We start from the raw sequence: 72,089 nt of genomic DNA, 5'->3' as shown, positions 1-72,089 counted from the left end.
CACTCAAAGGAAGAGAAGAGTGCTAGCCGGTCCAGGACCCGGTCAGACCAGCCCCACAACCGGGCCATCCGGTCCCAGGCCCGGTCAACCGGGCGCCCAACCGGATTCCCCTGCATCGTACCGGAAGGCAACCGGACGGGAACTTGCGAAGTTTCCAGTTGGCGCCCGGTCGATCGGACCGAGGACCGGACCACCCGGTCACAGGCCCGGTCTGACCGGCCCCAAACCGGATTTGACGGGAATGACTCACCAAACCGCCTAAGTTATCCATTCGCGTACCTTTTCGCCTTGCTGGCCATGTTAGCCTGGACCCCTCCTTTACCCCTTAGACTTGAATTGAGCTTAAAACACAACTTTGAGCTTAGTCTCCCTAGGGTTACCATCCCTCTGTAATCAAGGCATCCTGGTTGTTGATTTGGATATTTCTGAGTGAGATTCTAGTACAAGATACTCTCTCTCCCTCATCAATCTCTTCTTCTCCAACCCCAATCTCTCACCGGGAATTCTGCCGCGTGCCTCTTCCGGGTGATTCTATTGGCGTGGTCCATCGAGCCACGGGGGTAAGTATCAGGTGTATCAGGTTGGTGTGCGTGCGTGAGTACCAGCGTTCTTCGTGTTCTTCGTGTTCCTCGCGTTCTCCCACCTCTTCCCTTGGTTTTCGGGATCAAATCGCGAGATCGGGCCACTCCCGGGATCTTAGATCTCATCAAAGTTATTTCCACACTCCCTTATAGCATTAGCTAAGGTGCCTGAAAAGGAGAAAAGATTATGGTTTAATTTAAGAGCTTCATTTCTAGAAAGATTTGGGAAATGCACTATTGAGAATCAAGCACTTATGCTTGATTTTAAGAAACTAGAGAAAGAAAGCATTACTCAAGCCTGGAAAAGATTTAAAAAATACACATGTAATTTGGAACATGGGCTAAGGGATTATATGTTTTTGAATAGTTTCTACTATGACTTAAATCAGCAGAGCAAGCATCTTTTAGATAAGGAATCCGACATATGTTTCCTCTTTAATAAACCTTATGATGCTTTTACTATATTGGATGGAATGTTAGTAGAAGAAAATATATACACGAGCATAAAACAAGCAGGAATTAGAGATATGTATATCCAAGAAAACTATGGAGTTGAAGAAACTACACCTTTGAACTCTATGGATGCAATAGAAACTCTTATGATTGCCAACGATAAACATATTGAAGAAGTTAAAATTCTTAGTGAAGCTAGGGAGTCACTCTTAGATCTTGATAAATGTAGCTTGAATGCATTGATTGCTATACATGAGAAATTTGGTACAGATCCCACTATCAATGTTAATCAAGCTGGTTTTGGTTCTTATATTGCTAACTATGTTATAAAAGAAAAGATTCTAATGAGACCATGATACCACCTAAGCTTGGGGATGCGTGTATTCCCAAGAATTTAATATCTATTGAAAAAGAAACACACCATGCTATTCTTGATCTAGTATCCAGTGTCTCTGTTATCTTAAAAGAGCTATATTAATTACTCAAGCTTAAAAATATGGAAAAATGCTCTATTGATTTGTTACTTGCTGGTGATTCAACCAAAAAGGATATAGGCAAAGTAAAATACGTTATAGTTGAATTGCATATGACATATGTACCTGTTGATTTCATTGTTATGGACATGGGGAGAAATACCTCTAGTCCTATAATCCTTGGAAGACCTTTTCTGAGAACAACATGGGCTATTATTGATTTCAAAGAAGGTAATGTTAACTTTCAGTTCCTTCATAAGAAGTGTATGGAACACTATCCAAGGAAGAAGGAGGTAGCATTTATGCTACCGCATAATTTCCATGCCACTTGAATAAAGTAAGCCTTGCTATATGGCTATAAGAAAGCGCTTTTCGGGAGGCAAACCGAGATGTTTTTATTTGTGCCTTTTATTTTTGCATGCTTGCTGTAGCATGTTAGTTTTATTTTAGTTTACTCTCTGGTTTTTAAATAAAGTATCAAGTTTTTACCCATTTGGATGTTTAAAGTTGCAAACATAATATGGAGTTGCTAATTTATGCGCTGCACTTTTTATTGCACGAATTGTTTCTCCTTACTGGTAGCTCCGAAATATTTGTCATTAATACTGTAGCTGAAAATTTCATACTATATTTTTACATAAATTGGCTTAATTTTTTAGGTGTCTAAGTCGTACTAAAACTTCAGTTTTTATGTAGCAAAAATTCTGGACAGATTCTGCCTTGCTTTGTTAGATCCATTCTTTTATTGTCAAATTGATTTTAATTATTAGAACATTATGTGATCTCTGATTCATGAATATATAATTTTGTTCTTGAGTAAAATAGCAACAAGCATAATTTGTTTTTACCTCTGATGTCACCCATAGAAAAGAATGGAAGAAAAGTTTGTGTTGATATTTTTTCAGAGGGAATGGAGGAATATCACACTAAGATGATTTATGTATGATGAAGATAATAAGCTTGTGGATTCCCATGCAACCACACTGGATTCATTCTAAAACTCATGGTTTGAGTATCTCTAAACTCTGTTTTTTGAGCAACATAGAATTTTCGTAAAAACTTGAAGCGTCTTTGTTTTAGTTGTGTCAAGTTTTGTTTTATTTTATGAGAGAACCCTCATATTGAGTGTTTATGATGCATATGAATGAGCTACTGGACCAAACTCTTTATCTCTGAATGTTCAAAGTAAAAATAAGTTGCATGCTTTTAAAAGAAAAGGAGGAATGCCTAAAAGCGGAAATTTATTTTATGTATTGTATTTCTAGTTTCACATGCTCTATTGAGTGATGATTTGTTATGTGCCTTATTCAGTGCTAGTTCTTGATAGTATACAGAGATGGTTAATTTCAAGTATCATTGTTTGAAGATGAATGAACAATCTATGTATACTATTGCCTGCTTTTAGACCTCTTGCTAGCCAAAAGATTTGAATTCTTACACAAGCATAGACTTGTTTCAAAGCTCAACTCAAATCCAATGTCTATCATATATACCTACATATCACTTGCTATTCCAAGTATAATGTGTGTGTTTTGTCTCCAACCTTTTAAAAAAATCTTTTTTGTAATTTAAAGCTCATAAGAAAGTAAGGTTTGGTAGAAAATACCACTATGCATGTTGTTGGTTTGACCGATTATGAGTAATGAGCTAGATCGTAATTATGTTTACTGGGTAAGTCTTTCAACATTGCACTTTTGGGGTATTTCACCCTGCATTGATCATCATTTATTTTGTTATGTTGATAGCTATCTCTTGTGGAATGAATGGGGGTTATTTTAAGCAAGTAGGCATGTATTGTTAGAGAAGAGCAATGGGCCGCTAAGCAAAGCCATGCCTAATCATGGTGAAAGTTTCAGCAACGAGCATCCTCAATAGGAAGAGTGAAAAAAGAGTTGTGTGAAAGAAAAGAGTTGTGAAAAAGGAGTTGTGTGAAAAAAGAGTATGATAAAAGAAACAAAAAGAGTATGAGAAAAAAAGTGAGAGAGAGCGAGAGAGTTAGAGAGGATGCTCAACGTCTGTTGTTCATGTTGTCCTGGTATGGATGTCCTATAGTTGAGATGCACATCTCCTTTGGTCCTTTGTACATGCGGCATGAAGGTGCCCCATTGTGACACTTGGTTAAAACATGTATCTTGAAAGGTCTTGGTAACCCCGAAGTTGTGAAACGAGATGTGTAGTCCTTAGCATTCAAGAAATGAGGCAACACTTACTCATAAGAGGTCAAAATCATGATACATAGATATCTTTATACATGAGATATTTGGTACCCCATCCTTATTATTATTGTTGACATGAATTGCATATCTCAAAACCATGTTTTATGCTCTTTACTTTTTATTTTGTATGAGGTTTAGCACATACATTTCCTGCTTATTTTCTTGTGTTCAAGAGTCAAAAAAATATTCCTGAAAGGAGAGGACAAAGAGTCTTCCAACAATTCCATAGTATCTTTCCAATCATGTTTTATGATTTATAATACTTATCATTCCTATTACTTACAATGCTATTTACTTTTATGCATGCTATGTAGAATGTAAGAGTTACCATATGATGGGTTCATATTACTTATTGTCATTCTTTATTGATTGTACATTGTGATACTTTGCATGATTATTTAGAAGCTATATATTATAAACTCCAAATTCATGTTAGTTTTATCACCTTCATGCTCAGGACGAGAATAAGTTAAGCTTAGGGATGTTGATGCATGTAAAATGCATACATGAACTTTGTTCTTTATCATATTGAATTTCCACATAATTGCAACATATATGATGAAAATACCATGTTTTACATTGATTTATGGGGATGAACCAATAATCTCCTTTATTTGGTTTATAACCCTCCAGAACAGAAAAACCCCGTTTCGCGTATTTTCACTTTCAGAAACCTATACGAAGTCAAATTTACATGGGAACTTTGGAGCGTCATTTTTTTTATCGGGAGGAACAACATGGGCCCTGGAAACTCACCTGGAGAGGCACGAGGGCTAAAAGAGACCAGGTGACACGGCCAAGAAGTCTGACCGTGCCACCCATCCTCTTTCAGCCGTCGATCACCCGTTTGACCTAATTATTTTTGCCCTAAAACCACTATATATATGGCCCCGAAGAGTACTCGGGAGGGGAGCGCCGCAGAAAGATATAAACACCCAAACGGAGGTTGCCGCAGAGAAGATTGGAGGGGGAAACTCCGCTGGGATCACCGCCAGAGGGATCTCCACCTTCTCCAACGTCTTCATCATCATCACCATGACCAAGAGGGAGTAGTCCACCTCTGGACTATGGGTTTGTGGTAGTAGCTTGATCTATTTCTCTCATGTTGTTCATAGTTCTTAGTGCCATATGAGTTGCCTATCATGATTATGATCATATTTGTAATACCTATATGGTGGATCCTTGTTCTATGATATTATTTTATGAGATCTGATCTTATTATATTGTGAGATGTATTGATAGATGCATATTATGTACCCCATTCTTAAATTTATGTTCTGATCCAACATCTATGCAAAAGCGTGTGTGGGGTAATGTGTGTGTTAGATGGAGTAGCAAGATTTTAGTGATTGGATAGTGACAATATATTCATGTTCTTCCTTTCTTTTGCTACCTCAATAGAGATAAAGTGAATGCATGTGCTATGTTCATCATGTGATAGCAATGATGATCTTGTTTGTTCAAGGTAGCATATTTGATATGCAAACTTCATGTCAAATTACGTATTGCTATGCTCTGTTAATTCTTAATACAAGAGTGATGAGGTTTCTTTCTTGTGGAGTATAAGAGAGATGTGTTGCATCATCTATATGTTAGCACGTGATGCTCATATTAATTTTGATCTTACATATAATATATTATATGTACCTTCATATCTTATTGATGAATTGCTTTTTTGTTCACCACAACTTTGCGAGAGAATAGTCAAGTGAACCCATGTACCCCGTTCCACTTTTTATCATAAGAAACATCTTTTTATTGCTTTTACATTTTTTTCTATTTGCTGCACTATTTTAATTTGAAAATACAAAAATATTTACTTTTCTTATTTACATCCAAAACACACAAAAAATCAATATTTTTACAGTTTTTACTTAGTTGTTTTATCTAGTTTAGTTTCTACTTGTTTTATTACTACTTGTGTTATTTACTTACGCGAAACCTTGTGCTTAACAACCACACGGTGAAGTTGGGAACACAAGGCATTTATTTTACTTGCAAGATTGGTTGAAAAAGAGAGAAGAGAACACTCTTTCATCCAGTTCCCCGAGAGTTCGATATAAATCCTCGAGTCATCATTGTAGGGAAGATACTCCCTTGATAAAACACTCACTGAGTTCCAACGTATCAAGATCTTTTTGGCGTTACTAGTAGCCGTCATCAAAAACATTTCAGGCAAATTTGTCTTTTAAGTTTGAAAGTAGGCTTTGCCGTGTGTGTTGGAAAACACTCGGCAAACCTCAGGGCAGTGCCGTGTGAAAACCCCATGGCACACGACAAACGCTGCAGGCAGTGCCGTGCGAGTCCCGCAAGGCACACGACAAACGTGGCATGAGGTGGCACCTTAGTTAGGTAGCAAAACTGTGAAGTTAATTTTTGGCTGTGTTCTTGGCAGCGAGGCACACGGCAAACCCTTCACCATGTTCTGGGTAGAAGACCTACACGACAATCGCTTTGCCGTGTTTCAAACTCCCTTCGCCGTGTCTTTTTGGGACACGGCAAAGCTTAGTTTCTCCGCGGTTTTGATACCCTACAAATATATTAGATGGGATGTTTGTGTATTCAAATTATTAAATTATATGATAAACACAAAAAATGAGGCAGATGGAGTAAACTAAATATACGTTGAAACGAAAATAATGTACATTTGGAGGTATATTATAACACATGGTACTTGGCATTGACTTCTTATGAAGCACGAGTGGGCCAACCCAAGTGCTAAACATAGAAACATGCAAGGCTACCGGTCACCGGTACGAGCTAGCTTAAAGCAACTCCTGTTTTAATATTTTTTCGTGCGTATAGAGGTTTTGCTTCACCAGAAGCAAAAAAATTGGCTCGACGAAGCGGCGCTTTTCCGTAAGATGGATTTAACCGCCTGCTGGCGCTATACAAACAACAATTGACACAAACTTTTGCGCTACAAAGATCAAATGGATGCTTAAAATCAACAATAAATTGGTCCTTTATTGTTTACAACCCAAACAAATAATTCCTTATCAATACAATAAATTAGTCTGAACAAATACAACAAATTAGTCTATCTTTATACTACAAATAGTTAGTTCTCGCACAATACATCAAATACAACAAATAGTTTTCAACAAATACATCTTACTAAGGGGGTTGTTGGACAAACCAAGTCCACCATTCTGCAATGAGATCTGTGTGGAGATCACCATGCACATTGGAGTTGTGAATGGCGTTGTATGAGTTAATAAAACGTGCCACCCTTGCTAGATTCCTACACACTTGAACGGGTGGCCCATCAACTCAAAATGTGTGCAATCCATTAAACTTGATGATCATGTTATGCATGACACACGTCATGATGTACCAACTAATGTTTTGATCCCAAAATCTTGTTGGGTCTCATACTATAGCAAATTGGAGTTGCAAAATTCCAAAATCTCTCTCAACATCTTTCCTAGCCGTTGCTTGTGCATTATGAAAACTAAGCTGTTTCTTACCCGATGGTTTATGCACCAGCTTGACAAACAATATAATGGCTATTTAGGGTAGATTCCATCGGCGAGGTAGTAGCCATACCTGTAAGTGAGGCCATTCGCTTCAAACTCCACTGGTAGACTATCACCCAAAGCAATCATATCATCAATGGTGACATGTCTAGAACATTGTTATCATTGTACGAACCGGGCATTCCAAAGAAAGCATGCCAAATCCAAGTCTCATAGTCCACAACTGCTTCGAGGATTATGGTGGAATCCTTTTTGTGCCCTTTGAACTGTCCATTCCATGCCGCATGATAGTTCTTCCAACTCCAATGCATGCAATCAATTGATCCAAGCATACCCGAAAACCCTCGAGCTTTGTTGAACTCCAAGAGTCTTGCCGTGTCTTTCGTATTGGGTGCTCTCAGGTAAACTGAGCCAAACACTTTCACAATTGATGTTGCGAAGAGCTTGACACATTTGATAGCTTGACTATCCCCCATTTCCAAATGCTCATCAACCAAGTCTGCAGGTATTCCATATGCCATCATACACAATGGGGCGTAACCTTTTGGTAAGTGCTATGACCAAGTTCTCCATAAGCATTCCTCATTTGCTCGAAGAACCTATCAAACACAGTCATCTTCTCACAAATATGACGGAAGCACATGATGCTCATCCTAAACCATCTCAGAAAGCAGCTTTCGGGAAATGTTGGATTCTCGGCAACGTAGATCCGCATCAACTTGTTGTCTCCTTCTATCCTCTCACCCCAATACTTATTTCGACCGAACATGGAGCCACCGTGCTTCTTCCTCTTCCTTTGGTGAAAATCCAAAATAATGGTCATATCTTCTTCCTATTGTAGACCGCATTCATCATCCGAGGAACCGTGGTCGGAGTTCATCTACATTTACGCGTTGTTTTTTCCTTTTATTGAAAGAACTAGGGTAACAAAAATAATTAGGTGTAGTTTGGCGGGTGCGCATACCTTCGAGCACCTTGACGAAGCGGAGTTGGTGCGCTGCTGCGTGCTGTTCGCGCTCGCCGGAGAGGTACAACCGCAACGAATCGGGGGCGGTTCCACTCCAATCAAGCCATCTCTCCGGTGCCTGCACACCTGCGGAGCGGAGGGTAATGGCGCCGGCGCTGTAGATTTCTCACTCGGGCGCCGCCAAATCCCTCGGGTCAACATGCAGAGGTTGCTGCTTCGCGGAGGCGCTTCGATTTGAAGCTTCAAGAGTGGCGAAACAGCGCAGTGAGGTCGCTTGGGGAGCTATGGAACAGCAGATTCACCGTCGGCCGAGGGTGAGAGCTGATTTTTCAGGGGCAGTTGGGAATTCGCACGGTGGTCGTTCTTCGCCGCGCTGGACTGGACGCGGGATAGAAAGCGCTGATGTCTACGCCCCCCTCCTTTTCCTGTAGACAGTGTTGGGCCTCCAAGAGCAGAGGTTTGTAGAACAGCAGCAAGTTTTCCCTTAAGTGGATCACCCAAGGTTTATCGAACTCAGGGAGGAAGAGGTCAAAGATATCCCTCTCATGCAACCCCGCAACCACAAAGCAAGAAGTCTCTTGTGTCCCCAACACACCTAATAGGTGCACTAGTTCGGCGAAGAGATAGTGAAATACAGGTGGTATGAATAAGTATGAGCAGTAGCAACGGTGCCAGAAAATAGCTTGCTGGCGTGTAGTTGATGGTGGTAATATTGCAGCAGTAGTAACACAGTAGAACAGTAAACAAGCAGCGATAGCAGTATTTAGGAACAAGGCCTAGGGATTACACTTTCACTAGTGGACACTCTCAACATTGATCACATAACAGAATAGATAAATGCATACTCTACACTTTTGTTGGATGATGAACACATTGCGTAGGATTACACGAACCCTCAATGCCGGAGTTAACAAGCTCCACAATTAATGTTCATATTTTAGTAACCTTATAGTGTAAGATAGATCAAAAGACTAAACCAAGTACTAACATAGCATGCACACTGTCACCTTCATGCATATGTAGGAGGAATAGATCACATCAATAATATCATAGCAATAATTAACTTCATAATCTACAAGAGATCATAATCATAGCATAAACCAAGTACTAACACAGATGCACACACTGTCACCATTACATCGTGTAGGAGGAATAGACTACTTTAATAACATTGCTAGAGTAGCACATAGATAAATTGTGATACAAACACATTGCAATCATAAAGAGATATAAATAAGCACCTCACTATGCCATTCATCAGTGAATAAGTATTCTGTGAAATATAGCCTAAGAGACTCACACGGTGCACACACTGTCACCTTTACACACGTGGGACAAGGAGTCTCCGGAGATCACATAAGTAAAACTCACTTGACTAGCATAATGACATCTAGATTACAAGCATCATCATATGAATCTCAATCATGTAAGGCAGCTCATGAGATTATTGTATTGAAGCACATATGAGAGAGATGAACCACATAGCTACCGGTACAGCCCCGAGCCTCGATGAAGAACTACTCCCTCCTCATGGGAGCAGCAGCGGTGATGAAGATGGCGGTGGAGATGGCAGCGGTGTCGATGGAGAAGCCTTCCGGGGGCACTTCCCCGTTCCGGCGGCATGCCGGAACAGAGACTCCTGTCCCCCAGATCTTGGCTTCGCGATGGCGGCGGCTCTGGAAGGTTTCTGTGGGTTTCGTCGAACGTATCAGGGTTTTCGATCCAGGGGCTTTATATAGGCGAAGAGGCGGCGCCAGAGGGTTGAAGGGGTGCCCACACCATAGGGTGGCGCGGGCCCCCCTGGCCGCGCCGCCATGTGGTTTGGTGGGCCTGTGCCCCCTCCCTGGTGGCTCTCGGGTGTTCTGGATGCTTCCGGGCAAAATAGGAACCTGGGCGTTGATTTCGTCCGATTCCGAGAATATTTCGTTACTAGGATTTCTGAAACCAAAAACAGCAGAAAACAGAACTGGCACTTCGGCATCTTGTTAATAGGTTAGTTCCAGAAAATGCACGAATATGACATAAAGTGTGCATAAAACATGTAGATAACATCAATAATGTGGTATGGAACATAAGAAATTATCGATACGTTGGAGACGTATCAAACGCGTGCGGGGAAGAAATATGCCGCTCGCTCAAATATTTTTACCACGCGGTGGATAGCGCTTTTGATCATTCACGCGCTACAAAAGAAGTTTTTTAACGCACACATTATTTAGCGTCTCTGTTGGAGTTGCTCTTAGATCGTACGTCCTAGGGACCGACGCCTTCTAACAAACTAGCGCACCTCGTTGCTTTCCTCTTTTTCGGCCAACCTCATCAGTGTTTGGAGGGTGGGGTGTCCGATCTAGTTTTCTTTTGACAAAGAGTATATATTAATATCGCGGAGATACCAATTACATTCAGCATCCGCAATAATATATTTTCCTAGCGACATTACGGATGCACATAACCCAAAAAAGAAGAATAATTACAATAAAATAAAGTCATGTTACAATGATCTATTTCTTTTAGCATCACCAAGACAACACCAAAAGTCATCTATGCCTCAAGTTTTAAATAAATGTAGTATTTTTAATAGATTGGGTTATAGTTTTGGTAGCAGTTTTTTGGCCTCCGCATCAGTGTAGATGCCATTATCTATAATAAGTGATCTTTACCCCTTCGTTCGACAACGATATCGCTTTCCCGGTGTCAATGGCGGTGTTGAAAGATTACATGTTTCTAGGTATGTGCCTTTAAATCTTGCTTTGCTAGACCGATTTTGGATTTTTTTTATCATGGTTGCCGCGAGAAGGATTATCGTTGCAATATTTGTCCCGGCTGCTACATTATCGGCAACGGTGGTTCGTACTCTTGCCTTCCCAATGATGCCAACAAAGTTATTCCGTAATTTTCTCCTAGCACATTAGTGATGGTATTTTTGCTAGTGTTGATTGACTGCTTTAATGACGGCGCATGCGCCCGTATTCATTGCGGCTCAAATAGGGATACGAGATTAATGTATCCCCAAAAATTACAAAAAGAACTCTAAGATAAAAAAAAATCATCGAGTCTTCCAACTCTTTCTTCTTCAATCACGCAATCTCTAAACACAAACGAGGGTTCTCTAGTAATTTTGATTTTGAGCCGCAATTCAAAAGATACATGTTCGGACTTCGGAACAACCATTGAAGTAATTAACCAACATCAACAACAATAGTAATACCAACATTCATGGAAAAACAGCCCAATTGCCTTGTCGACATCACTCTGGAGCCAAGTACAAACCATAACTTTGGAGGACATAGATGTCGGGATAAGTATTGGAAGGACCATCCACATCATGTAAACCATGAGAGAAATTCCAAATTCTATCTGGCGAAAGAATATCCGAAGGACCATCCCTATAGGAATTCAATATTTCAACATGACCACTGACCCCGAGAAGGAATCCGTCGAACGAAGAGCCAAATAGCACTATCTAGATAATGTTGTCTACATCTGCACGATGATCAAAAGGAAGACGGATACCAAAACTTTAATCTTATAAAAAAACTACCCAACTAAAAGTTTCAACTCATGATCGGGCTCCCAACCCCGTGTGGCACCCGTAGAAGGAGGGAACCGACGGATGGAGGAGGTAGAGGGATGGTGCCTCGGCGGTGGCTAGGATTCCCGGAGGGAGAGAATACGGAAAATAATATACTCCACCCTACCGGTCTACGACCCATACTCTTAATTACAAATATTTGCAACAAACTGGTCCCAAACTCTCACTGACCACTCTTTGTTCTCGATTGTATGAAACAATTTTAAAAAGTATAAGTATTGCACTAGCAACTTGAGTTCCACCACACCATGCACTTTGCTTCCCTACGAAGAGAATTTTGCTTCAGATGCGATGCAACTGATGTTTGGTTCGCGGTAAACAAATTCCACAACCTTATAGATGCCTCGGTCTTATCCCGGCTGTCCAAAACTTCTTTGAGATTTGTGCAAAGTCTTATGCACATGGCCAAAAGCACCCTACTTTGTATCTATTTGTGATCCGTTGGTCCTTATTCTTTTACAAAACATAGCCTTGTGCTTCTTCTATATTCCATTCTGATCAATGGAATTATGTTTTCTTCCATGTTTTCTTCAAAATGCATTAAATTTTAGATCAATTGTACGGAAGTAATTAAGACTAGTATTTTTTATTAGAACAAATGGGATCAGTTTTTATGCAACTCGATCAGATGCCGATCCAAACATGTTCAGATCTGGACAAACGTTTTGAACATTAATACAGTGGTCAGGGAGAGTCATGGGGACAGGGATAATGTGAATGAGAAGAGGATAAGAGCATCTCTAACGCATCATGTAAAATCGCTCGTTTACACTTTCCATTGGAAAATCGGCCCCATCAGATACCGTAAATGCTTGCGACTTGTAAAAAAATGTTAAGGGGGTCGGTAAAAGTCTCCCTCCGACCTCTACGTACTCAGTCTCCACGGTCAAACCGAGTGCGTCCTATACTCCTTGCCTTTTGGCAGGAAGAAAATTTTAGCTCGGTCCAACAGATTCTGCTGGAGTCCAGCCAAATTAGTGCAAAATCTGGCCGAGGATCCCAAATTCGCACCGCTCCTGTGGATTGAGGAAGGGCGGAGCCACGCGGGAGGGAGGCCACGGTTGAAACATTGTAGTACTTTGGCAGCTATAAGGTGAAGAAAGTGTTCATGTGAAGGTTGTTTTTGCAAAATTACTTAGCACGAATCTTGAAACATTGTAGTCCATTGCATAAGACATATATATATACGTCTAACCCGTGGCGGAATCTCTGCGCTATGAAAATAAACGAAATTGACGGTATAAAACGGAAGAGTTTTCCTATTCTAATCGGCCTCTTCCACACCTGTAGGACGTGTAAGCAACCGTCCTAAAACCTGAAAAAATTCCAACGATTCTAACCCCCGATTTTACAGCCCCTTCCTCCTCCTGCCCCCAACCCTAGCTGCCATGGCGCCTTCGTGGGTCTTGCTCGACCGCCAGGTTCCTTTTCCACATGACCCGATTGTTACCAAAGAAGAGGATGTGTTAGTCGGCCTGGGGTGTCCGCCAAGCGACGAAGAGATGATGCAGACAATCACCCGCTACTTGCATACCTTGAAGCCCGACGCACACCTCGTCGATCCACCGAATTTATCCTCCCTCCGCATGCTGCCGCCGATGAATACCATCCCACCACTATGCAGTGGTGTGACCTCAGCCCGTATCTCGAGCTCAGACAAGAATCTGGTTGCCCTCTACGCCGGCGCCTACCGACCTGGCACCCTTTCGGAAGGATGCTATCTGATCTACGACGCCAGGAAGAATTCTCTCTCAGCGATCCCCAAGCCCCCCTTCGACCTATCCCACGACTGCATCGGACGCAATTCATCAGCTCTTGTCGTCTCCGATGGTGAGGGCGAAGGCTACGTTCTTGCCGAGCTCATCAGGGTAAGAACCTCCTCTGACGTTGCTAAAGCCGCGCTCTACCTGTGGCGGTCGTCCGCGACAGAATGGGTCGTGAAGGCCGGTCGCCTGCCCCTCGAGATTTGCCAGCCAATCGATGATTTCTCCACTGACGTGTCCTTCTTGTCTGAGGGCTCTACCCTCTGCTGGGTGGATCTGTTCAAAGGCTTGCTGGTATGCGATCTGAGCCGGGTGCTGAAGAACAATTCTGACCCGGAGTTCCGTTTCATTCCGTTGCCCCATGTTTGTCCAGTCTATAATGTCTACACCCCCGAGGGTCGGCAACTGCGAGCAGAGCAGTTCCGTTCCATGTCCTATGTTCAGGGCGCCATCAGGTTCGTCACCATGGATGGCTACGTTAAACACCAGCCCGGCGATGATTTTGAACTCACCGTGTGGACGCTGTCTTCTGACCTCTCAAAGTGGGACCAAACCAGTGAGTACAATGTTGGAAAAATCTGGGAGAACGAGACCCACCAAGCCATTGGTATGCCAAAGATTTCTCCGTCGCTCCCTGTCCTGAGCATGTATGAAGATGGCGTTGTCTACCTAGTCTTTACTGATGTGAGAGTGGTGGGCTGCAAACTGGATTACAAAGGCCAGTATTTGCTTCGTGTTGACATGGGGAATAACAAGGTCCAGTTCTATCCAGGAACTACAAAGTGGATCCATTCGCCATTCATGGCAAGTGATTTCAGTGCATACCAAAAGGTTTCAGGGGAACACCCGGTACTAATACTACCCCTAAAAGAGTTCCACTTGCATAGTACTGTTCTTTTACCTTAATTGGGTTCACTACTATCACTGAGCATACTTTTGCTTGTATTACCTCTGTTCCGAAATATAAGCCTTTTTAGGAAGCTAGAAAAAGCCTTGTAGTATAATAATGTATAGTACTATTACTATTATTATTAGGTTCATTATAGTTTTGAGAATTTGCTTGTTTTATCATATCCAGTTACTTCATGCTTGCCAATGGAAATTAAGATATTTGGCCACCTCCCCATGTTGAACACTAGATGACAGATACTAGTGTTCGTCAGCAATCACTGATACTGGAATTACTTGATGCCAAATGAATCCGCCCCTTCTAGTATTAGAACCCCTTGCACAGCTTGAAACCTTTTTTTTTTGGCATGCTTTAGGTCAACTTTGGATCGAACAAACTACTATGCTATAGTTAACCACACTTCTCCACTTCAAGCTTTGATGAGGTCTCCAATAAGTAAATATAGCACATTCAACAGTTTGATTATGAGTTCAGAATTGGTAGGAACCAAGTCCATTCAGGGATGCTGCACATGCAACATAAATTCGAACTAAAGCTGAAAACTCACAAGAAATTGTCGAAACTAAAAAAATAATACTCTTGACAGTTGACAGATAGCTCTTTGAGTTAACTATTTTAATTACGTGCCTCTTTGATTGACCTTAGGATGTACTTACTCCGTATGTGCCATTGTGTTAGTGGTGCTAATTAATTAATTTAGACAACACAATTGAACAGGTCAATGACAAATATTGACGGGTAACTACACACATGTCTCATTGAAATTGACGATTTATTACTCTTCGTCTATTGTTTTTCTCCTTGCAATATTGTTTCAGTTGTATTTCTAGTCTTACGTATGATTATGAGAGGGTTATATTTAACATACATGTCTATTTGTTCTTGCCATGGAAGCAGTTGGTGGTGCTAATAAAATAATGTAGAGAATACTAACGAATAGTTCAATGACAAATATTGACGATATTGACGGGTAACCTCAGATCTTGCATGGTTTACAAATATGCTTCACTAAATTGTAGATTTACTATTCTTCCTCTATTGTTTTTTCCCAGCAAATTGTTTCGGTGGTATTTGTGCTCTGACTTATGATTACGAGAGGATTATATTTAACAGACATGGCTATTTGTTCTTGCCACACAGAGGTAGAAGCAATTGGTTATGCTAATTAATTAATGTAGAAAACCCAATCAATATGTCAATGAAAAATATTGACGGGTATCTACAATTCTTGCTACGTCTACACATATGCCTCGTTGAAATTGTAGATTTGATACTCTGTCTCTATTTTTTTCCTTGCAAAATTGTTTCGATGGTAGTTCTTATCTGGCTTATGATTACGAGAGGGTTATATTTAACAGACATGTATATTTGTTCTTGCCAGAGAGAGATAGAAGCAAGCGAGTTAGGGGCAGGAAGTGGAAAGAGGATGAAACTTTGAGATCTCAACAACATATCATCCGAAAATTTGGACTGAAGATGATTGTTTTTCTTAGAATGTGCCCTTATTTCACTGTAGGTTTGGATCCTTATCATTATCCGATGTACGTAGTTAAAGTGAATGGTGGCTATTAGATATTACCACTATCAGTCATGCCTGTATCTCAGTTAAATGGCTTCTTCTGGATTGTAACTGCCCATGGGTATTTCATGCAAATCTGTCGCGTAAGTCATGTTTCTATATTGTTCCGCTTGTGTTCTTTTTGGTTGTTTATGTTTTTTGGCACTGTATTTCAATAGGATTTAACAGTTTATACAACGTTTTTTGGATTTCGGTTTCATGCACTCCTTCCAGTCTAAATTAATTGGCACAGCCATATACTCCATAGGAAGTAACTTATTTTCCATTTGTTTATGTTAGCTAATCATTTGCATTGCACCATATGCCCGATATTCATACTCCAATCACCTAAATAAATTTCTATTAATGGGAACTTGGGTTGATGCATGTACAACTTTACCTAAGCATCTGATCTAAAACCTGAATAAACTTCCAACGATTCTATCTCCCGATTTCACACCCCTCTCCTCCAGCCACCCAAATCCTAGCAATCATGACGCCTTGTTGGGTTTTGCTCGACCACCAGGTTCCCCATGACCCGAGCATGATCTTTCTTTTTGTAAGGGTACATTGCACCGCCAGGTTCTACATTATTTTGGTAATTAATGACAATTCTTGTGGACTAATGTTCTCATTGAGTTTATATGAAGGAATATTCCATATGTAATTCTCGTAGTCCATGTGTTGGATTCAAGTGTGGATGCGATGAAGATAAGAGATATACCTTAGGTATTGACATCAAGATCATTGCTTTCAAGAGAAGGATTCAAGATATGGTTCTAAACCGGTGTCATGATAGTCTCATGAGTTGAGCTATGGTTGACTAAGGTTTAGAACATGCAATCAAATGAAGAGTTCTTTATGTGCCTCAAGATATTATGATAAATCATGAAGAGATACAAGGTTGACCAAGACTAATAGTGAAGATTGAATTCAAGTTGGTCAACACATGAAGTATAAAGATTGTGCCACTTTGGATCATATGATCGTGTGGATGGTAAGCCTTGTTAATTATGCTTCATGAGTAAACCCATCATATATGTGTGTTTGTGTTGTCTATCTGGGTTAGGTATCTCGAGAAATTATGCTTGAAGCTTGTCGTTCATTTGATGATAATGGACTTACGAAGAGGTGATTCAAGGTAGTTTTCCCATAGTGGTGTATGGGAGAGAAATCACGAGCCTTCACGAAGCAACAATGATCAAGTGAGACATTCGGCTTGAATGGAGCTTGAATCGTTGCCATCAAGATCAAGAAGTGTGTGCAAGGCATAGGTATGACCTTTCTAGGTCTTCTTTTTACTGGTCTCAAGGTGGTTGTTGGGAGTCTGGGCCATAGGATAGATAGTCACACTATCAAGAGGGGCTTTCGGTTGGGTAACTTGATCGCATCGTATTAGGGAGGTCAATCCTTTGCATACTTTGCATCCCTATATTCTTGTTGCTTCATAGTGTTTCTCTATGTGAGGTTCTTGAGCTTGTTTCTAGCTTTTTAACAAGACCAATTCATCGAAAACGGAATTCGTATGCATCTTCTGTTGCGTTTTCGAGTTTGGACGTCTTTACCGTTTCTTGACGTTGAGAGACTCCCTCTCTAAAATCACCTAAAACAATATGTGAGGAGTCTTAATATTTTTAACAAAAACGGTTTCATCTTAATTAGAGTTCGGGAACTCTCTCAAAGTTTAGTTCTTTCAGAAAACTGCGTTTGAGGGGTTTCTAGCCAAACCGGTGACCAAACCGGCTGGGCCGGCCCCTACGCAGGAACGGCTTACTGCAGGCGGGTAGTACGCGCTAGTTTTCGGTCGGCACGCCGGTTCGTTCGGACCAGGCTCTGGCCCTGCTGGCCGTGGCGCTGGTTCGGTTTGACGCTAGCTCTGACCCGCCGGTCGTGCCTCTAGCTGATCCGACCTGTGGCCCGACGCTACCTATTTTGTTGCCGACTTGTCTCGCAGGAAACCCTCCAAAGGACTTGTTTTACTCTTGGACTATAAATAGCCGTTCTTCCTCTTGAGGAGGCAAGTGTCAACCATTCTATTTACTCTCTTTCACACTCCATTGTTGAACCTCGAAAGCTTGATTCGTCTCCATCCCTCCCATGATTCTTGTATATTCTTGAGGAATTTGAAAGAGAAGATCTAAATCTACAACTCCACCGATAAATTACTCCTCTAAGTGAGGGGAACCCTTGGGATCTAGATCTTGGAGTCATTTGTTGATTTACTCCATTGTTTTTCCTCTCTAGTTTCTCCCTAGCATTTTTTGCTTTGGTGAGATTTGAATGTGAAGGATTTGAACATCCTTGGTGTTCTTGCTTTTGCATCCTTCCATAAGTGTTGAGCTCTTCACTGCGATTAGTTCGAGTGAGAGAACGTGAGCTTGTTACTCTTAGAGGAGTTACCTCCTAGTTGGCTTGGCGGTTGGTGATCCGGTGATCTCTTCGTGGAAGATTGTGAATAGGCCGAGCTTCTCCTTTGTGGATGTTTTGAAGTGGTTGTGGAGCTTGCTATATTCGGAGTGGAGAAAAGCTAGCCATAAGGGAAAGGCATTTGTCCTTCGTGGTATTGGCTTGGAGAAGAAGGTGAGCCTTCGTGGTGTTCGGGAGACCTTCGTGGTAGCTCGTATCTCTCCAACGTGACTTACCTCGCTTCGTGTGGACGAACACGGCAATACATCTTCGTCTCTGTGTGCCTCAGTTATCTCTATACCAGAGTTTACTTTCCTTATGATAGTCATCGTGCCTAAAGTTTTTATATCTTGTTATCACTTGTGTTACATATATCTTGTGTCTATCTTGCCTAGCTTAAGTTGTTGTTGCACTTACTTGAGCCTAGCATATTTAGGTTTTGTGCTTGTAAAATAAACATTAGTTTAGTTCCGCACTCTCAAATCCGTAATAGTTTTCAAAACGTCTATTCACCCCTCTAGCATCTCGTCCTTTCACTTTTCCCCATGACGCGATCATGGTCACAGAAGAGGAATTGTCCAACAACAACTGGGGAAACCCCACAAGTGATGAAGAGATAAGAGATGCAATCATCGCCTACTGTTGTGGATATGCTACATAGATATACCAATGACATTGTCCAATACCAACAAGCCTAGGTGGCCCACAGATGGTGGTTTGGCCTATGGCCCAACCGGACGGCCCAATTACTGATTGACTAATATGGAGAGTCCGGGATCAGAAGCTCTAGCCGGATCCGCATCAACTAGTTGGCCAGATCCTTACCGACATAGGTTAGCTTGATCCTTACTTATACGACAAGAGGTACCTAGTTAGGATAGTGCTAATAGAGTCTGACCTGAACTACTCCTTGTAAACCGTAGATCCTGACGCATTTATAAGCCGGATCCCGGAAGCCTTTGAGGCAGAACCAATCATCTCATTGTGTTTGTGAAGATTACCAAAGATAAAGAGACAGAAAGAAAGATGTTGGCACTGAACATTTGCATCACCTTCAACATATATTTTTGTGTGTTTCTTTAGAACAATGCATCTGCTACTAGAATGGAAAATAAATAAGAGAACAACATGTGACGTGGTTGGATGGTTAGGAGGGTGGTGGCATCACCATCCCTCAGGTTTGACACTTTGATGTCTCTTAAAGGTTAAATATACTTTAGTGGGAGGTGAAGTTCCTATCCGCCAGATCAATTTATTAGACTCAGTCAGGTGCTCATAAGGGTAGAGTATGCATGCATCCATAAGGTTCAGTGTATGTACTCGTATTTGTGCGCGTTTGTACCGTGTGTTGGAAAAAAATTGAAGAACATAGTTGTGTGATTGTACTAGAGGAGAGGAGAGGGCGTTTGGTGAACAGAGTTTTCCTATTCTAGATGCACTCTACCACACCTTCCAACTTTTGTTTTCATATTTTCAAACAAACACAAATGTTATCGAACATGAAGCGGTTGTTACTCAAGTACGGCTGTGGATCAAATGTTTACTCAATTTGGAACGAATGTGAATATCTTACAAATTAGCGCCAAAAGATTTTAAAAAAACTTGTCAACTACGTGAGAGAAAATAAGTCTTATAGTTAGTTAACCGTAAAATGGTAGATAAATAAATACACTAATTCAAAGCAAACTACTTTCTAATTCGGTAACACAAAAAGTATTGACCGCTTGTTAGTATGTTAGGTTAGATAATTGGCATATGTGGCTAGAATTATTGAAGTTGACTAACTTCATTTTATTTGGCTATACATATATATATCCACTTCCCTCATCCACGTTTCCTGCAAAACTCAATACCATATTTGTATTTATATTTGTAAAATAAATTCAGATATTCTCCACAATTGTTTCTGTTTTCATTTGGATGTATATATATTCTCACATTCATTTTCAGCTTCTGGAATATGAATAATATTTAAGATTATTCATGGCCACTTTACACCCCTATTTATGGCCAACCTTAAATTTGGTAGGAATATGATACTCCATATACGGCAAGCAACCCCATAACCTGAATTCATTTCCTACGATTCCATTCCACGATTTTAGAGTCTCTTCCTCCTTCCACCACCAAACTCTACCTGGTGCCATGGCCCCTTCCTGGGTCTTGCTCGACCGCCGCGTTTATTTCTCCCACGACACGGTGGAGACCAAAGAAGGAGAAGAAAACACAATCACTGCCCTCCTGCACACCTTGAAACCCAAGGCACAAGTCGCTGATCCACCCCAATTTTCCTACATCCACATGCTGTCGCCTACGAAATCCATCCCTCCACCACGCGGGGGCGTGCCCTCAGCCCGCATCTCGAGCGCGGACAAGAACCTGGTTGCCCTCAACGCCGGCCGCTACCGCCCTGGCACCCGTCGGGAAGGATGCTATCTGACCTACGACGCCAGGAAGAACTCTCTATCGACGGTGCCCCAGCTCCCTTTCGACGACTCCCACGCCTACATCGGGTACGTCTCAGCTGTCGTCGTGTGCGACGGGGACGGCACTGGCTTCGTTCTTGTCGACCTCGTCAGGATGAGGAGCTCCGACGTTGCGAATGCCGCGCTCTACCTATGGCAGTCGTCCGCCGCAGAATGGGTCATGAAGCCCGGGCGCCTTCCCCTCGAGATGCGCGACGAATTCTCACCTGATATTTGCTTCTCCTCGGGGGGCTCTATCCTCTGCTGGGTGGATCTGTTAGAAGGCATGCTGGTCTGTGATCTGCGCACTGTGTGCAGCTCTGACCTGGAGTTCCGTTTCATCCCGCTGCCCCAACATTGTCCAACCTACAATGTCTACGACCCCCAGTGTGACGTGGATGAGTTCCGTTCCATGGCCTGTGTTGGCGGCGCCATCAAGTTCGTCGCCATGGATGGTTATGTTGGTCACGAGCCCGACCACGAACTCGAACTGGCCGTGTGGACTCTGTCGCCTGATTTCTCAGGGTGGAAGAAAAGCAGGTCGTACAAGTACAATGTTGGAAATATCTGGGCAAATGAGACCCACCAGGCCATTGGTACGCAGGAAAGTTGTCCGGCGTTCCCTGTCCTGAGCATGAGTGAAGACGACGTTGTCTACCTAGCTTTCACCGATATCAGGACGGTGGACAATGAACTAGACTGTCGAGGCGACTATTGGCTTCGTGTGGACATGGAGAAGAACAAGGTACACTTCTGTCCACAAAGTACAGACCATATGGTTCTTTCGCAACCCTGCGCAAGTGAGTTCAGTGCATACATGCAAGGCGTACAGGACCACCCGGTACTAAATCATTGATTCAAAGAAAAATTTCATGGTATTTGGAGCATTTGAATTAGTATGGGAATTATATTCATGTGCTTCTTCCAAGGACTAGTAATCATGTACCTGTAGTGCAAATTTTCCACAATATATATCAAGCCAAACATGAACTCACTTAGTTTCATTATCCACTGCGACACTGCTGCTAAATTTCTCGAAAAAATAGCAATATAAACTTTTTTCCTTTCGTTTGTACTTTTACATGTAGAAGGCTAAACAGTGAATGATTTCTTGCCTATCATCATTAATTGATTTGCATTTCGATTATTCTTGCTTTTCATCTTTGATTGATCATCTTCTTCCCGGACCTCCTCATCCACGGTGCAACAAAATCCCAAATCTTGCTTCTGTTACTGAAAAGAGGTAAAAAAAAACGATGTTAAAAGGTGTAACAAATGCTGAAAGTAATTATAAAATTATTTAGGAAACTAAATCTGGTTTTGAAGAAAATTAGTTAATATCAAAATAAGGCATCAAGAGTTGTCACCGCGTATGTGGAACTGAGTGAGGGAAGGAGCATGCTCAACTATTGCAGTGTTGGCTATGAAAATATGAGGCTGGACTGTATCAAATAATATCTGAAAATTAATTAATTATAAAAGGCAGTAAAAGGCTAGAGATTAGTTTGACGATCATACTCTAAAATAGAAAGAGAGATAAGAGGTGTAAATGCACAATATCCAATTACAAAAATACTTTTTTTACAATCGATACCATGATATATTTATTGTAGCAAAATAAGCCTTGGTAAAGATACATGAGCTTGCCTTTAGTGATTACAAAATAAAATCTAAAAGAAACAAGCAAAATTTTGAATTCTGCAAACTCTTTCATCTAGTAACACAATCTTACTTTTTTGAAGGTGGTTGTTAGAAAAGACAGATACCGAATCACACGTATACAAACACCGAGGGTTCACCGATAATTTTAGTTTGAAGCCGCATTCCCGGCTACGTGCTCGATGCAACCGTTAAAGTAATAAACCAACATCAGAACAAGTATACGTGGCCTTTCAGACCTCAGGTGTGAGACGAGTCTCTCGGGCCGCTCGCGCGGGCGGCTCCAGAGAGCCACAAACCCTAGCAAAAAAACCCGTCGATCTCCTCTCCCTGGCCGCTGCCGCCGGCGGCGCCGGCGGTGGCGGCCGCGCTCGGCCGTCAAAGGCGGCGGGCGGGGTCGTCGGAGGCGCTCCCTGACGGGCCCCCTTCGAGCGGAGGTGGGACGTCAACGGGGATGCGAGGGCGGTGGAGCAGTCGGCGGCGCGGGTCCTCGGCGGACGTCGCCGACGCACGAAGGAGAGCGCGGTGGAGATACCGTCTCCGTCATGGAAGCAGCACAAGGGAGCGGGGCGGCGCGACGGCACAGCCTGCTTGCGGCGGTGCAAGCTCTCACCTTGGTGGCGGGGGCACGGAGGATGCACGGCCAGGGAGGAGTCCTTGGCGCATCGGCCGCCGCCCCAGCGTTCGGGACGAGCATCCGTGTCATGGAGTTGTGCCAGAGTGGGAGAGGAGGGAGGATGGGCTCGATCTGGGATTTCGGGCCAGATCTGGGCCTTGAGGGCTGGTCTGTCCATGGCTAATGGCTGTCACCTGGAGTGGGGGATAGCTGTCATGGACGGCCTGGCCATGCGAGAGGGTGGCGGGAGGCTGCTGCAGCTCTGTCGAGGTTGGTGTTTTTGAGCTGCTCTCAGTCGTTGACATAGGCATCCCCAATGGGCCTGCCAAAGATGGTACCCGGGGTTTAATCAAAGCCCAGGACTCGAAGAATAAAAAGACTTGGAAGCCCATTTAGTGTTAAGGAAAGGTAGTTTGTATTAGAAAAGATAGAGATTTGTAATCTTACGGGTTGGGTACGAAACCCTCCCGAACTCTGTAACTTGTGTACTACGAAACCCTCGGCTCCGCCTCCTATATAAGGGGGAGTCGAGGGACAAAGAAAGGATCGAATCTACTGTCAACATAACCCTAGTTTTCATAATCGTCGAGTACTTTTCGGCTGAAACCTTCGAGATCTACTTGCCCTCTACTTCTAGCAAAACCCTAGTCTACGATCTGTAGGCATTGACAAATTAATCCTTTGTCAGTCGTGTTGGTGGTCGGAGGCCACGGCTTGCAACTACTTCTGCAAGGAGCTGCGGCGGTGGCAGTGCGATGCTACTTGGACATTGTTTGTCCCAAACCTCTTGAGGCGCGGAGATGAGCGATGTAACGGACGAAAGTCCCGTCTGACTTTGGTCAGGCCGGCGACGACGGTGCCCGCGGGTGTCGTGACCCTCCTTGGAGGCGTCGCCGAGGAGTGTTGGCGTCTCCTGCGTTCTCTTGGTGGTTTTGGTAGCGGTCTCCGGGTGAAAGCCTAGATCCAGAGTTGGGTCGGCGTGATGGGGGCGTCCTCGATGTCGTTCCTCTGTTGAGAGTTTCGCGTTTGGAGACACGACTCGGAGGTCCTACGCGTTTCTCCGGTGCTCGCCGCTGTTCATGGTGATCTTCATGGGCGCTATGCACGCCATGGCTGGCGAGTTCAAGACCACGTCTGCTTGGGACCGACCAAGTTCTGCCATCTTCTACTTTAGATGGTGCGTTGACAAGGAGATCCCTTTTGGAGTTGTGGTTCTTCGAAGTCGTCCAGCGCCGGTGGAGACTCGGCTTTGTGGTGTAGCTTAGAACTGGCTCTTTTCTTCATTGTTGTGTGTGTTAGTGGTGGTTGTCTTCGGACTAGCCGGTGTGGAGTTGGTGCTACGCTCGTTGCTTGCAGCGAGTGGGAGCGTTCTTGTACTCAAACCTCTGCCTTCTATAAAATTATGGTACGCCTTTGACGTACTCTCGAAAAAAAAAACATCAGAACAAGTGTTGACACCAATATTCTACGGAAAAAACTGCCGCATGGCAGGGCCGGCATCAAGGGGGAATATTGTAAGGGAAATCCTCCTCACGACAACCATAAAAAAAACTAAAATCAATATGATCTGAAGTGCCATATCTAGAGAAATTTAACCTCCTAACTCAACCATTGACGTCAAGAAGGAACTTGAGCCGAAGAACACTTATTAAAGAAGCTGTCTCCACAAGAAGAAGATGGCTAATCTCCCAACTGAACCATTGACGTCGAGAAGGAACATGGGTCGAAGAACACTTATTTATAAGTTGTTGTCTCCATCAGAGGTAGACGGCCCAAGAGCATCTCTAGTCGGGTCCCTCAAAAAAGTCCGGAACAAATGATTTGGGGCACGTTTGGAACCGCGCCGGAAAAAAAGATCAAAAATCTGTTAAGAAAAGAGACCCTTTTCAGCCGCGTCCCTCAAACAGCGTCCGGATGCATGCATTTTAATAGAAGAAACCACCCCACATGGAAAAAGTAGGTGAGAGAAAGTGTGGAAAAAGAGAATGGCATGTGGGGACTAGAGGCTGTATGCATGCATGTGGACGTTGTTTTTGTGTCCGGCATCCCCGGTAGAGACTCTATGCACAAAGTCTCTACCGGGGACACCGAAGACAAAATGAGGCGCTATTTAGCTTTAGGGGACGCGACTGGAACGCGATTTTCCCCATTTCTCGTCCGCCGTGGCCCAAACGTCGTTTGGGGGACGCGACTGGAGATGCTCTAAGCTATGAAAAGACTTTTTTTTTTTTTTGAACTCCACTGGTGGATCATGCCCCAAACATTGTTGTGAAAGGCTCTTGCATTTCTTTCATTCCAAACCTGCATTTCTTTCATTACAAAGCTCCAAAGAAACGAGGGAGAGGGATGCAATAGCCTTTTGGTTATGAGAGGTGGAACCGGTCATTAGTAGCCAGCACTCGTCAATCGATTTTGCGTCCCATTGGTGGAAATTAATGGTCGATTGTCATGATTACAGCGAAGTAGATGACAACATTATGCAACCTTAAACTGTCGTCATACCCTCAATCACAAGTTCACAACAAAGCTTTTTTTTCCATGTAGATGTAAAACGGAACTTTCATGCAACAATGCTTCTACCAACCTGGAATGTGGATTTTGTCATACTTCCAAAGGTAGTCCGTCTTTCTTGAATTTAAAAACAAGGAACTCACTTGCTAAACGAGTTCGCTACAACATGGCATGCGTTTAAGGTAAGAAATACTGCTTGGTATTGCATAAGGGAAGCTCAGAGAACTGTATCTGATGATAAACAGAAACCGATAAAATGTTCAACACTGGAGCTGCCTGTTGCTTCAACCGGTACATCTACAACATGCAAAGCAGAACTGCCCCATAACTTAGCGAACTGTACTATGGCATATAATTTAATCATCTTGTAACATACACTCTTCCCAATGCAGAAAACCAAGAGCATCGAAGGGAAAAAAGATCTACATGATTCGTTCGGCTCAAAACCACTTCCCACAACTAAAATGATAAAACACAACAAAATGCGGAGAAGGGAGTAATAAGAAGATATAACACTGAAACAAAGAATAACTTACATGTGGAGGTATACTATATCACAGGGTGCTCAGCATCAACAGGACTGAAGCACGAGTGGGCCAACCCAAGTGTTAAACATATCACTCAAGGCCACCTGTACTTCGCCTGAACCATGCTCACAGCTTATGAGAGCAGCTAGGAGGGGGAAGAAATGGCCGAGGTTCTTCTCGAAAGACGAGTCACCTAGACCACTGATAGCTTGCAAGGTTGAGACAACAAGGGGTGCCCTGGCTGCAAGCTCCCTCCGCTTTGAAGAACCGACTGGAATAAGCCAATGGCCAAGTGGCTGTATACCACCGGAAAGGTGAGCAGGCCTTGCTGTGCTCAAGTACACCTCAAGGACCTCCTTGCAAATGCTAACGAGGTGGTTTTCCACCTCTATGCCCCCTTCATCTGGAGCTCTGTCCAAGAATATATTCTGGAGGATAGTGAGGCACAACTGGTACGACTCGTTCTCAAGACGTAGCAACGGTGGGTCCTGCATTTGGGTCATAGAGCCCAACTCCTGCAACTTGGTCCGCAGATCATTGTCACTGTTTATTTTGTGAGCATGAGTGGCAACAGTATGCAAGGCCTCAAAGAGGATTACTGTATTCTGTGACGACAACTGAGCTCTGTACATGGTATATATCTCCATCACAGCCTACATAAGTGAACACATACATAGAAGTAATTAAAACAGGGGTCACACTGAAAATTGCAAGCCTATTGCATGAGAAACATGATAAAGCAGAACGCATGCACACAATACAATTAACGAAGGAGTCAAGAAGCCTAGAATTTTGCTTTAGTAACTTAAAAATGACTAGATCAGGCCGTGGGCCCAAAAGGTATGAAATTAACAACAATATTGATATGTAAACTAGAGTTAAATTTCAACAAATTTAGCATATTCCGGTCAAAAAAGGTAAGAATGATCAAGTCATTCGCATTAGAGTCTCGTTCCTACAGGCTACAGTGCAACTAGAGATATGTGGTGGAATATAGCTGCTGCATGAAGTTCTTCATTTCTCATGTCCCTTCCACGCTCTCACCTCCCTTATTAACATGCATATTTGCCAAGGTTAGTAGGTGGTGGCACCAACTCCACCTATGCCTTTTAGGAATAGCCGGTGGTCCCAACCCCGGGTAAAGGAGGGTTGTGATAGGCTTGGCGAGCCAACGTAAAAAAAAACAGTCATTCCTATGGATATGAAACCCAATAGAGTGTTTTGGTCTCTTTTTTCTGTTGGGTTTCATATCTAGCCTACCCCAACTTGCTTGTGAAAAAGGCTTTGATGTTGTTGTTGTTGTTGTTGTAGTAGGTGGTGGCACCAGATTTCAAGAATCCAGGAAAACGGAAGGATGATGAAAACAATATGCTTCCAGAGACATGCAAAAATAAAAGTAAGAAGAAATATTACAGACCTGAATCAATAGGAGTTGGACAGCAGCTCGGCACTTGGCATCAGCAATTGCAAAATATAAGTTCCTTGATCTAGAGGTTTCATCAGTACCATCCTCTGACGGTCGAGGTTCGTCTTCTCTGTTATCTGAAGAGTCGCCATTTTCTATTGATACATTTTCAAGGTAAGCTCCAGATGAGATATAAGAAAAGTCAGGAAGTGTCTCTGTGGTAACTTCTTTCAAAGACAACACGACCTCAAGCCATTTTTCATCCACAAAGACAGATCCAGCACTGCTCATCAGGCGAACAAATGCAGCAATGCCTATACCAGCAAGACTCTGATGGGGACGCTTTATGAAACTTGTCAAGAGCGAAAGAACCTTCTTCAGAAGTGGATTAACAGTGTCATAGAACTTGACAAAAAGGTCTACAACTAGCTGAAGGGCCAACGTGCATGTCTCGTACATCCAAGCATCTTGATCAAGTTCTGCAGGATCACTTTCTGCATTTTGTCCTTGTGAAGAACCACCGGATGGATCAATGGCATGCCGCACATAGTCAAATATTGGGAAAAGTACTGAATCAAACACCTTCTCCCACAAAGGAAGAGAGAATAGATGGCCATGGTTTCTTAATGTATCAAATAACACCTGCAAGGAACTTTTCCTAATTTCAGGTCTAAGGTCGAAGGTAAGTTCAGACAGTCCTGCAAGGTTTGAAAAGTTGGTGCCACACATTATTACTAGAAAAAATAATTCAATGGAAAGCAGTAGAAAGGCCACCTTGAGCCAAGGAGAAACATAACTACCTGCTAATAAAGGAAACCAGAAGTGTATATTATCATCCTTATCCTCCTGTTTTCCATCCTTGGTCAAATGAAGCGAGGATGCATTGCTGTTTGAAGATGGACTTTCCTTCAGTCTTGAAGAGGATCCAATGTCACCTTCTGCTAGCTTTGCCGCACAGAATCGAAGAAAACCAATTGCATTTAGGCTTATATCCTTGTTAAACCTACTATTGGTAAATGCAATAAGACAGTTCACACAATCAGTGAAAGTCGACGACTCAGTCTCAGTAATGTACGGGAAGTAATCTCGTAAAATCTTCTCGATAATTTCGAAGGCCAAGAGTACAATATTTTTGTGATCATCATATGATGCCGTTGCAAAAACCTGAAAATTATGCACACAACAATCAGTATTACGAAACAAGAATAAAGCTGCTTCAAAAAGCCTTGTGTTAAGATCAAGGTACATATAGTGCAAGTAAAAATAACATACCATAAACATGCTCTTCCATCCTGACTTCACATGACTAACACGGGCCAATACCATTTGAGACACACACCTGATGATCAGTTCTCTTATCTCAACAGCTCTACTCTTCCTCATTACAACAACAAAAGGCTTCATAAATTCATTTTGGAAATTGTAGTTTGCCAGTTCTTCTCTCTCCAGGAACTTCATTGCCAGCTGCCGCAATGAGTCCATAGCAAATATTGCAATTGACAAATTTTCGGAGCACCCAATGGTAACAAAAAATTCAGACAAGACATGCCATATGCTTGACCAGACAAGCCTGATGCGGTTCATATTGTAATGCCTACAAGAGAAAAAGAAACAGTAAAACCTCAGTGACTATATAGTGTAACTATAGTGTAATCAAACATAATGCAATGTGGATACGTATATGAAGTCTTGGATTCCTTACGTGATCTCGACAATCTTGGTCAGACTAAAAACTCGTGGATCAGATGCGGACCGTAATTCCTCCATTGAAACCTTACAAAGGGCCTTTACAAAATCAATTATGCCCTCACTGTTGAGATTTTGACTTCTTGCGAATACACGATTCATTTCAGCCATCCCAACTTGCTCCAAGAGGCTTGTCACCGCATTATTCATTTGATCAACACCGGAAGCTTTTCCACCCACACCAGCACTGTCATAAGTACCTCTTTTAGAAGCAGCACCAGCATTCGGAGCCTTCTTTTTCAAACTAGGAATAATCGAGGATTTAGCCTGTTTAGATTTATCAAGATCTGGCTGTTGCAGTGCAAAGAAAGTGGCATCTGGAGGAGCACCTTCTCCTACAAGATGTAGATTCTCAAAACGAGAAACACAAGTCAATATATGCTCCCATGCCTCTTGCAAGTAATTTCCATCTTCATCTGCAATCAACAGAATTGCCTAGTAGGCAATCCGCCACCGCAACAAAAGATTATGAGAATTGAAAACTGTTTTTATTCTCATTATGCTCTAAGAAAGATATGGCAAACTTAGCACGATGGCATATGTTTGTGATAAAATTGTGCAACAGAAACATTAAATGGCAGACCAGAAGGGGATAAAGGTAAGTTTTTCACATTTTCTCAGACAACCCAAATGACGTCGGCAATTGCAAAGATAACAAATGCTCAGTACGCGCAAGAAGAAAATATAGCAGCTCTAATAGAGATACTGAGAAACTCTCCTCAGAACATCACATCCAGCTAGTATAATGTACATTCCAAACATCTAGCATGAACCAGCTAAGTCACATATCAGCTACATCTACCCTTAAAGCAAACCAACACGAAACAAACTTCTGAGTACCAGCGTTTGCTTTATTGATTTTATTCTTCTTTTAGACAATCATCACTAATAACAGAGGCAACTTCTCTGCTGGTTGTACCAGCAGAGCACTGCAGATTTGATATTCACACCAAATATGTAGAACAAACCTTAATGGCTTCAATATTTTTCTGCTTGATATCCGCAGCAGAGTGAAGTGATGTAAACTTGGCAAGCGAAGTAATGAAAGCATCCCTTTGAGTTTTCATCGACATAGCTGCAGTGACATGTATTGCACAGCGAAATCCCTCGAGGCACTGGGATATGACAATCTCATCATCACTCTGGTCAAGTGGGACGCTGAAGGCAGCAAGCATAGGGGCCCAGCAAACCTCAACCATGAACTTCAGAATTACTACATCTGTAGCTGGATAAAATACTGACCTAAATCATTCATTTAAAAAACAAAAAATATTATTTCCAGTGAAACAAATGGACAAAAATAATACAAATGCATAAACAAATGGGAAAAAAAAGATCAAGTAAACAGAACAACTTATTTTATAATTATTCATCCAAGTATCCAGCATTACTTACTCAGACATACGAGCCTTTTCTTTGAATTGCTCCTGCATATGCTTAATGAGATCATCACTTGTCTCCATAGCTGAACCTCGTTTGCGTATGACAATGTTAAGAATGTTATCCAACCCAAGGATTTTGTTAGAGCTTGTTGATTGTTGCTGTTGAGGAACAAATTCATCTTCTTTCATCTTAATTTCTTTTTTCCAAATCCTTCCATACAAGGATCTCATAAATTCTTCTGGCAGGTCTTTTCCATCATCAATACCACGATTGTTTCTTATGAAATCTTCAGGTGACATCTGCATCAGTTATTACGTTATTACAGTAATAATATTATAAAATGGGTAAAGTGTATGCTCAAACATCACAGGAAATATACCTTATTTTTGACCATTGGGTTATGTGCATCAGTGTTAAGCATTATGACCGAATAAGCAAGCACATAAGCTGTATCTGCACTGGAAAAGGCCTTTGGGTTGCATTTGCAGTAACGCTCTGCAAATTTTTCCATAACCCTATCAATCTTTTGAGCTTCTCCAGGCAACCTAAAGCCCTGAAGAAAGGCTCTAATTGCTTCATCAAAATCCATATTTTGAAAATTAAAAGAATCCACATATGCATGCATGACTTTGAGGGATAAATCTTCCCTTTCCCCTAAATAGTCACCAATCATAGTCTTGTTCAAGCCAGACGCACTTTTTAGGAAAGCAGCTATTTCCTCAGCTGATTCCCCAACCTTGTTGGCATTTATGAGGAATTCAATTCCCTTTCTAGGCTTCCGGTTAAACAGCGAGATACCCTCCTGTTATTCATCAATCAATTGACCACATAAGAAAAGGGAAATAAATTAACCAAGATATAGTGGATTTGTGCTGAGTAAATTAAGAAAGAACATGTGCCACCACATTGCCACGTTCTCATCAAAAAATGCATAAAAGTAACTGACTGTGGAATGAGATCCACCTGAAGTTCCATTTTGTAAGCTCGGCGCTGCTCCAGAGATGCAGCCTCTGAAACCCCATTCGATAATTCTGAGTGTGAATCCGATGCTTCACTAGAAGCATCTCCATTGTTCTCTGTCTGGGGAAACTCATTTCCACCATCATTATCGTTTTGCTCTGATTCAACTTTAGGAGAGTCGGCATCTGGAATACGTAGCTGCTTATTCATCCAATCTCCCATGGATCTCAAGATAGAAACTAAGCATTTCATTGCTTCACTCTTCATTGTGGTATCCTGGGGTGGTACCAATGTGGTAGGGGTACCCGCAGGAGGCCCTTGAGCTGTTTTCAGCAGACCATTGACCATCCTGGTGTCAAAGAAAATGTAACACAACAGTTAAGGGTTTCTGGATCACATTTAGAAGAATAAAACCTCGCTAATACTCAACTATAGTAATGGACGAGTGATGCAGTACCTCTCAAATATATTGGATGAGTGGACATCGCAGTCGTAATTAATGAAAATGTCAACCAAGATTTGAGAATCAGCGCAGAGCTTCTCCAGAAAACGAAGAACTATCATCTTTGCTTGAAAATTTGGTTGTGCAATATTTTCCAAAACTCTCAGAATGATCATGGGAAAAAATACTCCAATCTCTGCCTTCAATCCTGGTCTAAATCTTGAAACCAAGCTAATAAAAATTGAACAAGATAACTGAAAAACAATCATATGTGATGAGGCACAGTTCTTCAGAAGTGACAGGCATAAATACTGCTTGATAGCACCTAGAAACCTGGCCAAGTTAAATAAAATAGTTAGGCCAAAAAGAGGTATGTATTCATATAAAAACATCAAGCAGATTGTACCATTTGATAAGAAAATGTGTCTAGCACGATCAGTATCAAAATACAGTTGTATTAGCTGCAACATCATAGCATATTTCGAGGACTGCTGCTCTACCTGGAAAACTAAACAGTAATATACCTTGGTATGTTAGCCTTGGTAATCCACATGCCCAATATTGCTACTTCACTAGGAGGAACACATGCCTTGCTCCGGACTAAAAAGCTCATACAACAAAAATTTACATGACTAATTACATTACTGTATTGAGGGAGTTGCTCACCCACACACATGTTGCCCTTAACGAGTGTTGCGGACTCGTATCCACAACCTTCTGATCATGATGTTTTTGAAAAACATGTTTAAGTGGGTGCTGAGCAATCCCATCACAACCTGATTAGTTTCTGTCAAATTAGATGGTTGGTACGACCTCAAGGAAAATGAACCATCACTACCAACTGGTTTGCTTACAGGTTCCTGAACTCCAGTTTAACCAGAAATACCAACAATCGTAACAGAAGCAATCACCATGACTTTTGTAACTTAGTTGGGAAGAAAGGCTGTAACCCAAAACCTGCACCTATCTTACTGTTTATAGTTATTTAATAACTGGAGTTGTGTATTGTCTTGTCTTGAAGAAAAAGGAGACACATTAAAACAATAATTGGCAATGTACATAATTCTTAACCTGACAGTTTTCCAATGGCACTAGCTAGCTACTCTTGCTAGTACAGCTCCACCTTGTCAAGGAGTCAATGCGGCTATTGCAAGCAAATGACTGTAGGATTTGCTGCCTAGCAAGTACCCTTTATGGTCTGGTGTAACCTAGTTAGTCCCAGAAGAGGATGCAAGTGAGTATTTGGCTTGTGTTTCCCTGGTATCGGTCCAACGACATGCATGCAATTATGGCATGAGCTGTTCATCTCTGTTCTCAAAACTGGACTATTGATACTAGCTCACGTGAGTGTACATACTGACTTTTTAGAGCTATATACATTTGTAGTCCCACAACTTGTATTAAATGTGTAAATTAGTCCCAGTTCTTGTAAATTGGGGTATTCTAGTCCTACAACTTGTCTTGCCGTGCAAAACTGGTCCAACTCATCCTAGAAACGGACACGTGGCAATGTCTTATTGCAGAAATGCCCCTAACATTTTTTTGTAGCAGAAGATGTGGCCTGAGAACTGCCTTACCATGCAGGTCCCACATGTCAGATGAGGAACATAAATAATAAAATTTCTGAATGCCAGTGGCGTTCGAACCTGGAACTTACACATCTCAAAAGCCCGTCTACCCACTGCGCCATAGAAGAACTGTTGACGTAAAGCATCCCCTTGTTCTACTCATATATTATTATGGATTTCATATATTAGCTTGTCGTCTCCGTGTCCAAGTCCAACGCTGCTAGCTCAGTTTGAATAGGACTAGAAATTTAGTCCGTGTAGTGCTACGTACTAGTTCTGGTCGGTTAAGTTAGCTAGCTTAAGTTCAAAAAGTGTGTTTGACACATGAACACCAGTGGTTTTTATAAATTATATATTTTGGATTCCAAAAAAAATGAAATTAAATATCCACGTACATATAAACATTTCGAAGGTACGGTAGGAAATTTGTGAGAAAAATATGTTGTATTTTGAGCTATATAAAAACTTCACACGAGTATTCAAGACATGTGTATGTATTTATAAAATAAATGTGACGATTTTTTGAAACAAAAGTCCAAGATTTTTAAATACTGCGTGTGTTGATGGTTTTGATGTGATTAATGTGTGGACAAAGTCCAACAGTGACACCATGACACATGTTCTTAACATGCTTGTGTGGCTCAGTATCGCATCCGAGTAATTCTCGGCATGACCACTAGCGTGTTCGCCTTGTCGCTGCCACCATTTGTCACCGCCACCATTTGAAACTGAACTGGTACAATGAGTGCGAGTAGGTCACCGGGAGCGCGTGTATGTCATCGGTAGTGCAGTTTTTGCGGTCGGGCAGGTAGTATAGCATGCTCGCCGTAGCACCCTGAATGTGCAGCACAATTGGCGGCGTCCACGACATGAACAAGCTCCCCAACACGACATTGGCACCACCGAGGCAAGACACTTTTCACCAACTTCGCCAGCCTGTTCAGCGGCCATCCAATCTACTGGTACGAGGAAAAAAGGCACCTAGCGACGATGACCACGTCAAGCAGACTATAGATGTCGAGGACAACGACGTTCTCCATGCGCCGCCACTGGACATGCGGCGGAGAAGACTGATCGACGGAGAAGTAACGGCTAGGAAGAGCACCATTGACATGAGAAATATGAAGGTGGTGTCAAAGTGGAATATTAACAGTAGCCTCAAAATTCACACTCTACGTTAACACCACACAGTAACATGGACGGCGAATGAAACCAAGCCGGGAATTAGTGTATCGTAAGAAAAGGTCTATACTTAAAATATAACCTGCTATTGGACGTAGTGCTTGTGGTAGTCACGCGACGAGAGTTTTGCGACCCAGAGGTGAGGTCGTGTGTTCGACCCTCGGGCACTGACTACAATTTTGTTATTTTTTCTTCACCTCGTAGTACCCATAAGGTCACATCTGCTATAAAAAATACTTAAGGGTATTTCTGCAAAGAAGCAATCACCACGTGTCCGTTTTTTGGATCACTTTGGGCCTTTTATGCACAACGGGACAAGTTGTGGGACAAGAATACCCCATTTTACAAGAAGTAGGACTAATTTGCACATCTCGTACAAGTTGTGGGACTACAAGTGTATATAGCACTAGTTGAAATGCCAAATTAGTACTACATCCATCAGTGATATGAAAAATGGGTCATCAAGAAAACAAGAGCACGAAACAAGCTGAAGACAACGTAATGCAAAGCACCAAACACATGCAGGTAAAAAGTCCAGGCAGCAAAAAGAAAGGGGTAATAAAGTGAGGTGCCAGAAACATGCATCTGAAGGGTGAATTCTTGTGTCACAGTGCCCTTCACAGATAAATGTTTAAAAACTGCAGGTAACAGGATTCAAACCATGTACCAGCTAATTAGAGAGAGGAGCTCCAACCAAACAGAACAGAGAGCGGTACCGATTTGTGATACGACACAACTCCAGGGTTCTTATTTAATAAGGACAGAGTATTAGACACTCCCTAATTAACCTCATCTTGGTATCCAACTGTTTTCTAGACCGTCACAATCTAAAGAACTGTAAGGAATACTCCGATAAGGCACTAAGAATAATGGTGGCAAAGGAGCATAAAACAAGGAAATACTGTACAAGAGAAGGGCATTCAGAAGTCGTACACCGAAATTAAGACTGGAAAGTTTGAGAGCTATGTGGAAAAGCAACCACAGTAATGCCTCGCAATCTGGAAGGTTCAAGGTCGAAGTAACCAAAGATCGCTTCCAATTCAACCACATGAAATTGTTCACCACGGAACCTTAGCGTAATGTAAAATGCACTTTTACAACAACTATTCATGTATAGCAAAACCACCCCCCGGTGTTTTCAGCAATTCAAAGATGAAGTGCCAACACCTCCGTGAAATCACTTTAAACTTATCAATGTTTGGGACAATTTTGATTTGCAATAAATTTATTAACAACACTATGCTACACCTTCCTAGTGTACTTTAACATCTGTATCAGGGCCAAGGATGATATTGTTGCCAGGAAATGCTATCAACCTCACTGAACATTTGTTATATGTGAGATTGGTCAAGTACAGTGAATTCTTGTTTCAATATCAGAGCAAGCATAAACTACACAATTGTAAGTTTTGTAAATTACAATGAGAATTTGAATACTGGTTTTTATTAGATTTGTCATCTATAGAGCAACATTACTACAGACTAATCCAACTGTACTGCCCTTATAGCAAATGAATGCCTAATCTTTCCAAGAACAGTTGGTCTCTTCCTTAAGCTGCTGTAGCTACACCATGTTTTATGGAATAAACTGGTATTCAAATGTGTGCGCAATGCTGTTATCAGCAGGTTATAGAAATAAGCTTAGAAGATCTGGGGCAGAGAAACAGTAGACAGAGTTTGGGGCAAGGGATGTTTGTACCTTTCGCTAGTACGGAAGACAGCCCCAGCATTTTCAAGCAAGATCTTGAGAAGTTCAAGAGCGAGTATCTTCCCCCGCATGACCAGTGGATCAGCTGGCGCGTCCTTGGGTGGCGTCTTCATGGAGAGCTTACACAATGCCCGGAAAACCAAGAAAGCGTCCCTCCTTAGCTTATTCCCAATCCTGACATCGGCATCATCGTCCAATGTGGCCACCACGGCCCCCTCCACGCCAAGCTCGTCCTTGCGTCCCTCGAGGGCCGTCTTGTACATGCTGATCTCCCAGTACTTGGCGTCCAGCATGTCCTTGTCAGTGGAATCGAGCAAATCCGCGGGATTCGTCCCTTCCTCAGCCGCTGCCGTCGTCTCGAAAGCACCGTCGTGGGGCACCGCGGTGGTGCCTGCCACTGTGGATGAGGCTGTCCGGGATAGAGGCGTGAGCGCGCCGTCAATGTCCCCGATGATCTTGGAGATGAACCCCTGCACGAAGTTGGGGTCGGCTGTAGGCGATCCGGCTGAAGAGGTTTCGGGCAGCTGGATGACCTCGGCGACGACGATGGGCTGGAGGGGGATGGTGGATGAGTCTGCCTCCATGCGTCGGAATACGATGACGAGCATCTGCACGAGGGAGGCCTTGGCGGTGGCCTGGTTGACGGCGCTGCGGCTGGAGAGGTACATGTCGTAGCAGGCGCGCACGGCGCGGAGCAGGCAGTCGCCGTGGAGGCGCACGGAGGTGGAGGTGACGGCGGAGAGGAGCGTCTTGAGGAGGAGCAGCTCGATGTGGTCGTCGTCGAGGTGGAGCGCGTTGCAGGCGGCCTCGAGGAGCGTGGCGAGGAGCTGCGCGGAGGGGTCGGCGGACGGGTCGGCCTCGCCGTGGATGTAGGAGTGCGCGATGAGGCGGTGGAGGAGCTCGAGCGCGGCCTCGGCGAGCTTGGCGCTGCCGGAGCCGAGCGCGGCGGCGATGGGGGAGAGGAGCAGCTCCGAGTCCTCGAGCGAGAGGCTGCGGAGCGGGCCCGGCTGCCAGGAGGAGGAGGTGGGCGTGGAGGGGGAGGTCGGGGTGGAGGGGGCCGTGGGAGTGGGGGGCGGGGGGCGTTGGAGGCGGTCGAGGATGGACTTGGCGGTGTGGGAGAGCTTGGAGTGCGCCTTGTTGCGCCAGGAGGCGTTCTTGACGAGCTTGTCGAGGAAGGGGACGAAGGCCTCGACGAGGCGCGGGTCGGACTCCGGCGAGGAGAGCGGCGGCGGCGCCGCCGCGGTGGCCATTATTGGTGGGAGGATCGCGGCTGTGCCGCGCCGGGTGGATCTGGATCTGCGCGTGGGAGGGGAGTGACGCGGTGCTGCTTCCCTTTGGTTGGGGGTTTGAGGTGGTTCAGATCGGCGGGCGAGTTGAGTGGGGCGAAGAGGGAGGGAGAGATGGTCGCCTAGCTACTCGCGTGCGTCGATTTGCGTGGGGAAGCACCGCCGGGATCGATTAGCTGTCTATGACTGGTGGGATTGGGCATACATGGGGCCGGTGTGTCAGTGAGTGATTACTGGCAACCATCGTGTTTACAGAAACTAAGCGGGCGATCGAGGGGGGCGAAGTGATGGGAGTGAGCTGAACGATGATGACTTAGCGGGGGGCAGGTTGTAGAGGTACACTCCTTGATGGGCCGTCTAAAGTTGACTTTTATAAGACGGGCCGCATTCGCATTTCTGGGAAACCATGGCTAGTTGGGCCAAACCTATCAGAAAGGACCTCGCTCTGCTCGTTAGAAGTTAGTCTCCATTTAAAATGAATTTGGATCACAAGCGTGATCCCATGCAGCTCCAGATACTTGCGAAATTGCCCCTTCAACTTCTCGCTGAGCCTAAGAGCAAGTACAATAAGGTACAATCAGCAGACTATTATAAGATAGGTAAATCGCGTACCACCGTCCCGAGGATTCTCTGCCCTATGGCCCCTACTACTTCTCCCCCTCGTGAGGATCCCTCCTCCGGGGTACCGTCGAATAGGCAACGACAGTTGGCGCCCACCGTGGGGCCTGCGGCGTCAGGAGGCCGGAACCGGAAGGGTTCCGCCATGGGAAGCTACGACGAATCCATCGCTGTGGGGCGTGTCCTTTACGTCGGGAACTTTCCGATCGTCCCACAGGACGAGTGCTGGATTCCGGCTAGGACCGACCCCGTCAATCTCTCCATCATCCTAATCGGCGGCATTCACATCTTCATCGATGAGACCGTCGATTCCGACGGAAACACACTGGTAAGTAACGCTGACGCGACCGCCGCTGAGCAGGACGCAGTCGCGAAGATCCGATCCGAGATGCAGGAACTTCCTAAGGAAGATTCCGCCTTAGATCTGGAAAATTCAAAACCCACCCAATCCGCCCCTAAGCAGGAAACAACGGTGGAAGACCAATGCAGATCCGTCTGAGTCTCCCAGGTGTTAGAGAAGCAAAGGTGCCACTTTGTGCACTTTCTCGCACATACCGTTGGAACCGCTCTTCCTCAGGAAGAAGCCGGACCCATGCAGGATGAGGCTCCCGGAACCGGCGACGCCCCGGAACAGCAAGAAGCTATCGGAGATAGCAACGCACCGGATCAACAAGAGGATGCCAGAGACAAAGAAGAATTGCTCCTAGGCAACTTAAGCCCAATCTCCGACGACGCTTCCACTATGGATACAGAAGAATACAACCGCGCCCTGAAGGAGTTGGAGGATGAAGAACAAGCTGAAGCGGAATCCGCTCCGCCCAAGGAGGTCTTCGCAACCATTACTGGGCTAGAAGGAACCGACGAAGAAGCAACTCCTTCCGACCCCATGAAGGCAGGGCCTTCCGAATCCGGGAGCAAGGATTACCTTACCTCGGAAGAACTCGTGGAGCAAGCAGGCATAGGAACCTTAATTCACACACAAGTCCTCAACAAGCCTATAACTCCGGAGGAAGCCGCAGATCCGGCAACCCTGGAAGCTGCAAGAAAGGAGATGCTGGCTACCGCCAAGAGAATTTCCACCACCGTAGCGGCGATGCTGGAAGAAAGGGAAGAGGCTCAAGAAGTAATCGATGGTTTCCTCCAAAGAGAGCGCGAAGCTGTTGACTCCTTGCAGAACGCCAAAAAGCTCCGAGAACATTGGGAGTCCATGATAAAGTATGCTCACAAGGAAGCAGACAAGATCCGACGGTATGCCATCAGCCCCCGCAAGATCACATTTGCAACTCCCTCTGATCAACAGCCGCTCACAACTCCAAAGGAAAACATGGAGAAGGCTGCGGAGCTTTTGACCAAGAAGAATGAGGAAATCGACATCAACCACCTCCGCACACTCGTCGCTTCAGCAGTGCGGCAGCAGAGCAAGGCAGACACTTCGCGCAAGTTGGAATCTGACCCAGAGTTATGCATGTCCACTACGCAGAAGGACGCCTCCGGAAGCAAACACCGTGACGACGAATCGCGCACCGGGTCCTCGGAGCGCAGAAGGAGAACCAGAGAACACCCAAATCCGATCTCTGTACCGTCAAAGACGCCTCCGTCAGACCCGAAGAAGGGAAAGGATGCGATGTACACTGGCAGGGACAAGTACCGGAACCCGTCACCCCCGTCCAATGGGTACCCGCGTCCTCCACCTCCCCGCCGCATAGTCCAGTCGGAAACACTAGGCCCCATGGGCCTGGTGGAATCAACATCCGCGACAACGTGGTGCCTCAGCGGAACAGGAACACGGAGCGCACGCCGAAATAGGGGTGGACACAAAGCTCAAGGCTCGAGGCTCGGCTCGGGCTCGACAAGGCTTGGCTCGGGCTCGACTCGGCTCGAAGGTCGGACAAGCCAAGCTTAAATCTTCTGATCGAGGCTCAACAAGCCTGCTCGATAAAGCTTGCAAGCCGGCTCGAAGGCTCGATGTAAGTAAAAAAATTATTATGACCTTAATAAAAATGTAACATTTCACAATTATAAACAATAGTTGAGCATGAGTATACGTGATGTCATCTTGTTCTGTAATATTTCACATGATAACATGATATACTAGCATCGACAGACATTAATGTCCTTGTAATCGCATCCATGGATATCAGTGTAGACACTTACCTATAGTAAGTTGTCTTTTGGGTGTCTATACAAGAAAGCAAAAAATGCATGAATATTGGAGATCAAATTATAACCTGTTGCTACTTGTTTCCAACATTGATGGCAGCAATCTCTGCTGAGTACACATCGAATCAATTCCCAAAGTCGATTTAACTAGAAAACAATAGTAAACTAGTCTCAGAAATTACAAGGTAGTAGCTTTGTTCAAGAGAAATATTACTGTATATGTACTGAATAGGATCACATGCAGCGCACTGTTACAACCTAGCATTGTACATGTGCTTGGACAGTGGAACGGGTAAAGCAGTAGTTTGCATAATTGCATCTTCGGTGGACGAGCAGCCGGAGGAAGCGCTGCACACGGACGGCGGGTGGCGGAGTTCCGGCAGCCCAAAGCAAATCGCACCCGGGCGCCTCCGCTTGCATCTAAGGGAATGGGGATGAGCAGACTGGGTGGCGGTAGGATGGGGGCGCGACTGCAGGTGACGTTCTGGCGGCGGCCGTACTTCGTGGTGGCGGCCGGCGGCCTGCTTCGTGCTGGCGGCAGTGGGCGGCGGCCGGCGCTGAAACCTAGGGAGTTAGAGGAGAGAAGGAATTGGGACATGAGGGCGAGGAGATAGATGTTGACGGCCGGCTCGCCGTTCGGGCCGAGCCACGAGCCCAACGAACCGAGCCTCGAGCCTGCTTTATAGGAAAATTTTAGGAGCAAGCCGAGCCAGGGCTTGGCTCGAGTTCTGCCGAGCCTGTACGAGCCGAGCCATGAGCCGGCTCGGCTCGGCTCGATTCCACCCCTACGCCGGAACCTCGTCGGAGCCGGAACATGGAGCGCGAGCCGGAGCCTCGCAGAAGTCGGAACGACAGAGGCGACCGTCACCATGGCGAAGGCAGCCACCGGAGCCGGAGTTAGCAACGCGAGGAACGAGGAGAGTTCCAAGGCGGTAGCAAGAGATCGCATCGGCCCCCTCGCAGATCTCCCTCCCCACCACCTAGCGGTGGCGGCGGAGGTGGAGGCGGAGGCGGAGGCCGAAGATCTCGCTCACGCACAAAATCCCCCCACAATGGCTCGCGTGACGCGTGGGAACGTCTCAACGAATACAGATCTGACTACATCAGCCCAAAGTGCTTTGGCAGGATTATCCGAGAGGAACCAAAGCCAAGGATGAACCTCAAGCTACCTGGAAACTTGAAGCATTATGATGGCAGCGAAAGGCCGGATACCTGGATCGAGGATTACTACAATGCAGTAACCTTCGCCGGAGGAACCCCTAACATAGCCTGCCGCATGCTCCAGCTGTACCTTGTGGGTCCAGCCCGGATCTGGCTCAGCGACCTCGAGGAAAACTCCATCTTTTGCTGGTTCGACCTGAAAAACGCTTTCGAGAGACACTTCAGGGGCACCTACAAAAGGCCTGCCACGACAAGCGACCTACAGGCATGTATCCAGAAGAAGGGTGAAACATCAAAGAACTTCCTCACCCGATGGTTGCAAACCAGGAACGAGTGCGAGAATGTCGATAACCGCACAACTATGCACGCCTTCATAGGTGGATTGCAGAGGGGATGCCTGCTGCGGCACAAGCTCACCTGCTTGGTCAATGCGAACAAGCTGACTTTGGATGACATGATCAACATCGCCAGCAATCACACCGCCGCCGATGACGACGCAGACGGAGACCTCGCAGCCACAGCCATACCCCTGCATCGGCAAAAGAAGAACCGTGATAACCGCAGCAGCAGCGGCAGGAAGCGGAAAAATCCCCCTGATGACCAGAGAAGCGGTGGATCCGACTTGATCGCCATGGCTTTCCAACGAGGAGGTCAAGGAGGCGGAAGAGGCCGCGGCCGCGCGGCGGAGCCGGCAGGGGCCAGCAGCGTGGTGACGAGGTCACCGCTGCCGGAACCCGCGCTCCCCAAACTTACGAAGAATACAGAGACATGCCCTGCTTAGCCCATATAGATCCGGCTACCGGCAAGTCTTCCCACACCAATCGCAACTGTAAGTGGGTCAATGATCTCAAAACCGACCCGAAAGCAGGATACAAGCGAGCCCGCAAGCACCGCCCACGCGGCAAAGGAGGAAAGGGCAAAAACAAGGACAAGGAGGAAGACAGCTCTGAGGCGATGGATGAGGACGACGCTTCGCCGGATCCCAAAGAAGGTTCTGCAGCTAATAAGTCCAACCCCTTCGTCAAAAAGAGTGCGGGTGCATATCACACTTTCCTTGGAACTCCAACTGTGCCGCAGTATGTCAGGTGGTCGGAAACTCCGTGTATGTTTGATAGGCAGGACCATCCTACCATCATTCCGAAGGAGTGCTATGCCTTGGTTGTAAGTCCCCGCATCGACGGGTATGATTTCTCCAAGTGCCTTATGGATGGTGGGGCCAGCTTTAACATCATGTACCTGGAGACTCTGGAGAGAATGAATCTTACCAAGGAACAGCTCAAACACAGCACCATCGAATTTCATGGTGTGGTTCTGGGTAAAAAGGCGAACTCCCTTGGCAGCATCAGACTTCCCGTGGCCTTCGGCGATGTTAATAATTTCCGCGAAGAGATGATCACGTTCGAGGTCGTGCCTTTCAAGAGCTCCTACCACGTCATCTTCGGCAGGCCCACCTACCACAAGTTTCACGCAAGAGCGTGCTACATCTACAACAAGCTCAAGATTTCGGGTCCCAATGGTATGATCACCATATCCAGAGACTACAAGAAAGCTCACGAGTGCGACTTGGGCGAAGCCGCCTTCGCAGAATCTGTGATATCTAGTGAGGAGCTGCAAGGCTACAGAGCCGCGGTGGATCCAAAAGAGATGCATACCACCAAGAAGCAGATCTCCGAACAGAAGACTTCGTTCAAGGCCGCGATAGACACCAAGAAAATCGACCTCAAGGTATGAGATAGCTCTAAGAAGGTGTCGGTCGGAGCCAGCATGGACCCCAAATAGGAAGACGCGCTCGTCGAGTTCATCCACGCTAACATGGACATCTTCGCATGGAAACCTTCTGACATGTCCGGAGTACCAAGGGAACTCGCCGAGCACTACCTCAACATAAATTCGGGGGCTAAACCGGTGAAGCAAGCTATGCGACGCTTTGGAGATAAGAAGCGCCGCGCCATAGGGATGGAATTAGCAAAGTTACTAGAGGCAGGTTTTGTAGTAGAAGTTATCCATACTGATTGGGTCGCAAACCCCGTTCTTGTACCCAAAAAGAATTCTGAAATACTAAGAATGTGCATCGATTACTCCAGCTTGAATAAGCATTGTCCGAAGGATCCGTTCCCTTTGCCGCGCATTGACCAAGTCATTGATTCGACGACAGGGGCGGAACTTCTGTGTTTTCTTGACGCATATTCCGGGTATGATCAGATCCGGATGAAGAAGTCTGACCAAAAGGCGACCTCGTTCATCACTCCGTTTGACACTTACTGCTATGTCACCATGCCTTTCGGTTTGAAAAATGCAGGTGCCACTTACCAACGTACGATGCAGCGGTGCTTGAAGGACCAGATTGGCCGGAACGTACACGCCTACGTCGACGATATCACGATCATGACCCGGAAAGGATCCGACTTGATCAGCGACCTCACAGAAACCTTTGAGAACCTCCGACGGTACAAGATGATGTTAAATCCGCTGAAGTGCGTCTTTGGCGTGCTAGCCGGAAAACTCCTTGGCTTCATCGTCTCTCATAGAGGCATTGAAGTTAACCCGGAAAAAATCAAGGCAATCATGTGCATCAAAAGGCCAACTTGTCTCAAAGATGTGCAACGACTAACTGGTTGCGTTGTAGCAATCAGTAGGTTTGTTAGCCGTCTTGGCGAGAAGGCACTACCTTTATACAAACTGCTGAAGAAAACAGACAAATTTGTTGGGACGACGCAGCAGACGCAGCACTTCAGGGATTGAAGGAAATACTGGTATCCCCACCTATCCTAGCAACTCCAGAAGAGTCAGAGCCTATGCTCCTTTATCCGCAGCTTCGAACAAAGTCATTAGCCTCGTCATCGTGGTGGAGCGAAAGGAAGAAGGTCATGAATATGGAGTCCAGAGGCCAGTCTATTACATTAGCGAGGTACTGACGGAATCCAAACAAAGATATCCTCACTTTCAGAAGCTAGCCTATGGTGTATTCCTAGGTAGCAGGAAGCTGAGACACTACTTCCAAGAGCATCCCATGACAGTCGTGAGCAAGGCTCCACTGTCAATGATTCTTAACAACGCTGACGCAACAGGACGCACAGCAAAGTGGGGTATAGAATTATCTACCTTCGACATCACTTACAAAGCCAAGACTGCGATCAAATCCCATATTCTGGCAGATTTTATCGTGGATTGGACAAAAGCTCCGGATGCCAAACTAGAGCCGGAACCTGAAACCTGGGTCATGCACTTTGGCGAATCCAAGAAGCATCAAGGCCCAGGAGCCGGAGTCACCCTGAAGTCCCCTACTGGAGAAGAACTGCAATACGTTTTGCAGATTCACTTCGAAGCTACAAATAACATGGCGGAATACGAGGCTCTACTACACGGTCTGCGCATCGCTAAGGAAATTGGGATCAAGCATATGCTGCGGAGATTCCGACCTGGTGGCACAACAAGTAGCCGGAACCTGGAACGCCAGAAACTCCGTTATGGCGGCGTACAGAGACGAAGTTGATAGATCGCCAAATGCTTCCTCGGATACGAACTCAAGTACGTCCGGAGAGACGATAACACAGCGGCTGATATGCTATCCAAGCTCGAATCCGGCAGGAAACCCATTCCTCCCGGAATTTTCCTTTAGCACTTACGGATACCCTCGGTAAAGGGCGCTAACCCGGAAAACCCAGATGTGGCAGTGTCTCCGGCTAAGGAGGTGATGGTAATCACTCCGGCTTGGACTAAGCCTTCCCTGGACTACCTTTTGGACCGCAATAAGTTGCCTGAGGATGAGGTCATCGCACGACAGGTCGTCAGGCGAGCAAAATCCTACACAATAGTTGATGGACAGCTCTACAAACGAAGCACAAACGGGGTATTTATGAAATGTGTCTCAAACCAGGATGGCATCGAAATCCTCAGAGAGATTCATGCTGGTGATTGCGGGTATCACACCGCTCCCAGATCCCTCGTTGCAAAAGCCTTTCGGCAAGGATTTTACTGGCTCACAGCTAAAGAAGATGCTGAGAAATTAGTGAAAACCTGCCGAGGCTGTCAGTACTACGCTACTCAACCAAATGCTCCAGCTCAGGAGCTCAAGACCATCCCTATCACATGGCCGTTCGCGGTCTGGGGGCTTGATATGGTTGGGAAGTTGAAAAAATCATCTCCTGGCGGTTTTGAGTACCTTTTAGTCGCTATTGATAAGTTCAGTAAGTGGATCGAGGCAAAGCCAGTGGGAAAAGCCGATGGTGCTACGGCACTAAAATTCGTCTGCAGTCTCGTAGTGAGATACGGCATCCCACACAGCATAATCACAGACAATGGCACGAACTTCGCTCAAGGAGAATTGAAGGATTATTGTCAAGACGTAGGGATCCGACTTGACCTAGCATCTGTGGCGCATCCGCAGTCCAACGGGCAGGTTGAGCGAGCTAATGGCCTCATACTAGCCGGAGTCAAGCCTCGCCTTGAAGAACCGCTGCGTCACGCAGCCGGAGCTTGGGCAGAAGAGCTAGATGTTGTTCTGTGGAGTTTACGAACTACCCCTAACAGATCAACATGGTTTACCCCTTTCTTCCTAGTATACGGATCTGAAGCAGTACTTCCCTATGACATCATCCACGATTCACCGCGAGTTTCCGCCTACAGCGAAGATACAGCTGACGAGGCCAGACAGCTATCCGTGGACCTGATCGAAGAAGCTCGGAATTTAGCTGACCAGCGTTCCACCATTTACTAGCAGAAACTCAGACGCTACCATAGCCGTCGAGTTCGGAATCGCTCGTTTAGGGTAGGTGACCTAGTCCTCCGCCTTCGACAGGCGAAAGAGCATAAATTGCAATCTCCATAGGAAGGACCCTTTGTTATCAGCAAAGCGCTACACAACGGATCATACTACCTCGTTGATTTCCGCGAGAAAAAAGATAGACCTACAAATTGCTACCGGAAACGAAGACGAGAGGATCCGGATGACATTTACGATGAGAGAGATCGTCCCTGGAATATAGCACAGCTACGTCCTTTCCACACTTAGCAATTTTTTCGAATTACATACTCTATAATAGTTATACATGATCAATGAAATAAAGCATATGGTTCACTCTTTGAGTCTTTTACCTCCTTCACTTGTTCATTTTTGGATCGTGTATGTTTTCCGACTAAAGCTGGATTTTTCCGCCTAGGCGTGTATGAAAGTTGTGATTCTAAAAATTGTCCTTTGGGACGTAAGCTTAAGTTTTCTGGTGGACAAATTTTTCGTTGCGAACTCATGGATTCCTGGTAGCGACTTCCGGCACCTTGGCCGGGGGCTTGTTTCCGTGGTTATTGATGGATTGCCATTGGGCTTCGTCGCTGCAGGCGAGCGTTTCCGGCTAAAGGTCTTCCGGCTCGTGGAAGGTCAAATGAGCAAGCCGGGAAACTTAGAAACTAGCACTTGCTTTTTCAACGAACGAAACATGCATTCATATAATAAAAAGGATCGCAGGATAAGTTTTCCGCCCACATGCATTTGTTTCGTCCCTAGCTACTTAAGAATTTAAATTATATCTTACAAAACCTCGATGGGGCCAAAATGATGCATTGTTTCTCTTCCCCGCAGGAATAAGTTTTCACTCCCCCTTAGCCGGAGAAGAACAACCCTCGTTGGCAGCCTTTGGCTCGCTTTTTTCTTCATCTTGGGCTGGAGAGGACACATCGTCGTCATCACTCTCTTCAACCTCTTCGCTCGGAGACGCCGCGCTGTCTTTGGATTTACCCTTCCTGGCCTCCTTGGAGCTGGTCCAGGTGTACTGGCTTCCGTCACCGGATCCGGTAGGTCGCATCTCCGCTTCACGTTCCTTATGAAGCTCCGCTTCAAGAGGTTCGTCGGCAGAAAGCACCACCTTATCGTAGAATTCGTCGTGGCGGATCCGTCGGGCAATACGGGTGTCGTAGCCGCTAACTGCATTCAGCAGCGCATTGACATCCGAAGCCAGAGGAACTCCGGAAGTGACCCTGTCAATGTCCAGATCCGGGTGGTGAGCCAGGCACATGGCCAGGGACATCGCAGCAGCACCTCGAGCCGATGAAGCTTGCAGATCTACGACCAGCTCCGGAAGAATGTCCATTCTTTGAATAAGCTGGCGCATGTCGCAAGTGCGGCTCTTCTTGATCGCCAGATTATGGCAAATCTTCCGGCAGGTAGAGATAAGGTCCTTGCAGTCATCTCCGGCAAGCTGGAGAAGTTCATCATGAGGAAACTGACTCCGACGCTCTTCGTTGTATCCGAGAGACTCTGCATGAGATAATCGATGATAAGCATAAGATTGAGTTCAACAGATAAGTTCTAATTGGTAAATTCCGGATACATACCCATGACATCTGCGTTGAGTAAGTCCCAGTGCTTCTCCGCAGTGTCCATGTACTTCTGGAGCCCGTTGATTTCTCTTCGTTGCTTCTGGATAGTGTCGCTGTTAATCTTTCTCTTCATGGCGAATTCGCCCTCTTTCTTGATTAGCTCGGAGTTCTTCTCCTCCAGCTGTTTTTCCGCCTACTCCCGTCTTTGTTCCGCCTCCGCAAGCTTCGCTTCTAGAGCTTGGTAAGAGGAGCGCATGTTTTCAAGTTCAGCTGAAGCTGTGGCAAGGGAGGACGATGTGCCTATTCAAAGTTAAGTTAAAAATCAATATGACAGTCGAAACTTGAATTAATGGTAAGAGTGGTCGGAAACCAACCTTGAGCTTCCGCCAACTGTTTTTTCAGTTCTGTGTTCTCTTCCTTAGCGGCTTGGATTTTCTTCGCCTAGCTCAGCGTGATGCAGCGTTGCAGGGAGATATTCTTGTGCAGCTCATAGTGCAGCGCCTTGCTTGTGACGGTAAAGCACACGTCCGTTGGGAACCCCAAGAGGAAGGTATGATGAGTACAGCAGCGAGTTTTCTCTCAGTAAGAAACCAAGGTTATCGAACCAGTAGGAGATGAAGATCACGTGAAGGTTATTGGTGAAGGAGTGTAGTGCGGTGCAACACCAGGGATTTCGGTGCCAACGTGGAACCTGCACAACACAATCAAACTACTTTGCCCCAAATTAACAGTGAGGTTGTCAATCTCACCGGCTTGCTGAAAACAAAAGATTAAACGTATGGTGTGGAAAATGATGTTTGCTTGCGAGAAAACAAAAGAGAACAATGATTGCGGTAGGTTGTATTTCAGATGTAAAAGAATGGACCGGGGTCCACAGTTCACTAGTGGTGTCTCTCCAATAAGATAAATAACATGTTGGGTAAACAAATTACGGTTGGACAATTGACAAATAGAGAGGGCATAACAATGCACATACATATCATGATGACTACTATGAGATTTACTTAGGGCATTACGACAAAGAACATAGACCGCCATCCGAGCATGCATCTATGCCTAAAAAGTCCACCTTCGGGTTAGCATCCGCACCCCTTCCAGTATTAAGTTGCAAGCAACAGACAATTGCATTAAGTACTGCGCGTAATGTAAACAATACAAATATCCTTAGACAAAGCATTGATGTTTTATCCCTAGTGGCAACAACACATCCACAACCTTAGGGGTTGCTGTCACTCCCCCATATTCAATGGTGACATGAACCCACTATCTAGCATAAATACTCCCTCTTGGAGTTACAAATATCAACTTGGTCAGAGCCTCTAGTAGCAACGGAGAGCATGCAAGATCATAAACAACACATATAGGATAGATCAATAATCAACTTGACATAGTATTCCATATTCATCGGATCCCAACAAACACAACATGTAGCATTACAAATAGATGATCTTGATCATGATAGGCAGCTCACAAGATCTAAACATGATGGCACAATAGGAGAAGACAACCATCTAGCTATCGCTATGGACCCGTAGTCCAAGGATGAACTACTCACGCATCGGTCCGGAGGCGGGCATGGTGATGTAGAGCCCTCCGGTGATGATTCCCCTCTCCGGCGGTGGTGCGGAGGAGATCTTCCGAACCCCCGAGTTAGGGTTGACGGCGGCGGCGTCTCCGGAACTGTTGCAGTATTTTGGCTCTCGGTACTAGGGTTTTCGGGGACGAACGAATAAATAGGTGAAGGGGCAGCGTCAGGGGAGCCAGGGGGCTCCCTCCCCACGTCTCGGCGCGGCAGTGGGGCCCCCCCGCACCGCCATATGAGGAGGGCCCCCTGCTGGCCTTCCTCGACTCCTCTTCGGTCTTCTGGAACACTCCGTGGAAAATAGAGCCGTGGGCTTTTGTTTCGTCCAATTCCGAGAATATTTGTAAAACAACTTTTCTGAAATCAAAAACAACGGAAAACAGGAACTGGCACTGTGGCATCTTGTTAATAGGTTAGTCCCACAAAATGCATAAAAACATTATAAAGTGTGAATAAAATATGTAGGTATTGTCATAAAACTAGCATGGAACATAAGAAATTATAGATACGTTGGAGATGTATCACGCCTGTTGTTCCTGTAAGTAGAAACAGAGCAGGAGTAAATTCCGGTTACGTTATACAGCAGTGGATCCTTTCAAAGCATTTTTGCCGGAACATTTTCCGCCATAACGCTTGGGGGCTACTATGACACTTTAAAATCTTCTTCATTTTGAGTTTTTCTAACTATTGACTAGTTTCCGCCTACATACTTGGGGGCTACTGGGAAGTACCTTGTGCTTGCAGAGGAGCTGGTCGCAGAATTTGCCAACCTCCTTTTTGAAGTTCTGAATCTCTGAGGATTCAGCGTCAGGCTTCCCCCAGGCATTGCTCAGCATGGCGTTGAGTAGATCTTGTTCCAGATTCCACTTTTCCGCCTTAGTAAGCTTGTTGAAAAACTTGGTCGCGTAAGCCTTGGGGGTGGAGGTAAGGTCGGTCGGAACGCCGAAGTTCTTCGAAAATGACGACATCCCCAGCCGCAGCTTCAGCCTTTCCGGAAGAGTTGACTTCTATTTCTTCCTAGCCCTGCACTTGAGCTTCTTCAGGAGCAGGTCGCTTTGATCTGGAGCTTTCTCCGTCCACCTTTTCGCTACTCACTGGAATTATTTCCACTTGAGTTTCGGTAGCAGGAGGGGGAGAAGGCTTAGCTCGGGGCGGAGATGGATGGGAAGTTGCGTGTGAGGTGCTTGGCGGAGCTGGCGTAGGAGGACCAACAGCCGGAGATTTTTACATATATTTGGTGATTGGTTTTTGGACGTTGGTCCGCGTGGTGGTGGTAGTCGGGTTCCTATAAGCAAGTGAAGGAAATAAGTAAAAAGTTGTACAAGTTAAAGACGAAGCATCAAGCTCGGAAACTTACGCAGTGCCGGGGATGATCGGACACGACCTTTTTCCTGCTGTGGTCAGCAGCTTAAGGCGCTCGCGTTCCGCCTTCCTTGAGTCGAGCGTAGGTGGCTTCACAGTTTTTGCCTTCTTGGCGGAGGACTCGCCGCTGGCTTCGGCTTCAGAGCCGGAAGCTTTGGCGCGGGGACGCTTAATGGGTCGAGGAGCGGCCTTCTTGGGCGCTTGCTCCTCCTCCTCCTCGTCGTCCTCCGGATCCTCCTCCGCCGCTTCGCCGCTGACGGGGACTCTGAGTATGGTGCGGAAATCTTCCTCCGCCAAAGTATTGAACTGGAGAAGAAACCACAAATAAGTTAGAACACTTCAAAAAAATGAGAAGTTAAGAATAGCAAAGGTACAAGCGCTTACCGGAGGGCACTGGTCGTTGGTCTTGATATCCTTTATTAACTCCGGGACCGGTTTGCCCCGGCCAATCTTCACAAGTGTTTTGATTCTCCTCTTGAGAGAATCCGCAGGCAGGTCGTGGCGGGTTACTCGGAGAAGGTCATCCGCCCCGGTGTACACGCAGATCAAGCGCGCATTGTACCGCAGCGGCTGGATCCGCCGAGAAAACCAGCTCAATGTGAGCTTAGTTCCAATTAGCCCATCGTGGACTAACCAAGAGATCCTTCGCGCAGCTTTTTCCAAGATCGGAAACTGGGCGAGGGTGGGGACGAAACTCCAGCTGTCACGTTCTTCTGGAGGCTTGTTGATGAATTTGGGTAGCCCTTCGTGGACACCCGGGACTGCGACATTCTTCACGTAGAACCATCCGGCGTTCCAGTACCGGACGAACTCGTGGGAGGAGTGAGGTGGATACATACGACCAGGTCGGAGCATGAAGGTCATGCTCCCGCAGTTCACCATGGCCTTGTCCTTAGTTTCTTTCTTCACTCGGAAGAAAAACTGCCATAGGCGGACGTCCGGGCGAATTCCGAGATGCCCTTCGCAGAGCGTCGCGAACTTCGAGAGGAGTAGATATGAGTTCGGACAGATGTTATGATGTTGAAGTCCGTAGGTGGAAAGGATGGAGAGGAAGAATTCCGAGCAGGGGAGCGATAGACCGCGCTCAACCCAGGCTTTGGTCAGGACCCGCTCGTCCGCGTCTGGCTTGGTGGTGATGGAGTCTCGCATGAAACTCCATTGCGGAGAAATCATGCCCTCGCTTTGGAGGTCCCTCAGTTCCGAGTCCTTGGTCTCGCAAGGTGATGACGCGTAAAGCACACGCCCGTTGGGAACCCCAAGTGGAAGGTGTGATGCGTACAGCAGCAAGTTTCCCTCAGTAAGAAACCAAGGTTTATCGAACCAGTAGGAGTCAAGAAGCACGTCGAAGGTTGATGGCAGCGGGATGTAGTGCGGCGCAACACCAGGGATTCCGGCGCCAACGTGGAACCCGCACAACACAACCAAAGTACTTTGCCCCAACGAAACAGGTGAGGTTGTCAATCTCACCGGCTTGTCTGTAACAAAGGATTAGATGTATAGTGTGGATGATGATTGTTTGCAGAAAACAGTAGAACAAGTATTGCAGAAGATTGTATTCAATCTAAAAGAATGGACCGGGGTCCACAGTTCACTAGAGGTGTCTCTCCCATAAGATAAATAGCATGTTGGGTGAACAAATTACAGTCGGGCAATTGACAAATAGAGAGGGCATGACCATGCGCATACATGATATGATGAGTATAGTGAGATTTAATTGGGCATTACGACAAAGTACATAGACCGCTATCCAGCATGCATCTATGCCTAAAAAGTCCACCTTCAGGTTATCATCCGAACCCCTTCCAGCATTAAATTGCAAACAACATGACAATTGCATTAAGTATGGTGCGTAATGTAATCAATAACTACATCCTTGGACATAGCATCAATGTTTTATCCCTAGTGGCAACAAGCACATCCACAACCTTAGAACTTTCTCGTCACTGTCCTGCATTTAATGGAGGCATGAACCCACTATCGAGCATAAATACTCCCTCTTGGAGTTAAGAGTAAAAACTTGGCTAGAGCCTCTACTAATAACGGAGAGCATGCAAGATCATAAACAACACATAGGTAATAGATTGATAATCAACATAACATAGTATTCTCTATCCATCGGATCCCGACAAACACAACATATAGCATTACAGATAGATGATCTTGATCATGTTAGGCAGCTCACAAGATCCGACAATGAAGCACATAAGGAGAAGACGACCATCTAGCTACTTCTATGGACCCATAGTCTAGGGGTGAACTACTCACTCATCACTCCGGAGGCGACCATGGCGGTGAAGAGTCCTCCGGGAGATGATTCCCCTCTCCGGCAGGGTGCCGGAGGCGATCTCCTGAATCCCCCGAGATGGGATTGGCGGCGGCGGCGTCTCTGGAAGGTTTTCCGCATCGTGGCTCTCGGTACTGGGGGTTTCGCGACGAAGGCTTTAAGTAGGCGGAAGGTCAGGTCAGGGGGCCACACGAGGGCCCCACACGCCAGGGCCGCGCGGCCAAGGCCCAGGCCGCGCCGCCCTGTTGTGGCGGCGCCTCGTGGCCCCACTTCGTCTATCCCTCGGTCTTCTGGAAGCTTCGTGGCAAAATAGGCCCCTGGGCGTTGATTTCGTCCAATTCCGAGAATATTTCCTTACTAGGATTTCTCGAAACCAAAAACAGCGAGAAAACATCAATCGGCTCTTCGGCATCTCGTTAATAGGTTAGTGCCGGAAAATGCATAAATACGACATAAAGTATGCATAAAACATGTAGATATCATCAATAATGTGGCATGGAACATAAGAAATTATCGATACGTCGGAGACGTATCAGCATCCCCAAGCTTAGTTGCTGCTCGTCCCGAGCGGGTAAACGATAACAAAGATAATTTCTGGAGTGACATGCCATCATAACCTTGATCATACTATTGTAAGCATATGTAATGAATGCAGCGATCAAAACAATGGTAATGACATGAGTAAACAAATGAATCATAAAGCAAAGACTTTTCATGAATAGTACTTTCAAGACAAGCATCAATAAGTCTTGCATAAGAGTTAACTCATAAAGCAATAAATCAAAGTAAAGGTATTGAAGCAACACAAAGGAAGATTAAGTTTCAGCGGTTGCTTTCAACTTATAAAATGTATATCTCATGGATTTTGTCAATGTAAAGTAATATAACAAGTGCAATATGCAAGTATGTAGGAATCAATGCACAGTTCACACAAGAGTTTGCTTCTTGAGGTGGAGAGAGATAGGTGAACTGACTCAACATAAAAGTAAAAGAAGGGCCCTTCGCAGAGGGAAGCATTGATTGCTATATTTGTGCTAGAGCTTTGGTTTTGAAAACAAGAAACAATTTTGTCAACGGTAGTAATAAAGCATATGTATCATGTAAATTATATCTTACAAGTTGCAAGCCTCATGCATAGTATACTAATAGTGCCCGCACCTTGTCCTAATTAGCTCGGATTACCGGGATTATCGCAATACACATGTTTTAACCAAGTGTCACAAAGGGGTACCTCTATGCCGCCTGTACAAAGGTCTAAGGAGAAAGTTCGCATTGGATTTCTCGCTTTTGATTATTCTCAACTTAGACATCCATACCGGGACAACATAGACAACAAATAATGGACTCCTCTTTAATGCATAAGCATGTAGCAACAATTAATGTTCTCATATGAGATTGAGGATATATGTCCAAAACTGAAACTTCCACCATGGATCATGGCTTTAGTTAGCGACCCAATGTTCTTCTCTAACATTATGCATGCTCTAACCATTAAATGAGTGGTAAATCTCCCTTACTTCAGACAAGACGGACATGCATAGCAACTCACATGATATTCAACAAAGGGTAGTTGATGGCGTCCCCGAGAACATGGTTATCGCTCAACAAGCAACTTAATAAGAGATAAAGTGCATAAGTACATATTCAATACCACAATAGTTTTTAAGCTATTTGTCCCATGAGCTATATATTGCAAAGGTAAAGAATGGAAATTTTAAAGGTAGCACTCAAGCAATTTACTTTGGAATGGCGGAGAAATACCATGTAGTAGGTAGGTATGGTGGACACAAATGGCATAGTTATTGGCTCAAGGATTTTGGATGCATGAGAAGTATTCCCTCTCGATACAAGGTTTAGGCTAGCAAGGTTATTTGAAACAAACACAAGGATGAACCGGTGCAGCAAAACTCACATAAAAGACATATTGTAAACATTATAAAACTCTACACCGTCTTCCTTGTTGTTCAAACTCAATACTAGAAATTATCTAGACTTTAGAGAGACCAAATATGCAAACCAAATTTTAGCAAGCTCTATGTATTTCTTCATTAATGGGTGCAAAGTATATGATGCAAGAGCTTAAACATGAGCACAACAATTGCCAAGTATCAAATTATTCAAGACATTTTAGAATTACTACATGTATCATTTCCCGATTCCAACCATATAACAATTTAACGAAGAAGATTCAACCTTCGCCATGAATACTATGAGTAAAGCCTAAGGACATATTTGTCCATATGCAACAGCGGAGCGTGTCTCTCTCCCACACAATGAATGCTAGGATCCATTTTATTCAAACAAAAACAAAAACAAAAACAAACCGACGCTCCAAGCAAAGCACATAAGATGTGATGGAATAAAAATATAGTTTCGGGGAGGAACCCGATAATGTTGTCGATGAAGAAGGGGATGCCTTGGGCATCCCCAAGCTTAGACGCTTGAGTCTTCTTAGAATATGCAGGGGTGAACCACCGGGGCATCCCCAAGCTTAGAGCTTTCACTCTCCTTGATCATATTGTATCATCCTCCTCTCTTGATCCTTGAAAACTTCCTCCACACCAAACTCGAAACAACTCATTAGAGGGTTAGTGCATAATAAAAATTCACATGTTCAGAGGTGACATAATAATTCTTAACACTTCTGGACATTGCACAAAGCTACTGGACATTAATGAAGCAAAGAAATTCATCCATCATAGCAAAAGAGGCAATGCGAAATAAAAGGCAGAATCTGTCAAAACAGAACAGTCCGTAAAGACGGATTTTATTGAGGCACCAGACTTGCTCAAATGAAAATTCTCAAATTGAATGAAAGTTGCGTACATATCTGAGGATCACGCACGTAAATTGGCATATTTTTCGGAGCTACCTACAGAGAGGCAGGTCGAAATTCGTGACAGCAAAGAAATCTGTTTCTGCGCAGTAATCCAAATCTAGTATGAACCTTACTATCAACGACTTTACTTGGCACAACAATGCACAAAACTAAGATAAGGAGAGGTTGCTACAGTAGTAAACAACTTCCAAGACTCAAATATAAAATAAAAGTACTGTAGTAAAAACATGGGTTGTCTCCCATAAGCGCTTTCTTTAACGCCTTTCAGCTAGGCGCAGAAAGTGTATATCAAGTGTTATCAAGAGATGATGCATCGACAGCGGAGTTTGGAGTTTTCTCAACTATGCATTGTATCTTATCTATGTAAGTTTCAGAGGCTCCCTTTTCATTAGTCTTAGGCTTGCTATTTTCATCAAACAAATTTTCAGGAACAAGCCAAGCATAATTATTTTCTAGTGCCTCGCACATTCCTAAGAGTTTGCACGGTATTAAGGTTTTAATATCCCCCTCATAATTAACTTGATTAGTATACTTTTGTCTATCTTTTTCCAATTTTTCAAGGGTACTGGCAAAATTGGTATAAAAGCCTAGCATATTATATTTAGTGAAGACTTTTCTAGCTTCTCTTGCTATTCCCCCAAATTCTTTAAGAAGGGTTTCTAATACAAAATCTTTCTTTTCCCCTTCTTCCATATCACCGAGTGTGAGAAACATGTGTTGGATTATAGGATTAAGATTAACAAATTTAGTTTCCAACATGTGAACTAAAGAAGCAACAGCAATTTCATAAGTAGGAGCAAGTTCTACCAAGTGTCTATCTTCAAAATCTTCAGTGGTACTAACATGAGTGAAAAAATCTTCTATATTATATTTCCCAATTATAGACCCACGTCCTACCGGTATGTCTTTCAGAGTGAACTTAGGAGGAAACATGATGAAATAAACTAAAGGAAAATAAAGTAAATGCAAGTAACTAATTTTTTTGTGTTTTTGATATAGAGTGCAAGACAGTAAATAAAGTAAAGCTAGCAACTATTTTTTTGTGTTTTGATATAATGCAGCAAATAAAGTAGTAAATAAAATAAAGCAAGACAAAAACAAAGTAAAGAGATTGGATTGTGGAGACTCCCCTTGCAGCGTGTCTTGATCTCCCCGGCAACGGCGCCAGAAAAAGAGCTTGATAGCTGATGACGCGTAAAGCACACGCCCGTTGGGAACCCCAAGTGGAAGGTGTGATGCGTACAGCAGCAAGTTTCCCTCAGTAAGAAACCAAGCTTTATCGAACCAGTAGGAGTCAAGAAGCACGTCGAAGGTTGATGGCAGCGGGATGTAGTGCGGCGCAACACCAGGGATTCCGGCGCCAACGTGGAACCTGCACAACACAACCAAAGTACTTTGCCCCAACGAAACAGTGAGGTTGTCAATCTCACCGGCTTGCTGTAACAAAGGATTAGCTGTATAGTGTGGATGATGATTGTTTGCAGAAAACAGCAGAACAAGTATTGCAGTAGATTGTATTCAATGTAAAAGAATGGACCGGGGTCCACAGTTCACTAGAGGTGTCTCTCCCATAAGATAAATAGCATGTTGGGTGAACAAATTACAGTCGGGCAATTGACAAATAGAGAGGGCATGACCATGCACATACATGATATGATGAGTATAGTGAGATTTAATTGGGCATTACGACAAAGTACATAGACCGCTATCCAGCATGCATCTATGCCTAAAAATTCCACCTTCAGATTATCATCCGAACCCCTTCCAGTATTAAGTTGCAAACAACAGACAATTGCATTAAGTATGGTGCGTAATGTAATCAATAACTACATCCTTGGACATAGCATCAATGTTTTATCCCTAGTGGCAACAAGACATCCACAACCTTAGAACTTTCTCGTCACCGTCCCGCATTTAATGGAGGCATGAACCCACTATCGAGCATAAATACTCCCTCTTGGAGTTAAGAGTAAAAACTTGGCTAGAGCCTCTACTAATAACGGAGAGCATGCAAGATCATAAACAACACATAGGTAATAGATTGATAATCAACATAACATAGTATTCTCTATCCATCGGATCCCGACAAACACAACATATAGCATTATAGATAGATGATCTTGATCATGTTAGGCAGCTCACAAGATCCGACAATGAAGCACATAAGGAGAAGACGACCATCTAGCTACTTCTATGGACCCATAGTCTAGGGGTGACCTACTCACTCATCACTCCGGAGGCGACCATGGCGGTGAAGAGTCCTCCGGGAGATGATTCCCCTCTCCTGCAGGGTGCCGGAGGCGATCTCCTGAATCCCCCGAGATGGGATTGGCGGCGGCATCTCTGGAAGGTTTTCCGTATCGTGGCTCTCGGTACTCGGGGGTTTCGCGACGAAGGCTTTAAGTAGGCGGAAGGGCAGGTCGGGGGGCACACGAGGGCCCCACACGCCGTGGCCGCGCGGCCAAGGCCCGGGCCGCGCCGCCCGTTGTGGCGGCGCCTCGTGGCCCCACTTCGTCTATCCCTCGGTCTTCTGGAAGCTTCGTGGCAAAATAGGCCCCTGGGCGTTGATTTCGTCCAATTCCGAGAATATTTCCTTACTAGGATTTCTGAAACCAAAAACAGCAGAAAACAGCAACTGGCTCTTCGGCATCTCGTTAATAGGTTAGTGCCGGAAAATGCATAAATACGACATAAAGTATGTATAAAACATGTAGATATCATCAATAATGTGGCATGGAACATAAGAAATTATAGATACGTCGGAGACGTATCACAAGGCCACCACTGTCCCTTCTCGCCCTCTCGGATCCGGGCCTTGGAAGCTTTCTTCGTTTCCGACTCCTGCACTTTAGCTGCCATCCTTGCTTGTCCCTCGAGCTCTTCTTGGATCTCTTTGAGGGTGGGGATCCGGCTTAGTGCGTTGCTGGAAGATGCAGAGAATGGTTGAGCTAACTTGATGTCGGAAACATATGGTGGTAGGAATGCTAAAGGCTCCGGACAACTCGGTTCTAATGAACTTGGTTCAGGGCTATTTGGAGAACTATCCGTACACTTGGGTGAGCTAGGTGACAAGCTTCCGGCTGCACCCATGTGATAAGCTAAGCTGAGTAAGCCGGAACTAGCCTAAGTCTAAACTACCTTTTCTTCAACAAGTCCGGCAGACGTACCGTTAATGGCGCGGCGGTTCTTCGGCGCGCCGGCGAAGGTGAGGTCACCGGAGTTGGTGCGATGTCCTCCGCTTGACCACAAATCGGCGGCAGATCGGATTTCCCGATCAACCGTGACGATCTCGGGTCGAGGTTGGCCTTGGGGTGGCGGCGGACGGAGCTACCCGTGAGCGAGCTTGTCGGAGATGAGATCCGGTCGGTGGCGCGGCGGGAGGAAGAAGACGAAGTGGCTGGAGCAGTGAAACGAATGAAGAACTTACCGTCGCCGCGGGTATTTATAGGCCACGTGCGGAGATTCGTGAGTCGGATCCAACGGCGGAAACAGAACGATCACACTGTTGGATGGCCGCCACGTGTCTTAGGTTAAAGTGGTGAAATCGAGGTAGCGGTAACTAGAACTGGGCGATCTCCGAAATTTCCGGCTGAAGATTTGCATCTCCGAAAATTTAGCGCGGGAAACAAGGAAGTTCAGTTCAGCGCATGCGAAAAATCTGCTGAAGATATCTCTACTACTTAAAAAGAATGAACGTGTTCCCCCTTCTCCCCCTACTTTCGTCGTCCTTACCTTCCCAGAATATCAAGAAAATTACAAGGAAATCACAAGGAAATCAAGGCAATCAAAGCATTTTGGTCGTCCATACCTTCCCAGAATATCAACTCGCGCATTTAATCAGCCTGGCCGCTTTAGGAATAATCAGCCCAGGAATCACGCTATGGTAATCTAACAAATTACCTTCCTCAATGTAATCTCCACAGTAATAGAATATCACCTTCCCACAAATTACATAATAAACCCCTAAATTTCAACTCGCCCCGGCAGGCCAAAGTTAACTCGACCCATACATTACGCTATGGTAATTAAAACATTTTCCATAATCACCCCATAATTACGAGAAGGAATCAGTCATATAAAGGGTACACTGAACCATGGCTCGGGCTAGAGATCTCGTGTATCTGGAGTTCAACTTGTCCCTCCCGAATTTCATTGGATAATTACTTTGAAGAATTAGAGAATTAGAGAACACAATAAAAATTAAACTACCTTAGCATTACCACGAGTACCAGAGATACATAGATTTTGCAATGGTAAAAACATTAGTAGAGCAATATGTCCTTGGTAAAATATTCGAAGAGATTAAAATTACTTATGATGGTGACATGTGAGAAAGATCTTCCATTATGTACAACTGCAGCTATAACACTTTCATACATAGTTTATATGCATTGTACTGGAGATGAACCAATTGTGCAGGTATTAAATTTAACTTGGCAGAACTAAGCAAACATGTTATTATATGTAGTGCATATTTGCTTAGTTAGAGAGGAAGTACTGTAGAGTGAGCTAGAATGTTAAAACGGAACAATGATCGACATGTTGGCTGCAGATTAACTAGGGGCAAACTGATCTGGATTTTGTTTCTATTCTCTTCCATGTTGACATCGGCCTTATAATTATTTCAATTTATTCTTATCTTCATGTATGTTTGCAATACAATCTTTTGTACTCTCTGTTGAATCTGGGTACCGAGTTCATTATTTGCAATACAAGCTTTTGTACTCATCAGTCACGAGGACATATTAGAATGAATACTTTTGATTTTATTGTCTGAATTTCATTTCCACTAGGTAAGCCATTCCGATATGAGATAATGGTACTGCCATATTCACGTTATCTTTAATTATCTGCCTAAGATAAAACACACCAAAAATGATCATGTTACAACTGTTGTAAAATATTTGTTACCACAAATCAACATGTGCACGAAGAGAATTATGAAAAAAAGTTACATCCTACTACTGTGCTTGTATATATAAGTACAAACTAAGCCTCAAGGGACATACCATTGCTATCATCCACTTTTGGATTCAACATCTTAAAAGTAGTCATTTGAGTTGCAGTCAAACTGGACTATAATGCTTTTTTTTAGAGGAACTGGATTATAATGCTGCATCTTAACTAGGGGCAAACTTAAGAATTAGACAAGAAATACAACAGTATAAATTAAAATGTGCACAAACTAATTCATCATGTTCCTAACTATCTAATTATTTTTTAACTCCATGACTACCTTTCACATATGTGTTCAATTGATATTTAGATGGGAGAGATTGTGGAAAATGATAAGAAAGAGAGTGAATCAGGAGACATCGCTCAGGTAAGGCAATTCATCATCTTGCTTATGCTTTTTTTTTAACTCTATGATACCGTTCAAAAATGATGTTAATGCATGTCAAGGCAATCATCATCTTGATGACTATCTTTAGTATTTTTTAACTCTATGACTACCACATGTTCATAGGTGAGCTCAACAGATGTTCAGGGTAGTGCCGATGCTATTGGAAAGCGTACAATGTTATCGGGAACATCTATCGGTGGTCCACGTGACAAGAGGCGTCCTTAATGGGTGCTATGGTCTTGGTGCGGAAGTACGACAAACATACATCTTTTTCACCAATGATTTATAATTAGATATTCCTATATGAAATGGGTTTCTATAAAACCCTACATCTCGGAAGGTAGTGAGTACATGAGATGGATTCCTATTCTCCTAAACAACAAAGACTATATATGGTCATGGATTATTGTTAGAACGGAATACTTTGTAATTCTTGTCTCAATCCTTGTTCTCTGTGTGTTGTGCTTGTATATATAAGTACAAACTAAGGCTCAAGGGACAAAAATATTTCTAATTAGGCACCAATTTATTCCTACTACTTGCGTGGATAATGGAAGACATGATTTACCTTGAAGCAATGTGCCTAACAACAACTGTAGAGCAGTTATTTTGTGTTCATTTTGATGACATTTTGTGTTTGTGGCTTGAATTTGAATGTTGGATGCTGGGTGAATGATATTTAGTTACCGTATAATGTCATCAAAATTTAATGCCATGTATCAGCTTATGCCTCTGATTTGTAGTAAAGATATATGCTCATGTGAGGCTGATTTGGTGGGAATGAGGTTTCATTAATCAAAATTGCTTCATCACACAATTAATATAAAAAAAGAGATTTCAGTCAAGTCAGTAGGTGTGCATGCTTACAGTAGTAGGTGTGATTCATTGAAGCCAGTACGATGCTTGAGCATGTCGGTCCACAGAGGTATGTTTTTAGGTGTGAGACTGGCTGTGTAGACCCAAAGTTGCAAGGCACAAGAACAGATGGCAAACCCAGAAGTAAATCCGAGACCAAGACCTTGCACTAGGCTTATCAGTATCCCATAGCGCAGAGTTGTTTGAAGCGAAGAACCTCGGGTCTCATCATCTACACGGTACATGAGAGGACAAGGTATAAGAGCATTTTTCTTATTTACACCTTCGGGCTTCAGGTGCTCACTAACCAGAACTAAATAAATGTGTTAACAAGGAATGAATCAAAAGTCCAAAAAAATACTCACTCTTTTAAGATTTCGTAGAACACGAGCAAGGATCCCAAGAACAACATAACTATGTCCATCATCATGCACAAGTTTAGCATCGAATTCAGCAACCCTTTGTCCCGAAAGCACAAGTTTAAGCTCAATGTTCCTGCAGTTGGTTTGCCCAATCATGATGCACAAATGTTAGCCCGTAGAAATAATATAAGGCAAGAATAAGTGAAAACAAAGGACCTGACCTGTGATCTCTTAGAGCAATGACCCACTTTTCAGATGTATTGGTGCTCATGAGAACACGTGTCAGTTAAGCACCGACAAACTGACCTATAACATCTGCAAAGTAAGACTCCGAGGTTATATCCAATCAGAAAATCAGGGCAGACATGATTATTGCGCTCCAACACGCTACTACATTGGAACAATTATCCAATAAATGTAATATTCATGCAGTAAAGATCATATGTCAAATACAAATATAAGTACTACTAAACCAATAGAAACATAAATGCAACAAAACTAAATAAGGATATGCATTCCGCATTGTTTTTGTTGATTCCATTGTTCATATCTACCTACTGAGAAAATACCACATAACATTAGAATAATCTCAATGAGCCCTTAGCCAATTCAATACCAAGTCGAAACTACATGCCTAGCTAATGCAGCAAGAAGCTTCTAATGGGATAAGAATGAGGTGATCCTAACAATCCTCCTCAAACATACCTCCACGAGGAGGTAGTCCAATATGCACCAGAGATCAACATTCCGAACCCGCCTCGGCGAACCTGGTTGTTGGAGAACCCTTTGGCAGTAGCACCACAATCCCTCCGCCGTGGGTATGAAGATCGAGGAGGACCAGGGCGACAGCACCATAATCCCTGCGCCTCGGATATCAAGGTCGAGGAGGCCCAGGGCGGAAGCACCACAGTCCCTCCGTCGTCGTTGTCGAGCTCAAAGCGGTCTAGGGCGGCGCCGGTGCGCTGGGCCGAGCGTACTAGGGTGTCAGGCTCCTCCGTGTCCTCCATCTTCGGCGAGGGCGAGCGCTAGGAGGACTAGGGCGTCGGGCTCCTCCGTGGCCTCCATATCCTACGACGGCGGGCGCCCGGCGCTGCGCCGCAGCCTCCATCTTCGTGCTACCTTGAAACCGCCGCTGCAGCCTCTGAAACCCGCCGCCGCGCTTGCAGCCCCCAAAAAATACCAGCCCTGACTCCTCCAACGAGCAGCCCAGACCGTGCCCTCACCAGACGGGCCGCGGCGCAGCTCCTCCTCCCGCTCCCGGCGTACTGAGAACCAGCGGCGGGGCAGTTGATTTGGGGGCGGTCACGGTATAGAGTGCATGGGGACTGGGGAGAGATGGAGAAAACGAGATACCATCATATAAGGTACGTAATGGAGTTGGTGGGGCCCAAGGTAAGAACGTCAGAGTGATGCATGAATCTGGATGCAACCTCCGGAGGAAATACATCATTTTCCTTTTATTAACGCTAAGTGAGATTTATTTACAGCTACAGTATATATATCTCCCTCCCTTTTAAATTAACAAAGTTGTGTAAATTTATTTACAATAGATTTTTTTGAGACAAATAAATTAATTTACAATAGATGAAGTATAAAATTTATTACTGTGGTTTTTATTGGAAGAGTAAATTTTGTATCATCAAAACATTGTAATCATCATTGGATAATATTATACGGTAACAAATTTTATGTGAAGATTTAGGAATTGTGCTTCTCACATGGTAAGGCATTAAGCACAGTTAAAGTGGCACGGTAGCTAAAAAAGAAATAAGATTTGAAATAAAAAATTATTAAGGTTACTTCTTGATAATTTTTTATAAAAAATGTATATCATAAAAGAATATCATGAAATTCTATACAATAATTATTTTGTCTAACACCCCTAGATGGATACATCTCACTCGGTATCATGACATTTTTTTATTTGAAACAAATTCTTATTACTACTTGCTAGGGTCATATGATGCATTGTTGAAAATTGAGTTTTCTCGACTTAAAACTAAATGACGACGACATGAGAAACCGAGACTTGAAAGCTGACAAATTGGTTGTGTGATTGTGGATTCTAATGTTGGCCTTCTATTGTAATCATTGGTCATTTTACCATATGTCGATCCACAAAATGCCAACCTAATAGATAGATTTTATTATTGTTCAAATGCAAATTTGTTGGGCTATGAGACCTATTTAAGTGACCCCGAGAACAAAACACAACTCAGTAAAAAGAGATTGAAGTTAAAAGACATGTGTTTTACTAAAAGGCAAGTTAAATTCAAAAGACAAACCATATATTTTTAGTGTATCTTCTACATCTTGAAAAACTAATTTCATTTCTCATCTACATCTTGCAAGTGACAAGCCATGTATTCACATCCATGGTAAATGCACTCTTCTACATCTTGAAAACATGCAACTGAAATCCAGGTGCAGAAAAACCATGTATATGCACTCTCTTACATCTTGAAAAACTAATTTGTAGCTTATTTCAGGACTCAAGATCAATTGTATTCACAACAACGGAAATTAAAATTGCAGGTGACTGAATTTATGATTTCAGACAACAATCTGTTTACACAAATATTAAAGGAATAATAGGAACAGTGACTCCATTCTTTATGCAGCTTACAAGGTTGTATTACATTTATGCACCGCACCCGTGGCAACGCACGGGCATTTGTACTAGTAGTCATAGAAGGACAATGATTTCCGGTTGAATGAAGTCGGAAACAAGAAAGTTTTGAAAGCTCTTCAGGATTCTCTTCAGATCCGGTTGAATGAAGTCGGAGGAATGATGAATCTTGGAGAACTTCGGGGGCTACTGTTGTGGGTATACTTTATGGGTATATCAACGACATGGTCTAGATCGGGCAAGCCCGGGTGGCCCACATATGGTGATGTGGCATGTGGCCCATCGAGCGGCCCAGTTGCTGTAGATCATGAAGAATGAAGTCCAGCCCAAGAGCAGGGAGCCGGATCCCAACCGACCTACGAAGGAGGCCGGATCCGTGGAGGCCCATAAGGTATCCGGATCCAGTACGACATAGATGGAAGGCGGATCATTGACGTACACGGCAAAACACTGTACCGTAGTTAGGCAACTTATATTCCGGCTAGGACTCTCCATGTAAACCCCAGATCCGTGCGTCTTTATAAGTCGGATCTCGGGAGCCCATATAATTTCTGACAAGCAGCAGTAAGCCCTGTTCTCGAGCAGGTGTTCCGAAGCTGGGTAAATCGCGTACCACCGTCCCGAGAACTCTCCACCCTATGGCCCCTACTACTTCTCCCCCTCGTGAGGATCCCTCCACCGAAATACCGTCGAATAGGCAACGACAGAACCAGAGGCGAAGCGGAGGGACTTGACAGGATGGGGATCCAGACATCCAGTGCAGCACGCAGATGATGAGCTATATGGCAAGCATCCTGCTTGATTCGTCCGCCAAAAAATTGCTATGACCGGCGAGTCGACATTGCAGTGCGTCGGTGACTGAATCAACAATCAATTCTCAGATGTACGTATGTGGTAGTTTCTCGTGGATTTCAGTTAAAATAGTCTTCATGCTCTGCATGCAATTGGCTCTACGAGAACATCGCTGACAGCTGCACTTTTTAGAACAGAGTAGGAGATTTGATGTGTGTACAATCTGAGAATAGAGTCTCTAATTGTTTGATATATCCCCTTTGAGAAGCATTGATCAGCGAAGTCCGTCATACTTTATTACGAGATTATCCCAATTGAGTGTTTTTTAACTCCCAATTGAGTGTTACTTGAGCTTCACATAAACAATTATTCAGATTGTAAATGTCCAAAAGTGTTTAACCTGCAATATGTTTTCTGATCAATAAATATTATTAATTGTACTGAAAAAACAACCGTTGGGCTCTGGCTTGTTCTATTTCTCATAAATATTTCACTTCAAGTCCTCTAATATTGAAGTAATTGAAATTATGAATATTTATTATGTAGCGTGAACTTAATTTTTTTGGACTACTTTCTATAGACGGCGTACTTTACATCGATGGTTTTGGTATTTTGATATATGTTCAACTAAATGTTAAGTTGTGCTTTTAAATAGAACACAAATTGTTGACAAACTTCCTATGTTATTGTCCGTACATGTCTGTAGCAATGCACGGGTATTTTGCCAGTATTTGATAGGATTGCAATTAATTTACATCCGAGAGGCTGAAAGAACCTGATTCTTTCTTTGCCAGAAACATGACTCCACATGTCGTCATTCGCTACATGGTGGGGCCCAACTATCTTGGTACTACTGTAGCAGATTCTAGAGGGGTAGCTTACGGATGGCAGTTGACGATGATAACATTGAAGCACCTGATCGAAATTGGTACACAACACGATGTACCTAGGTTAGATCTCTCTTGATGGAGATAAAAACCTACTCCTGCTTGATTATATTGATGTCTATATGATTTACAGTGTTGTCGGGGACGTAGATGGAATCTATAGAGACTATGGATGCTATGAGGATGAATGACATTGTCTTTCGAAATGATCTTGGTCAAGCCTTATATAGATGACTTGACCTAGGGTTATACATCATGTGGGAGAGTCATCTAAAACCCTAGTTGACTACCACCATTGATCCTTTACTTGCTCTGTACATTGATCTTGATGGATCGACTCGGCTCATTCGTCGTGTTGGGCCTTGATCAACCGGTCCTTCAGGATGGCAGTTAGATTGGGTCATCCAGATCTTGATAAACGACTCGCTTCGTGGGCCTACCCGATTGGGTATTCCCTCGTCATCGACCTTAACTAATCCTATGGAGCCCGGTCGAGCTTTATCATCCGGCCGTGCAGGCGATTCTTCTCCACCGACCCCAAGCCAGAGCTCCCGTTCCCGGAGATGGGGGGCAAAAAGGTTGCGTTTTTTTGTGATGACGGACGATGGCGTGGAGAACGCCAAGCAAGAGGGGTGTGCCCGGGAAATCTCTAGCGCCAAGGTGGGGACTTTCAAGGGCTTCGATGACCATGGCGGCCAGAAGGACCCCACCTACGACCACACCAACATCAAGGTCGTCGACTGTATGGACGAATACGACATCAAGGCCTTTGTCGCGAATAACCTTGATAGGACCGAAGTCGCCCACGCAAAATTCGATGCTTCCGAGGGCCTCGAGAACAACAGCGACAAGGATAACGTAACAGAAGACCATATCGGCGTCAAGGCATTCGTCAATGAGGACGAGGATGGCGTCAAGGCCATCGTCGACGAGAACCTCGCCTTTCCCATCGCCAAGGGAGATGAGGTCGCACACACCAAGGCCGAGACTTTCAAGACCCCCACTCATGAATGTCGGCCTCATTGCTGGCGCCAAGTCCGAGACAGACGGGGATGATATGACCTCCATCGAGCAAAACCACGTGGTTGCCATCGCGAGCAACCCCCACATCAAGGCCAGCCCGAAGAACATCAACGCATACTTTCTTGTATGCGCAAAGACCGATCTGCTCGACGTGGTACATGCATGGTGAAGATGTGATCGGCGAGCAAGACTGCACCGGCGTCAACCAAGATACCGCGGAGACATCCAGAAAAAGGGCACTGATGACGACATTGGGGAGAAGATCAAGCAGAATGGAAACGACGAGCAAGACACCTGAGAGAAGGCCAAGCAAAATGACACCAGCAACGATAAAGACGAGATCATGTGCATCGTGCCGGCTACCAAGCTGCGGTTCAGGTGAACCTCTATGGCGAGCATGAACATGGTGGCACACTTAGCCAACCAACGTGCCTTCGTCATTGCCCTCGTCAACAAGACTTCCCTCACCGTGATAGGAATTCTTCATTGTTCATCATTATAGTTTCAGTGCTTGTCATGTGCATGTTTGAAGAGTAATAACACTGGTTCTTAGACCAATGCTTGCTTAATGAATGACATGGCCGGATCATGTACAACGTCGTTCAGATTAAGAGAGATGTCAAATTTGTAAAGATCTGCAAAGGGATGGTCTCCTTCCTCACAACGCTGCTCGCGGGCATGCAAATATTCTACCATGGTTGAACTATATGGTTGAAGAGCTGGAGGCGATGTATGAAGCCACGACATCATCTGAGTTCACTGAAAACAAGGCGACGGAGATCCTGCACCATGCCCCTGGTGCCATAACCCCCATATGCATGCTCCAAGTGTTGGTGGTCTGGCCATGGTTTTGTGATGCCAAGGAGGAGATGTCAGTTGCAGGACTGGCCCATAGGCCGGGGCAACGGGTAATAATTTCATGTTTGTAGTATCATACTTATTTAGATCTTTAGGTCCAAGTTACTAGCGCAAACCTAGAATAAATGATTTAAGGGGCTAAATCCCAAATAAATTATTTTCATCATCATTATATTATTATATCTATTATCTCCAACAACCTACTCCATTGTTTTGTATTATAAGCCGTTTTAGCAAACTCTTCCAGTTTGTTAAAGGGGCTGACATTATGAAAAAAAAAGTGATATTAGATATATGGAAATGATTGCCTAGTTTGTAGGAGTTCTTATTGTCGTTGCCTATTCGACGGTACCTCGGAGGAGGGATCCTCACGAGGGGGAGAAGAAGTAGGGGCCATAGGGCGGAGTGCACTCGGGACGGTGGTACGCGATTTACCCAGCTTCGGAACACCTGCACGATGACAGGGTCTACTGCTGCTTGTCTGGAATTATCTGGGCGCTTTCGCGTTGTTACAATGAGTTGTGCTTGTGCCTCTAGGGCTCCCGGGATCCGGCTTATAAAGGCGCACGGATCTAGGGTTTACATGGAGAATCCTAGCCGGATTACAGGTTGCCTAACTACGGTACAATATCTTGCCGTGTACGTCAAGGATCCGCCTTCCTATCTACGTCGTATTGGATCCGGGTTCAATATGGGCCTCCACGGATCCGGCTTCCTCCGAAGGTCGGTTGGGATCTGGCTTCCCTATCCTGGGCTGGACTTCATCCTTCGAGATCAACGAAGAATCGGGCCGCCCGATGGGCCACATGCCACATCACCATCTATGGGCCACCCGGGCTTGCCGGATTTAGGCACTGTCGATGGTACACCCATGAAGTATACCCACAACACTTATACACCATAACCGCTGTATAACATTGGAGTAAACCAGACTAATCAAGAATGGTGAGATTAGTTATATCGTTAGTCTCTCTTCGATGGAAGCTCACTTGGTTGTAGTGAAAGGAATGGTAACATGATTTTTGTTTTTAATATTATGCATTTTAAAAAAACTGACATGAATAGTTGTGTATATTAAAGGTATCTTGACGAGTCTAGAAATTCACGTCGTGTGTACAAAAAATTGAAGAATTCATAACATTTTTTTATTGTAGTTTCTACACGCATTGTGTGCTTATGATTGAGCATAGTAATTAGTAATTTTGAATATCTGGTATATATAATACACGCATTGTGTGCTTATGATTGAGCATACTGTAACTTATGAACATGCCGGACCACAAAATAAAGATAATCAAGCAAATGGTTCAATTTATAATCTAAAAGTTTCTATAAATTCCTTACATAATTGTACACTAAAATTCTACATATTAAGATATTTGTTAGGACATAACGATTTGATATATCTACCACACTATTGAAGATATTTATATAAACAACAATGTAGATGGAAAAAACAAGGATGCATACAATTGAACATGTGAATATTTGTACTCTGCAATAACAAAGTTTTCATACAAAATACATATGTTTAGCACAATGAAACTAAAATAATAAATATATATTGCAATTAAAAAAGAGATAATAAATATTAGTAAATTTTTATATTTTATTAAATACGGTAACTGTGTATGAGATAGGTATGATTATTGAGATAAAACAAGATGTAGAAGTATATAAAAGTTTAATGTAAATTATATTTATTAAACTCGTCCCGGTTCCAAGTTTAATTTGGGGAGGCACCGAGCCCTAGTAAGTCTAAGATAAAGAGATTTTTCATCAAGTGGCCCAGATTATGTACAACACAGCTAGATTAAGAGATATGTGAAATATGCAAAGATCTGTAGGTCTCCTTCCTCACAACGCTGCTCGCAAGCATGCAAATATTGTACCATGCCATGAACTATATGGTTGAAGAGCTGGAGGCGATGTATGAAGCCGCGGCATCATCTGAGTTCACTGAAAACAAGGCGAAGGAGATCCAGCACCATGCCGTTGGTGCCATAACCCCCATATGCATGCTCCAAGTGTTCGTGGGCTGGCCATGGTACGTGTAATAATTTCATGTTTGCAGTGTCAACTTATTTAGATATTTAGGTCCAAGTTAATAGTGCAAACTTAGAATAAATGATTGAAGGGGCTAAATCCCAAATAAATTATTTTCATCATCATTATATTCCGTGCCCCTGATTCGTTAGTTGTGATCAGTTCCTCAACCTCTTAACTTTTTCTCAGTTTCTCCTCCCTCTAGTTTGAAACCCCTCGCAGACGCTCGGACGGGAGGGTTGCCATCAGGTCAGAGGCATTACCGTTACCGTTAATCTGACATGTGGTGACGAGGCGGCTCCTCGGCAATGCCCACCACGAGGGGCTTGGGTTTAGAGAAAGACGACGATGGAAGTTCCGGGAGCGAGGCGGATCACGACGTACCCAGGTTCATGTCCCCGCGGTGGAGGATCACTACGTCCTGCTATCAATCCAGTATATGAATATATGTGTACAGGCGGCCGCCATAGACGGAGTTGTTGTATCTAGTCTAGTTCTAATCTGCGGGTTAAGGTGTCTAGGCGTGTCGCCTCTATGATTTGTGTTTCCAAATCTGTCCATAAGGGGTGCCCCTGCCTGGCTTTATATATCATCCAAGCTAGGCTTTACAAGAGTCCTAGTAGGATTCGTATTGGAGTCTTCTTTCTTGTAATTCAAGTTGATTTTCCTTGTGGATCTAGCTTCTTGAGTCCTTGTGCTGGTCCAGCTTCTTAGTCTGCACCGGGTATGGCAATATCAAGTACCCGAAGGGTTATGCCCACATCAGTAGCCCCCGAGTGTCTGGCCGAAGTGAAGCTTCAGGCAGGGACTAAAGTTGTCATCATCCGAATGTCTTGATCATCTGTTGAATGTTGAATCTTGTGCTTGATGTAGAGTTGAAGTCGCTTTCTGTCGGGTGCGCGAAGCGCTCCCGATAGGACTAGCCCCCGATTCTATGGGCGTGTGCTTGCAGCCATACATAGACTCAAGTTGTACTACTCGAAGATCTTGATTGTTGATGCCGACGCCTTCAAGTTTATTCTTCTTTGTTGGCGAGGTTGCCATTTTTTCGGGTGCACGACCAGCGCTTCCGATGGGAGTAGCCCCCCGAGCCTGTAAATGAATATGAAATATTTATGTA

General features: G+C 44.4%; 1 protein-coding gene across 1 annotated transcript; it reads right to left on the bottom strand.

Annotated features, from left to right (window-relative positions):
* Positions 1–25,978: 25,978 nt before the first annotated feature.
* LOC124701896 (brefeldin A-inhibited guanine nucleotide-exchange protein 2) lies at positions 25,979–37,843 on the bottom strand. Its single transcript, XM_047233995.1, has 11 exons — positions 36,561–37,843; positions 32,128–32,445; positions 31,674–32,019; positions 31,090–31,512; positions 30,723–31,009; positions 30,296–30,569; positions 29,284–29,762; positions 28,854–29,175; positions 28,382–28,745; positions 27,594–28,279; positions 25,979–26,829 (listed from the first exon to the last, which is right to left on the bottom strand). The coding sequence occupies exons 1-11, from the start codon at positions 37,817–37,819 to the stop codon at positions 26,221–26,223; spliced, it is 5,367 nt and encodes a 1,788-aa protein (XP_047089951.1). The 5' UTR covers positions 37,820–37,843; the 3' UTR covers positions 25,979–26,220.
* Between the last annotated feature and the right edge of the window lie 34,246 nt (positions 37,844–72,089).

Source organism: Lolium rigidum, chromosome 3 (genome assembly GCF_022539505.1).
Source record: "Lolium rigidum isolate FL_2022 chromosome 3, APGP_CSIRO_Lrig_0.1, whole genome shotgun sequence".
In the NCBI taxonomy this organism is placed as follows: domain Eukaryota; kingdom Viridiplantae; phylum Streptophyta; class Magnoliopsida; order Poales; family Poaceae; genus Lolium; species Lolium rigidum.
This window is presented reverse-complemented; position numbering and strand designations above follow the sequence as displayed.

Coding starts and splice junctions, on each gene's coding strand:
- LOC124701896 (XM_047233995.1), bottom strand. CDS start 37,819: ATGGCCACCGCGGCGGCGCCGCCGCCGCTCTCCTCGCCGGAGTCCGAC. Junction 31,513..31,673: donor CTTACAAAATGGAACTTCAG/GTGGATCTCATT, acceptor GATGAATAACAG/GAGGGTATCTCGCTGTTTAA. Junction 30,570..30,722: donor GAAAAGGCTCGTATGTCTGA/GTAAGTAATGCT, acceptor TGAATGATTTAG/GTCAGTATTTTATCCAGCTA.